This window comes from Bufo bufo, chromosome 6 (genome assembly GCF_905171765.1).
Source record: "Bufo bufo chromosome 6, aBufBuf1.1, whole genome shotgun sequence".
Taxonomy (NCBI): Eukaryota; Metazoa; Chordata; class Amphibia; order Anura; family Bufonidae; genus Bufo; species Bufo bufo.
The window spans coordinates 179,499,139-179,571,227 of NC_053394.1; the positions used below are offsets into that span (position 1 = coordinate 179,499,139).

The 72,089-nt window shown below is 43.9% G+C and overlaps 1 protein-coding gene across 2 annotated transcripts; it reads left to right on the forward strand.

The window, feature by feature from the left end:
- Positions 1-2,781: 2,781 nt before the first annotated feature.
- LOC121004438 (zinc finger protein 2-like) lies at positions 2,782-56,470 on the forward strand. 2 transcript variants are annotated; one of them, XM_040436651.1, is made up of 5 exons: positions 2,782-2,874; positions 3,191-3,321; positions 41,510-41,695; positions 41,836-41,956; positions 52,885-56,470. In XM_040436651.1, the coding sequence occupies exons 2-5, from the start codon at positions 3,244-3,246 to the stop codon at positions 54,699-54,701; spliced, it is 2,202 nt and encodes a 733-aa protein (XP_040292585.1). In that variant the 5' UTR covers positions 2,782-2,874; positions 3,191-3,243; the 3' UTR covers positions 54,702-56,470. The 2 variants fall into 2 exon arrangements, with proteins under 2 accessions (XP_040292585.1, XP_040292586.1); XM_040436652.1 differs by lacking the exons at positions 2,782-2,874; positions 3,191-3,321 and adding an exon at positions 3,434-3,521.
- Positions 56,471-72,089: the final 15,619 nt, after the last annotated feature.

The window sequence follows — 72,089 nt, forward strand, 5'->3', positions numbered from 1 at the left end:
ATCTTGCTGGCAATCCTGGTCTGGAGTGGAGGTATGTAGAGTGGTATATGTCGAGGGAACTTGCTTATTCAAGCGCTTGGTGCCAGAGCTCTAAGTTCAAGCGGCCATTCCGTTCGGCAGGCAAGCCACGCCCCACATTTGTGGAGATTTTAATGCAGTTTCGGTGTACTCTACCTCTCATCGACAACTTGACTCTCAATCCTCTTTGGAGGGAAGAACTTTTTTATGTGTGGAGACTCCTGTATACTTCTGAGAGAGACTACACATACTTCTCCCATATTCATAATAGCTACTCCAGAATAGATATGTTCATTGTAGATAAAAGATATTTTATTCTTGTCAGAAAGGTCTATAATTGAACAAATAACCTGGTCAGATCATGCTGCTATTAGATTTAATTCTCTCTCTACACATATATGGGGCTGCAATCCATTCCTCTTATCTCATCCCTTTCATAAGAGGAAATTGGAAAGGGAATTAGTGGAGTTTTTTGCTCTTAATAAAGGTTCAGTTTCAGACCCCATGATTCTCTGGAATGCCCATTAGGCGTTTACTAGAGGATCTATGATCCAAATGGGACATATGATTATATAGCTTCACCTCAATAACAGAAGAAATTAAGAAACTAGAAGCTATAAACAAGGTTATAGTTACAAATAATAAAATATACCACCCCTATTATGAAGCCCTGTATAACCTTAGCACTTCCTACTCTACGGCTACCCAAGAGGATATTCAGCAGTTTTTGGATAAAATCCAGCTCCCTAAAATAGCTGACAAACAGCTACATAATCTGAATGCCCCTACCAGCCTACATGAGCTAGCAACTGCTATTAAATCATTACCCTTGGGTAAGGCTCCGGGCCCAGATGGCCTCTCCAATGATTATTTTAAAACATTTTCCAACCTACTGTCTCCTTACCTACTTCCTGTAATTCAAGTTATTGAAACTGGAACATTCCATAAGGAAAACCTTTCAGCATTAATAATTACTCTTCCCAAACCTGGTAAATCTAATGATTACCCCCAAAATTTCAGCCCTATATCTCTTTTAACCACAGACCATAAGCTATATGCTAAATTGATTGCGAACAGACTCGCCCCTCTGTTACCCTCCTTATTTAATACAGATCAAGTAGGATTTCTACAAGGCCGTCAAGCATATAAAAATACTAGACGTGTTCTTAACATCTTATATTTCATGGAATCGCTGAAAATTCCAGCTATACTGCTATCTTTGGATGCCAAAAAGGCATTTGACCGTATTAACTGGTCTTATGTCTTTTCGATTCTAAGATGTATGAACTTCTCTGGGAGCATTATGACAGCCATTTTGGCCTTATATTCCAACCCTTCGGCTAGAATCTTCAATAACGGTACCCTTTGGGACGAATTTTTAATAGCTAATGGCACTCGCCAGGGTTGCACCCTCTCACCTCTTATTTTTGATCTTTCTATTGAACCTTTGGCCCAGCTATTTAGATAAGATCCTCATATTTCAGGAATTCGGATATTCGGAATACTATATCCCTGCACTATCTGATCCTGAAAGATCTTTACAGCATGCTCTACAATAACTGCAGTCCTTTGGCGGGTCTCCTTTGATAAATTGAACGCCCAGAAATCTCAAATAATGTCCTTTTTTTTAGATTGGTGTACGACTAGCAATTCATATTTAGGGATTCATCTGACTCCTTCATATGCCCAATTATATAAATGTAATAATGAACCCCATCTTCGCCACATACAGGAAGAAGCCAACTGCTTATCTACTTATAAGATCTCCTGGATTGGTCGGATTGCTTCCAAAAATACTGTTTTTCGTACTTTCCCAAGAGTTTATTTTATTTTATTTCCATTTGTTCTTTAAACCATTGCTGTCAAATAACAAAGCTTTTTTTACCGGTGTAAACTTGCCTGTATTCTTTGTTGGGAAAGGGGGCAACCCTGCTTCATGCCTAAATCAGACTGGGCAGGGAGCAGGGTTGCCAACCAAACCTTTTCTTTTTCCTAGACAACTTATCCCAAAATCACAGACAGCCAAAGTTTTTTTTACGGGCAAATTGGAAAACACAATACAGTAATACATGTTTATAGTTCAATATACTGATAAGAACTCATTACCAGCATTTACTGTGAGCTGTAAAATGAGGGAAATGCTTTTATATTTGTGGATGTGCACTTTATTGGGGTTTTGCTGTAAAATGAGGATAATTACCACCAAAATAATCTAGCCAAGAACCACGCATCTATTTTTTTCACGGACACAGTTAATAAGTCACTATTTTTACAGACTGTCCAAATACATTTCTGGATGGTTGGTAACTCTGGCAGGGAGAGCTTGCATAGGGTTATTCAATGCTCATAGTGTGATGCTACAGGACAGGGGTGAGCAACCTCTGAAACTACAATTCCTACCATGCTCCATTCATGTCTATGCTAGGAGTTGTAGTTTCACAGCTGGAGTGCCAGAGCTTGCCTACTCCTGTTCTATAGTATATACTCACGTTATGATTGGGAGGCGATCCTCCGCCAATCTTGAAAATGGAGCTCTGGTGTGACTTCAACATTTAAACTCTGCACAACATCCCATTCTCTGGAAAAACAGTAGACACCATTGCAGATGTTCCTCTGGACACATACTGATGACATATAAAACCATTACCACTAAAGCTGCAATGAGTAAGGGCGGAATCATAAGAATGGGACCCGGAGGAAGGATTGACCGGCCGCACATGAAGCCTGTGGCACGCACGTAGCGGAACGCATGGATGGGGGCGCGCCCCCCAGACCGGAAGTGCCCGTGTGAATTTCCTCCGGTGAGGAGTTAGAAGAGAGGCGGTTGATGTGCGTCCTCGGTGTTAGCGAGTGCAGGTGAATTGATCAGGCATCCTTGTGAAATTGTGGTTTAGAAGCAGGTCGCCCATTATGTACTAAGTCGTATGGTGCAGAGGCTTAATTTCATACATTTCTATTGTCATAACCGCCCACAGACAGTAGGGGCGCTGTAGTTATTGCTCCACCACAATGGGACACAACACAATGACAGGTTAAAGGCTAAATGATGCACAAAGACTTTTTGAACCCCGGGAACTTAGTCTAATAGGAAATAGAAATAGTATACAATGATAGAGATGCCTCACGGATAATGACTGATTTGTATTGTTTTATTCCTGTATTTCATGTCAAGACGGGAAAAGTGCGAAACCCCAAACCATCGGGACCTCGTATCATCCTGTGAGGATGGACATGGGCGAGAGTAATGTAAGCGAGAGGGTGCTGCACCTCACCCTGGAGATCATCTACCTGCTGACCGGAGAGGTGAGGGCTTCTACCACTTGTCACATCACCTCCGCGTTCTCATTCGGAAACCTCTATCAATGTCCATGAGCCATGTTCTAGTAATGGTCATCGCCAGACCTGGTATTAAAGGGGGAGTCCAAGCATACTTTACTGCCTGATATCGGGCATGTACCTCCATGCTTGGTGGTCAGGTTGCCAAGGCAATCGTTCAATGCTCGGTGAGTGTCTGTGACTGAGCCCGTCCTGGTTTTGTCTTTTAAATCCCACCTAAACTTAGTTTTTTCATTCATAACTCAATAGTGTAAGTGAAAATGGTGAATTCTGTCATTCAGATTTTGCACTTCATTTCCTCGCCCTTCCCTGGTCACTGTCTGAGAACGGACTGATGAAATCCATACACTGGAGAGGCAGTGATTTTCTTTCACCCCCGGTCTTGGATTATATGTCATCTGATAATCCAGCTCTTGGGAGAAATAAAGGAGTCAGTAGTGGCTGCGCCCCGCGTGCCTTAGCAGTTCATAGACTCTTACAGATTTCTGTCGGTGGTTTTCATCAGTCTACTCGGAGACAGTGAAGAGATAAGTGCAGAACCTAGCAGTCAGCAGGAAAATGTCAGCAGTCAGCGATGTGCTAATGTCAGCTGAACATAACTATATTAGTCCTAACTATGTGCCGGCGTTATTGAGAAAAACTAACTTTTACAATATGATAATGAGCCTCTAGGAGTGGGGGGGGGCTCCGTTCTCCCAACTCTGGCCACGCCCTGCTACACTTGATTGACAGGGCCAGGCAGCACTGGTCTCCTTTTGACGGCCCTGTCTGCAGTGTAAATCTTGCGCCTACGCTGTTTGCATACATATTATAAAAGTTTTTTCCCAATAACTGCGGCACGCAGTGACATGGCACTAATATAGTTATGTTCAGCTGACATTAGTACATCACTAATGTCAGCCAGGTTAATAACTATTTTCCTGCTGACAGAAACCCTTTAAACGGGTTTTCACATCTGAATATTTGTGGCATATAGCTATATATTGCCATAAATGTCAGATAGGTGCAGGTCCCACCTCATAGCACCAGAACGAGTCTCCCTGAAATGAAGGTTGAGAAGCTGTGCATGTGCTGCAACCCTCCATTCCCTGATATGGGAGTTCTGAAAATAACTGAGCTCTAGCTTTACTATTTCTGGCAGTCCTCTAGCGATGAATGGAGAGGGTGGCTGCACTTGCATGGACATGCCTTGACCTTAGGGCTGAAACAATTACTCGATTGAATCGAGTAATTCGACACAAAAAAATCCTCAATGCAAATTTTTTGCATCAAGGATTTGTTTGTGTCATGTGACCACGGAGCGGGAGGGAAGTGCTTGCTACTACCAAGGCCATCTTTAATATTGATTGGACCCTGGGCAAGAATTTACTTGGGACCCCTGGATCCCGCCTGCCCTGATCCTTGGCAGTAATGTAAATACTGCCTTTTTCTTCTGAAAAGGCAACTGTTTACATTAAGAAGCTTGCAGAGACATGCTATAGACACCAGAACTACTACGTTTAGCTGTTGTGGTTCTGGTGACTATAGTGTCCCTTAATATAGAGAACAAAACAAAGAATCAGCACAAAAGTATCAAATAAAATGGCTGTATCATTATTCTAAAAATAAAAAAAAAAGCACAACTTCTGACACAAATACATACGGTAGTAAGGGAGATTGTTAGGGTTGCACTCGTTGTCCAGTCTGTGAGGTGTTTCAGTGGAGTGGATATAATCTGGTTAAATAGTAGTAAGAGAGAGACCACCGCACACTCAAGGTTATCGTGCAAATAAAAATTATTTTATTCTGACATGTCCTCCGAAGGGTACAAAAGTAATAACAGAGAGATGCCAATATTGTGACTCCGAGACTTTATGACGTTTCGGTCGCTCCGGACCTTGGTCACATAAGTCACACAGGTAGAGTATAAGCAGAAAGGAGGACCCCTGTGGGACAGCGGGAACGGGCTGTGGGGGGAGATTGTGGACACACACTGGTCCACAACCTCTGTGCATGGCACTGTTAGGGGGAGGGGCATCTGTGCACGGCACTGTTAGGGGAGGGGGACCTGTGCACGGCACTGTTAGGGGGAGGGGGATCTGTGCACGGCACTGTTAGGGGGAGGGGGATCTGTGCACGGCACTGTTAGGGGAGGGGGATCTGTGCACGGCACTGTTAGGGGGAGGGGGATCTGTGCACGGCACTGTTAGGGGGAGGGGGATCTGTGCACGGCACTGTTAGGGGGAGGGGGATCTGTGCACGGCACTGTTAGGGGAGGGGGATCTGTGCACGGCACTGTTAGGGGGAGGGGGATCTGTGCACGGCACTGTTAGGGGGAGGGGGATCTGTGCACGGCACTGTTAGGGGGAGGGGGATCTGTGCACGGCACTGTTAGGGGGAGGGGAATCTGTGCACGGCACTGTTAGGGGGGAGGGGGATCTGTGGATGACACTATATAGCATCTGCACATAGCATATGTGCAGAGATCCCCCTCTCCATAACAGTGCCATCCACAGATTCCCCTCCACATAGCAGTGCACAGATACCCGTCCCCGCCGCTCACAGCAACTTAACTGGCAGTAACTTTTACTTGAACTCTAAATCAGCCCATCTTTTTTACCTTACAATGAAGCTCCGGTAACAGGCAGAGCAGGCGGCGGCATAACGTCACTAACTCACGTGACGCGCCTGCTCTGTCCACTTCATGAATGAAGCAGGTGGAGCAGGCGCGTCACGTGAGAAAGTGACGTTACGCTGCCGCCCGCTCTGCCTGTTACCCGAGCTTCATTGTAAGGTAATAAATATGCGCTGATTTAAAGTTTAAGGACACGCAGGCATAGCGCCTGACCGCCCGCTCCCACCCGCATAGCAACGAATCGGGCGATTATTCGATAACTGGATTCGTCGACAACGAATCCCGTTATGGAATATTATCGAAAACTTTGATTAATCGTTGCGGCCCTAATATATATATACACACTCACCTAAAGAATTATTAGGAACACCTGTTCTATTTCTCATTAATGCAATTATCTAGTCAACCAATCGCATGGCAGTTGCTTCAATGCATTTAGGGGTGTGCTCCTGGTCAAGACAATCTCCTGAACTCCAAACTGAATGTCAGAATGAGAAAGAAAGGTGATTTAAGCTATTTTGAGCGTGGCATGGTTGTTGGTGCCAGACGGGCCGGTCTGAGTATTTCACAATCTGCTCAGTTACTGGGATTTTCACGCACAACCATTTCTAGGGTTTACAAAGAATGGTGTGAAAAGGGAAAAACATCCAGTATGCGGCAGTCCTGTGGGCAAAAATGCCTTGTGGATGCTAGAGGTCAGAGGAGAATGGGCCGACTGATTCAAGCTGATAGAAGAGCAACGTTGACTGAAATAACCACTCGTTACAACCGAGGTATGCAGCAAAGCATTTGTGAAGCCACAACACGCACAACCTTGAGGCGGATGGGCTACAACAGCAGAAGACCCCACCGGGTACCACTCATCTCCACTACAAATAGGAAAAAGAGGCTACAATTTGCACGAGCTCACCAAAATTGGACTGTTGAAGACTGGAAAAATGTTGCCTGGTCTGATGAATCTCGATTTCTGTTGACATTCAAATGGTAGAGTCCGAATTTGGCGTAAACAGAATGAGAACATGTATCCATCCTCTGATGGCTACTTCCAGCAGGATAATGCACCATGTCACAAAGCTCAAATCATTTCAAATTGGTTTCTTGAACATGACAATGAGTTGACTGTACTAAAATGGCCCCCACAGTCACCAGATCTCAACCCAATAGAGCATCTTTGGGATGTGGTGGAACGGGAGCTTCGTGCCCTGGATGTGCATCCCTCAAATCTCCATCAACTGCAAGATGCTATCCTATCAATATGGGCCAACATTTCTAAAGAATACTATCAGCACCTTGTTGAATCAATGCCACGTAGAATTAAGGCAGTTCTGAAGGCAAAAGGGGGTCCAACACCGTATTAGTATGGTGTTCCTAATAATTCTTTGTGTGTGTGTGTGTGTGTGTGTATATATATATATAACAAAGAAGTAGGACTGCACTCCAAGATAGTGATAAAATCAGCAGTTGTTTATTCACCCATGATATGGCAAGACTTGCCATATCATGGGTGAATAAACAACTGCTGATTTTATCACCATCTTGGAGTGCAGTCCTACTTCTTTGTTTTTTATACCATTGGGGATTGCCGCTTCCCTGCGCTGGACCCTGCACCCACATTCTGGTTGGTGCTCCCACTGGACTTTTTCTTTTCTATATATATATATATATATATATATATATATATATATATATATATTACAGTACAGACCAAAAGTTTGGACACACCTTTTCATTTAAAGAGTTTTCTTTATTTTCATTACTATGAAAATTGTAGATTCACACTGAAGGCATCAAAACTATGAATTAACACATGTGAAATTATATACATAACAAACAAGTGTGAAACAACTGAAAATATGTCATATTCTAGGTTCTTCAAAGTAGCCACCTTTTGCTTTGATTACTGCTTTGCACAGTCTTGGCGTTTTCTTGATGAGCTTCAAGAGGTAGTCCCCTGAAATTGTTTTCACTTCACAGGTGTGCCCTGTTAGGTTTAATAAGTGGGATTTCTTGCCTTATAAATGGGGTTGGGACCATCAGTGGCGTTGAGGAGAAGTCAGGTGGATACACAGCTGATAGTCCTACTGAATAGACTGTTAGAATTGGTATTATGGCAAGAAAAAAGCAGCTAAGTAAGGAAAAACGAGTAGCCATCATTACTTTAAGAAATAAAGGTCAGTCAGTCAGCCGAAAAATTGGGAAAACTTTGAAAGTAAGGGCTATTTGACCATGAAGGAGAGTGATGGGGTGCTGCGCCAGATGACCTGGCCTCCACAGTCACCGGACCTGAACCCAATCGAGAAGGTTTGGGGTGAGCTGGACTGCAGAGTGAAGGCAAAAGGGCCAACAAGTGCTAAGCATCTCTGGGAACTCCTTCAAGACTGTTGGAAGACCATTTCAGGGGACTACCTCTTGAAGCTTATCAAGAGAACGCCAAGAGTGTGCAAAGCAGTAATCAAAGCAAAAGGTGGCTACTTTGAAGAACCTAGAATATGACATATTTTCAGTTGTTTCACACTTGTTTGTTATGTATATCATTCCACATGTGTTAATTCATAGTTTTGATGCCTTCATAGTCATGAAAATAAAGAAAATTCTTTGAATAAGAAGGTGTGTCCAAACTTTTGGTCTGTACTATATATATATATATATATATATATATATATATTTATTTAATATCGCTTACAGTGAATTACTGTAAATACTTACAGTTCTGAAGACTCCAGCAGGCTCAGTGCTGGAAGAGGGCACCGCTCTGCAGTTCAGGAAGGAGACTGGGGCTCGGCTCACCCTAGCGTTGCAGTGCCTCCGCGTGACATCACGGCGAGCAAAGGGCAGGGGAGGTGAGGAGGAGCAAGCAAGTACCGTATTTTTTGCCCTTCTGCTGTCCCACGGGGGTCCTCCTTTCTACCTATGTTTTAGAGGGGGACAATAAGAAAAAAATATTTTTCATTATACCTCAGATCAGACCCCCAATGTTAATCAGACCTCAGCTAACAGCCCCATATAAGATCCCCAATCAGACCTCAGCTCAGGCCCCAATATGAATGGCCCCCAATCAGACCTCAGATAAGAGCTCCATGCCTCTCATCAGCCCCCAGTAGCCTCATAGCAGCCCCCAGCAGCCTCTCCATCAGCCCTCAGAAGTGTCCATCAGCCTCATGATTATAAAATAAAAAAATCCACTTACCTCTCCTGCTCCGCTGCTCCTCTCCTCCAGCGTGATCTGCATCCTCCTGCTGTCGGCTGTGCTGTGAAGGCTGCGCACAGTGTGACGTCACAGAGCGCCTCACGCTGTGCGCAGCCCTGCACAGCAGACAGCCGAGGACCAGGAAGCGGTGAGTACAAAGCCTTCACCGCTTCCTGGTCATTGAATTTGTGGCTAGTTGCAGGGCCCCCCAGGAACAACTGGGCCCGGGGCAGCTGCCCTTTTGCCCCGCCCTGGCTACTACTCACTGCTCCACGGTCACCCGTCGGCCTGTGCGCTGCACTGTCCTCCTGACACATCGTCAGGACATAGTGCACGCATACTTGCACTATGACCTGACGCTGCGTGACATCAGGACGACAGTGCAGCGCGCGGAGAAGGAGGAGGAGAGGAGTTGTGGAGCGGCGCCCCTACAGGAGAGGTAAGTATTAAAGGGCTTTTGGAGACTAGGAGCTGAGATGGTGGCACTGGGGGAGCTGAGGGCACGCTGGCATCGGAGGGGATGATGGCACTTGGGGGCTGGTACAAAGGATTGATGGCACTGGGGGAAGCTGATGCACAGATGACTGATGGCATGGTGGGAGCTGATGGCACAGGACTGATGGCACTGGGGGGAGCTGATGGCACTCAGGGGGGAGGGGGCTGATGGCACTGGGGGACTGATGGCACATATAGCTGATAGCACTGGGGGGCTGATGGTACATATGGCTGATGGCATGGGGGGAGCTGATGGTACTTATAGCTGATGGCACTGGGGGGAGCTGATGGCACAGAGGATTTGCAGTCCACTGCCTGCTGTGCTGGTAACAGAGGCTCAGAAGATGGCTCACAGGAAATGGGGGCATGTCAGAGCTAGCTAAGATCCCGAGCCTGATACAATAACTGTTTCTATACAACAACCTTTTGAAGTTTTATAGGAGCCTCCTGTGTGTCTGTAAGTGTGATTCTTTCCTTCCTTATCTGTTCTGTGAGCTGCAAAGCTGAAAACAAACATACTGTGACATAAGGGAAATACGGTCACAGTAATGCAGTGCTGGCAGAAGCGAGACGCTCCCTGCATCTGCGTGAGATGTATCTAGCTGTGCAGCTGAATAATAGTAATATAACTTGGAGACATTAGGGAAGCCCAAAAAAAAACGTTTTCTTCACAGTTATGATTGTACAAAGTACAGCCATTATGCAACTTTTTTTTTTTTTTTTTTTTTACTTGGGTACACTTTAAGGGTGATTACTAGGCTTGAGCGAATCGAGCTTCAGATTATAGAAGCAAAATTTGTCTCACCCGAAGATGCGCAAGACTTTGGTGAATGAATTCTGTATTAATTTCTGCAACATTTAAAATTCGGAATCCAAAGTACCTCAGTACCAAACCAGACTTCAGATTGCTATTTTAACATGTATTTAAAGGGAACCTGTCATCAACCTACTGCTGCCCATACTAATGGCAGTATAAAGTAGAGACAGGCGAGTTGATTTCAGCGATCTGTCATTTAAAAGTTAAAAGTAAGTGGTTAACGAGAGCCAACATCACAATCATTGGAAAAGTGTCCCGGCCACCTGAGAAGAGTCCTGGTTATTCATGAATTGCAGCTCTCCCTGCCCACCTGCTGATGACTGACCGTCTTGTACCTAGTTTTCTCCCTTTCTTTCTAGGAGAGAACTGCCTATCAGCAGCTGATGGGTGAGAGAGCAGGAGATTATGAATAACCATGACTCTTCTCAGGTAGATTTGACTCTTTTCCAGGCCCGAGCTGCAATGATTATGATGCTGGTTCTGAGCAACCACATACTATTAGCTCATGAGTGACACACCGCTGATATCTGCATTTCTGTCACTATTTTATCCTCCCCTCAGTGAGGTCAGCATAAAGTTGATGACAGGTTCTCTTTAAGGATGCAAAAGGGATTATTCATTCAATTTGCGGTCCCCAATGCACAGGCAACGTCCATGCGGCGGCCCAGGACGGATCCAGAGACCCATTCAACTTGAATGGGTCTGTGATCCGTCCGCAGCGCAAAAAAATAGAACACTCCTCAGTGCTTCTGTGGGGTTTACGATCCGTGCTTCCGTCCCACATCTCCGTGATTGGGGACCCATTCAAGTGAATGGGTCCGTATCCGTGATGCGGAGTGCACACGGGCCTGTGCCCGTGTATTGCGGACCACAATACAGCACACAACGGCCGTGTGAGCAAGCCCTAATGCTGTAGGGAGACACGTCTCCGGACAGCATTAAAACAAAGGGGGGAGATTTGTCTAAAGTAAAAAAGTTCTCAGAAAAAAATTATTGGCAAAAATCGATAATCGTTAGTGTTAAGCGAATCGAGCTTCGGATCACAAATCCAAAGTCAATTTGTTCAAACACTTCAGGGTTCATTTATCAAACTGGTGTAAAGTAGAATTGGCTTATTGGCCACAGCAACCATTCAGATTCCACCTTTTATTATCCAAAGGAGCTGTGAAAAATGAAAGGCGAATTCCGATTAGTAGTTATGGGAAACTAAGCCAGTTCTACTTTACACCAGTTTGACAAATGAACCCTGAAGTGTTTGAACAAATTGATTTTGGATTTGTGATCCGAAGCTCGATTCGCTTAAAGGGATTCTGTCACCAGGTTTCACCCCTGTCAGCTAAACATATGCTGATGTTCAGGGCCTCATCACGATTCCTAATGTGGGCTTCTAAATGTGATCCGTAGCCTTATTTTGCTAAAAAACAGGTTTCACAAACCTGTCACTCAAAGAAATAAGGTGCCCAAGGGGATGTCAAGGGATGCAAGGTGCAGGCCGCACCCACCGCCGTTCGTGCCCAGCGCCGCCTTTCCAGACTTCTGCACCGCCTCCTAATCCTCTGTGCCGCCTCTCGCTCTCCCTCCATCCCCCCTCCTCCTGCTGTAAGATCTTGCGCGTGCGCACAGGGCTCTGAGAGGCTGGCGCCAGAGTGCAGGTCATACCTGGGTTGAGCGAAGTGCCGGCACATGCGCACTTCGCTTTAAGAAGCCAAATCGAGAAGTCCGCACGGGCACATCAGGCAGAGCCCTGTGCGCACGCGCGAGATCTTACAGCAGGAGGAGGGGCGATGGAGGGAGAGCGAGAGGCAGCACAGAGGATTAGGAGGCGGTGCAGAAGTCTGGAAAGGCGGCGCTGGGCACGAACGGCAGTGGGTGCGGCCGGCACCTTGCATCCCTTGACATCCCCTTGGGCACCTTATTTCTTTGAGTGACAGGTTAGTAAAACCTGTTTTTTAGCAAAATAAGGCTACGGATCACATTTAGAAGCCCACATTAGGAATCCTGATGAGGCCCTGAACATCAGCATATGTTTAGCTGACAGGGGTGAAACCTGGTGACAGAATCCCTTTAACACTAACGATTACCGATTTTTGCCAATTATTTTTTTCTGTGAACTTTTATACTTTTTGGCAGTTGTAGACACATGAGAGCTTGTTTTTTGCTGGATAAATTGTATTTTTTGTGGTACATATAACTTATTGATTAACTTTTTTAAAAATTATTTATTATTATTATTATTTAGGAGTGGTAATAGAAATAAAGGCAGCCCGCCATTATTTTTTGCACTTTAAATTTACAACATTTACGGTGCCGCATAACTAGCGAGTTACTTTCATTCTCTGGGTCAGTATGGTTACTGCGATGCCAAATATGAATATTTTTTGAGCAATAATATCACTTATGCAAAAACCATGGTTTTTATGTTGCCACAATCTAAGAGCCATACTTTCATTTTCCTGCCAATGTAACCATATACAGGCTTGTTTTTTTTTTGTGGGATATGATGTAGTTTTGATTGATACCATTCTGGGGTACATAGGACTTAAAGGGAACCTGTCACCTCTACTATGCTACCCTCACTGAGCGTTTCTAAATGTTTATTGTGTTACCCTAAACATATAAATTACACTTTTAATTTCATTTGCAGACAAATTCAATAAGTATTATGCATTTTTGTACTTCCCGCCTTTTATGCAAATTAACATTAAAGAGTCATATCTTACTTATGTGACCAGAGAAGAGTCATATTTTCAAGCTCTGACTCCTCTCAGGTTAATTTGCATATGTATCAAATCGTTTTTTTTACACAATAAAAGCACACAAAGCTATGGGGACTGGGTATTGCGGATGTGCTAGCGGCCATCTAGCAACCCATGTCCTCAGCTCTGATAGAAATGGCTGCAGCTCTCACCTCTGACTTTAATCCACGAAGCACGGAAAAAAGGCCAGAACTGGGCCTAATAGAATATCCAATAGAAAGAGAGAATCCATCTTCTTGCGGAGTAAAAAATAGTTCTTTATTGGCTCATCATATAAAATCCACCAAAATCACAGGAAAAAGGTGTGCTAACATGTTTCGGGCTACAAAATCCAGCCCTTCATCAAGACATTATGATGAAGGGCTGAATTTTGTAGCCCGAAACATGTCACTACACCTTTTTCCTGTGATTTTGGTGGATTTTATATGATGAGCCTATAAAGAACTATTTTTTACTCCACAAGAAGCTGGATTCTCTCTATTGGATGTCCTCAGCTCTATACCCAAAATCCAGGTAACAGGCTCCCTTTAATGATTAAAGGGGATGTGCAGGCCATACATATTGATGATCTATCGTCAGGATAGATCATCAATATCAGATTGGCGGGGTCTGACACTTTGCACCCCTGCCGATCATTACACTACGTGTCTTCTCCTTTGGAGCAGTGGCATAGTGTAATTACAAGTGCTTGCTCCATTCAAGTGAATGGAGCGAGAATTTCCCCTCACCCATGACGGCACCCCATGCGACCAGGGACCTCCCATCCGGGACAGGAAACCTGAGAAGATAAAAGGTTCACACCCCCACCAAGCACCAGTTCAGGTTTCCTGTCCTCCGGATAGGAGGTTCCTGGGAGGATTGAAGATGGTTCTTACCTGCAGCTGGGGGGAGGCCCAGGTTCTGATCCAGTGTCAGGGCTTCCCCAGGCGGCTGAAAGCTCTCTGAGAGCTGCTGCCTAAAGTCTGCCTTCCCCTGCATTCCGACGCCGATCCCGAGGGAGCCGCTGTGGCCGTGTTCAAGCGGCTTCCCTCATGCTGTACGGCGTTCTGCCTGGTTCCTGTCGGCGTCGGGGAGGCGTCTGTGCGCTCGGCGGAGCTTAACCCGGAAGCGGGGAAAAAGCGCCGGAATAGCCTAGGCGCGTCCGTTAAAATATAAATGGGCCTGCGGGGGAATCCAGCCAGCTGATGGAGCACACAGTGCTGTGCTGAAGAGGCTCTATTCCTACAGGATGACAGAGCCAGCGGATGGACGCGCTGAACCCCTGGAACCCTCGAGGCCCGCTAGTCCGGTACCGGTCCTGAGGAGTGGGGACAAAGATCAGTGGTGAGGTTGATCTTTTTATTAATGGGGTGTTGTTTGACTTGTTTTAGGTTGCAAAGACCCCCAAAAAAGTGGCTTCAAAAACAAAACATAAAGAGTGTGCGGGATGCAGAGTGGCCCTAGCATCTTCTTATTCTAAGCCGCTATGCACGCCGTGTATTGATAAACTGGTGGCGGAGAAGTCTCAGAGCCTCTCCAGAAATATGAGGTCCCTAATACGATCCGAGGTCAGGGCCTCCTTAAAATCATTTAATAAGGGCCGCCATAGGTCACCAGACAAGTCCCCGGATGTTAGGGATTCTGATATAGACCTCTCGGATGTGGAAGAAAGGGAAGCGGGTCAGTTATTTTCTAACGACGCTACATCATCAGAAGATGAGGAAGCAGGGAGGTGCCTATTTTCACCTGAGGACACCCAAAACCTACTTAAAGCTGTCAGAGCGACAATGCAACTGGAGGATGTGAAACAGCCTAAGTCAACAGCAGACCTAGCTTTTCAGGGATTAGGCCCCAGGAAGCATAGGGTCTTCACCATTCATGAAAATCTCCAAGCGTTAATTAAAAAGGAATGGAAAAATCCTGACAGGAAATCTTTTATCCCAAATTCAGTTAAAAGGAAATATCCCTTTGAAGAAAAAGTAGCAGCTATTTGGGACAAGGCCCCTACAGTAGACGCCCCGGTAGCAAAGATCGCCAAGAAATCTGCATTGTTGTTTGATGATTTAGGTAGCCTGTCAGACCCATTAGACAAAAAAAGCAGATATTTATTTAAAAAAGGCGTGGGAATCGACCTCTGCTTGCCTGAGACCAGCAGTCGCAGCCTCCTGGGTTTCAAGATCACTGCATATCTGGTTAGAACAGTTAGAACAGCATCTCAGTGAAAAAAAGTCAAGAGAGGAACTTTTAGCTTCTCTTCCTACTTTTTTTTAAAGCCGCTGACTTTCTAGCAGATGCCTCCACGGATATGATTAGATTTTCGGCCAGATCGTCCGCCATGTCTAATGCGGCTATGAGAGCTATCTGGCTGAAATCCCGGAAAGCGGATCAGGGCTCGAAGGCCAGACTCTGCTCCATCCCTTGTGAAGGTGACAGACTTTTTGGGTCTTCTCTGGACGACATACTTTAAAGAGCCTCAGATAAAAAGAAGGGCTTTCCGGTTCCCCAACGCCCCCCTTTTTTTCGTAAATACCAGAGTAAAAAGCAGATGGGTAGACAGTACGATAGAAGGGAAAAGGATAGATTTCCTAAGAAATCCGGAGGTTTCCTTTTTAAGCCCCAGGACCAAAGATCTAAGGATAAGCAATGACGCCGAGTCCCAGGTGGGGGGAAGATTATCTCTTTTTCTCCCAGCCTGGAAAACGGTAACCAAAAACGGTTGGATCCTGGGGGGGATTGGAGAAGGTTTCTGGTTGGAATTTCTGACCCTTCCCCGGGATTCATTCGTTCAAACAGATTGCCCCAAAGACCAGATCAAAAGACAGGCCTTAGAGTCAGAGATATTACTTCTGCGCAAGGGGGTGGTAGTCCCGGTTCCACAGGCAGAGCGGGGCAAGGGATTTTACTCTCCTCTTTTTTTTTTTTTTTTTTTTGTGAGGAAACCCAATGGCTCCTTCCGAGTAATCCTAAACTTAAAGAAACTAAAGAAGTTTCGTATGGAGACCATAAGATCAACCATAGAACTCCTATCAAGAGATTGCTGGATGCCGACTCTGGACTTAGAGGACGCATATTACCATGTGCCAATTCACGCGTCCTCCCAAAAAAATTTAAGGACGGCGGTCTGGGTTCAAGGAGAGTGTCTACACCTGCAGTACAAAGCCCTACCATTTGGGGTTTCACAAGCCCCCAGAATCTTTACGAAAGTGATTGCGGAGGTGGCTTCCTTTCTAAGATTGTCATATCTACTGCCATATCTAGACGATTTCCTGTTTATTTCCCAAACAAAAGAAAAATTAAACCAAAACATCAGTGTTTCCTGCTCCCTGTTAAAGAACCTGGGCTGGAAAATAAATTGGGGAAAGTCTTGCCTGTCACCATCTCAGACCTGTGTGTTTTTAGGCATCCTCTTAGATTCCTGGGTAGAAAAAACGTTCCTTCCATCTACCAAGATAATTTCCATCAGGGAACACGTCTGGGATCTCTTCAGATCTTACCTCTGCTCTTTCAGAATGGCGATGGCAGTACTGGGCCACCTGACAGCAACAATTCCGGCGGTCCCATATGCGCAGGCCCATACAAGAAAACTACAGTCCTGCATCCTTCATCAATGGAACGGTTGCCAACAGTTGTTAGATCGGACCTTCCATTTATCCTCGGAAGCAAGGATGTCTCTCCTTTGGTGGACAGTGCCAGAGAATCTTTCGGCAGGGGTACCCTGGTCTTTTCAGGATCCGATACTAATAATTACGGATGCCAGCACTTGGGGGTGGGGGGCTCACTCCAGAACAAAGGCTGTCAGGGGAGGTGGGATTTGAACACCAGGAAAGCCACCTCAAACTTCAAAGAGCTAAAGGCAGTGGAAATGGCGTTAAAATCAGTAGTTCCGGGCATATCCCACAAGAAAATAATTCTATATCCGGACAACTCAACAACAATCGCATATATCAACCATCAAGGGGGAACGAGGGTACCCTCTCTGGCAAAACTTTGTCAGCAGATTTTCCAGCTGGCAGAACAGAAACATCTGTCCCTGTCGGCAGTCCACATAAAAGGGAAGGAGAACATAGTGGCCGATTTTCTGAGCCGCGTCCAGCTAAAACAGGGAGATTGGTGTCTAAACCCAGAGATATTCTCCCAGTAGCTCAAAAATGTGGCCTCCCCACTGTAGACCTCTTTGCCTCCAGGAAGAACAAAAAAGTAGAGAGATTCTTCTCCCTGAACCGTTTGGACAATCCAACAGCCCTAGACGGATTGGCGCAGGATTGGTCAGAGGAGGAAGGTTATGCCTTCCCTCCTTTTTCCCTAATTCCGCAGGTCCTAAAGAAAGTCCAGAAGGAAAAAGCTATAATTACCTTGATTGCCCCAGTATGGCCGAAAAGATCCTGGTACTCCAACCTGCAAAACTTAGTGATAGCCCCCCCCCCTGGATTCTGCCTCCTCGGGAGGATCTATTGTATCAAGGCCCAATTCTGCATCCCAACCCAAAAATCTTGCACCTAGCAGTGTGGAGACTGAAAGGGGGATATGGTTAGGTCGAGGTCTTTCCCAGTCGGTAGTTACCACCATTTTGGGTAGTAGGAAATCTACTACGGCTAGGAAATACAATAAAATCTGGGAAGTCTTCTCTTTCTTGGGTATCAGTCCTGACCCTTTCTCTCCTCCAAATGTTTCAAGAGTCCTAGACTTTTTACAAGCTGGTCTGGACAAGGGGCTTAAGGCTTCCACCCTGAGAGTTCAGGTGGCGGCTTTGAGTTACTTTTTCGATGTACAGCTGGCCCTTCATCCTTGGGTAAAAAGGTTTCTATCAGCGGCCTCCAGGATCCGCCCTTCCATAAGACCTTTGTCCCCTCCTTGGGACTTAAACACGGTCTTGACGTCCCTGTCACAGAAACCTTTTGAACCTCTGTCGGAGATCACCATAGACATGCTCTCCTTTAAAATGTCCTTTTTACTGGACATTACATCGGCTAGAAGAATTTCAGAGATACAAGCCTTCTCTACTTTTCCACCGTATACCCAGATCTTAGATGACAAGGTTATCATCAGGCCACTCCCGTCCTTTCAGCCAAAAGTGGTTACGGACTTCCACAGAAGTCAGGATGTTATCCTTCCATCCTTTTGCACAAATCTTTCCAATGATTTAGAAAGGGAGTATCATTGCCTTGACGTTAAAAGATGTCTGTTAACTTATCTGGAGTCTACTTCGGCCTGGAGGTTAGAAGAAAACCTCCTTATTCAGTTTTGGGGTAAGAATAAGGGACTAAGTGTCCACGGCAGTCATTGCTAGATGGGTCAAAAGGGCCATTTCCAAGGCCTACCTAGCACAGGGTCTCTCTCTCCCTTCAGGGTTTGGAGCTTACTCCACCCGATCGGTGGCTACGTCCTGGGCCGAGAAGGCGGATGCCTCTCTGGCTCAAATTTGTAGAGCAGCAACGTGGAGTTCCCCACATACTTTCTTAAAGCATTACAGGCTCCAACTTCACGCGGATACCGCCTTTGGTAGGAAGGTGCTTCAGGCGGTGGTCCCCCCTAATTTCCTCATTAATAGACTATCTCGCATGGGGTGCCGTCATGGGTGAGGGGAAAACAACATTGCTTACCGGTAATTGGTTTTCTCGATACCCATGACGGCACCCACAAAATTTTTCCCTCCGACAAAAAAAAATAATAATAATAAAAAAAATATATATATATATATCCATGAAAAATCAACGCAGCACTCTTCTTGTAAAAAAAAACGCAGTGTCTTTATTCACACATGTGACACAAAATAGGCAACGTTTCAATCCCCTTCCGGGATCCTTCTCAAGCCAAGTGCATAGACCAAAATCATGCTGGTGTCTATATACATATCCAGCTTTTCATTACACGTGTACATAATTATTTAATCAAGTAATTACAATTAATAACAGCTGATACAAAGTCAAGTGTTGTTAGAAAAATTCAGTCCATTCAAATATTTCAAGTGTCTTCTCATATTGTGTTCTTGGTATATATCCCCATAAATGTCTTTATATAAAGTGCTTTGTGCCAACAAAGTGCACCTTCACATAAAAATCTATATAAACAATCACATATTGCAAAAAGGTTCAAGTGCATTTTAAAACCACGATCGTGATAAAGTATTGAAGCGAAAGAGAGAACTTGGCGATCTGAGCTATAACGGGAACAAAATCTCGATCTACCCAGATTATTCTCTCTCTACTCAGCTTAGGAGGAAGCAATTTGGGGAGATTAAGAAACGCCTTATTAATGCCAATATCAAATATTCAATGCTGTTCCCTGCAAAATTAAGAATAGTATATAAAGATACTGTCCTCTTCTTTTCTAGTACGGAGGAAGCCTCCGCTTGGCTGGAGGCTAAGGGGCTATGAGAATTCTAACCAGTCGGTTTCTTCTCTTTCTCTTTTTCTTTCTTCCCTTCTGTATGTTCAATTAAGAGTCATCTGGTTCAGTGCAGTGTTTGCTATTTATGTTTTGATGATTTTCTGTACTATATATATAACATGCAAGATATTGTTTAGAGCGCGGTGGGGGTGGGGGGCCGGGGGGTGTGGGGGGGAGGAGGCCTAGGCGATGTGTAAGAGGCGCATGGGAATTTATTGTCCTGTGCACCATGGGGAAGGGGGGGGGGGGGGTTGTTTTCTGCTGCGGGGTCCGATCTAGAATTTGGGAGAGGGGCGGGAGGGCCTGGCCACTCGTCGCTATTCTGTAAATGTCACATATACTAAAATGGAATGTCCGCGGATTGGCGGACAAACTTAAACGGAGGGTGGTATATGATATCATCTCTAGACATTTACCTGCCATTGTGGGGTTGATTGAGACACATTTTACTGCTGAAAAATTGAAATATATGCGAAAACCTTGGACGCAGTACGAATACCACTCCCACTACTCGGCCTATTCACGAGGTGTCAGTGTTTACATACATAGGAATGTGGACTATGAGCCATATGATCAATGGATTGATAAAGAGGGAAGATTTGTATTCCTATATGGCCGGTAGAAGGGACTGATATGCGTACTTGCGTTTGTATATATTCCTCCCCCTTTCTCCTCGGAAGTACTTAGGAAACTTGCAGAATATTTATGTAAGTGGGATCCGTGTCCTATATTAGTGTCGGGAGACTTTAACTCTATTATGGATAATAAGGACAGGGTATCCGAGTATAGCGGAAGGGGGAGTATTAATGATCAACCCACGATCCTTAGCGGGATCTGCCAGGAGATGGGTCTTATAGATGTGTGGCAGTTCTTGTACGGGAAGAAAAACGGCCTTCTCCTGCTTTAGTAGATCTTGCAGGGCCATGTCTAGGATAGATCTATTTCTAGCAAGTGCCGAATTTTTGGAACTGATTCAAAAAATGAAGTACGAACCACATGGTATATCTGATCATATTCCAATGTTAATTTCGAGGGCTGACTCTCTACCCCCTGTGGGGAAAAAACCCTTTAGGTTAAACCCACTTTGGATACAGGTGGTCGGTGACCAAGAAAAAATTGGGAAAGACATTTCAGAATTCTGGGCACTAAATTATGGATCCACACACATACACTATGTGTGGGATTCCTTGAAGGCTATGATAAGAGGGGCATATAGTATGAGGATTATGCGGAAAAGGGCAGAATATGCTAATACTGAAAAGGAATTGGTAGAGAGGGTCGGGGCGCTTGAGGCGGCCTTGGCCAAACAAAATGAGAATGGCACTCGATCGTTACTAATGGAGGCAAAGAGGGAATACCAGACTTTCCTTTATGAAAAGGCGCAACATAGACTCTTTTTTGCTGGACAGCAAGATTTCTTTGAGAAAGGCAAGACAGGTAGAATGCTGGCATCGGTGATTGCTAGTCAAAAGGCCCAAATCCCAATAAAGCAAATAAAACTCCCAACGGGTGTACTAACTAATGACAGCTTTAAAATCAAAACCGCAATCGTAGAACACTTCACTAAAGTATATCGGTCGGACCTCGGGGTGGATGACGGAGCCCAGGCTCTTTTCTTTGAAGGTATGGCACTCCCTTGCCTCTCCGGGCATGATAGTGCCAAACTAAATTTGCCACTCTCTCTTGAAGAGGTGGAGAAAGCTGTTGACAGTATAAAGGGCAATACTGCCCCGGGCAGGGATGGCATACCTTTTGCATTTTACAGAGCATATCATAAAACCGTATTGCCTCTTCTTTTGCAAATGTTTAAGGAATCTTTGAGTGGTTCACTCCCCCCCCTCCTTGAGGGAAGCCTCCATTTCCTTAATCCTGAAGAAAGATAAAGACAAGACAGAGGTGGGGGCGTATCGTCCTATTTCGCTACTTAACACCGATTACAAGATACTAGCAAAAGTGCTTGCAAACAGGTTAAGGGGGGTTGTTCACCATCTGATCCATTCGGATCAGACGGGTTTTATCCCAAAACGAGATATACAATCTAATATCCGCAGGGCCTTTCTTAATGTATATGTTGGGGAGGGGGAGGATCGCTCCATCCTGTCTTTGGATGCCGAGAAGGCCCTTGACAGGGTGGAGTGGCCCTTCCTGTGGGCGACTTTGGATAAAATGAACTTGGGCGAACATTTCATTAAATGGATACCGTTACTTTATTCGGATTCTAGGGCCAGGGTTAAGATAAATGGGATCGACTCAGAACAGCTCCCCCTACAGCGAGGTACTCGGCAGGGTTGTCCCCTTTCACCTCTGATATTTGCCCTAGCTCTGGAACCTCTCGCTTGTAAAATCCGGCCGTCTAATCAGATCGTAGGATTTGGAGGGAGAGGAGAGGGAGATAGAATTAGTCTATATGCGGACGACATTCTTGTATTCCTGAGGCAGGGATGGAAGGCCGTTACACCTGTTATGAATATCTTGAAAGAATATGGGGCGATATCTGGGTATAAAGTAAACTGGGCTAAATCTGAACTTCTCCCTCTGGTCCGAGTGCCCCCTGACAGGCCCTTAGGCATTAAGTTTCTTGGATTAAATGATTCCATCTGATATCTGGGTATCAGCATAAGTGCGGACCTGTCTCGATATAATTCCTTAAATATAACTCCTATGGTTAATAAGATCAGGGAGAAGATCCGGTCTTGGCAGAAGCTGCCCTTGTCACAGGAGGAAAGGATTGCATTGATTAAGATGGTGGTCCTCCCTATTGCATTATACCCTCTGACAGCATGCCCGATATGGATTGATGATTCCACTTTTGGGTTAGTGGACAAATTGATGAACGACTTAATCTGGGGGAGGGGAAGGGTTAGGATTAAGCAAAAATATCTCTGTATATCGGAGAGAAGGGGTGGCCTTTCCCTTCCATTCCTCCAGGGATATTATATTGCAGCACAGATAAAGTGGTGTTTGGGAGGGGGAGGGCAGAAAGCCAGGCCGCTTTGTTGTTGGGTATCCTCTCAAGGGATTTCCAGGGGCCATATAGGGACATTTTTTCTGTCTTGGAGACTGGTCATTTGGACATGAGGAAAAAACAATGTTTGATTAGCGATACACTAAACAAGGTTTGGAATAAGATAAAAAAATTACTGGGTGAGACATTCCCTACTCATTTTACTCCACTTTGGCACAATTATAATTTAAAAGAATTTAAGTCAATTGTAGATTATAAATACTGGAATTAACCGCTTAATTCACATAATATCACATGGTAATATTATTCCCTTAGATGAATTAATAAAAGGTATACCGTCCTTTGTAGATAGATATAGGTATGCACAAATTAGTCACGCATATATGAGCACTCAGGATAAAAGTTTATTGGCCATTAGGACAAGCCCTTTCTTGGATTATTGTTTTAGATTTAAGGATACTCAACTTACTCTCTCAAATATATCATAAACTCCGGGACTGTTTGGGGGAAATAACCACATTTAAAAGTGAGGGAGGCTGGGAAGCTGAATTGGGCGAGGGGAACAGCTTGGAATGGGATACCGTATATCAAAACATAAAAAAAAGTATTGATTTCTCAGAAATACAGATTTGATACAGTTCAAGATTGTTCACCGCCTATACTACTCCCCCTCCTTCCTCGCCAAGATATACAAGGAAAGGAAGGACCTTTGCTGGAAATGTTCATCAGAAAATGCGGAGTTAGGTCACCTACTATGGAATTGTCCGGAAGTGTGGGGGTATTGGACTAGTATTTGTGAGGAACTATATAAAAGATATAAGATTGAAGCGAAGTTTTACGCAGGCAATATTGGGTCTTTTCCCCCGCTCTGAGCTGACCCCCTACCAATTATGAGTTAGCATGGAAGGTTTTATGGTCGCAAAGGCCTTGATAATTAAACATTGGGGTACGAAGAATAGTCCTAGTTTTTATGAATGGAGGGCTCGGCTAGACACTATTGAGGCCTATAGAAGAGTGGCAAGGAAATTGGAGTGATGGCTCCCCGAGGGGGCAGGCTCCCTTACTCACTTCAGGCCCCCAAGATCCCTTATACTGGGAATGTTTGGAAACAGAAATCAAGGTAGATATTAAAATGCGGACGGACCCCGCAGTAGGGGGGGAAAAAAAAAAGGGATGGGGTGGGTTAAAAGGAACAAGTGTATTAACTTGTATAAAGTATATTTGTAAATTTTAACTGGTTGATATGAGAACTTGTATATTTGTTCCAGAAAATAATAAAGGATTATTAAATAAATAAAAAAAAAACACAATAAAATCCCTTGGCTATAGTTAGTTAATCAGTTCATCAGGACAGAGAGGCGCGTTCTGCAATTCAATGCAATTCATCCAGCTTGCTGTTTTTTTTTTTTAAAACGCATGGTGTGAACACCATCCATCTCTCGTCCCATGAATCCACATATCTGTAATACATAAAAAATGTCGTTATCTATGCAAAAATTCATATCTGGTCTCTACACTCAATGTAATGATGTATCTGGAGATCATGCAACGGGAGCCCATGCCCTCTATCTCATACCCACTGTAACATGGTAATCAGGGGCGTAACTAGAAGTGACTGGGCCCCCCAGCAAATATTTGTAAGGGCCCCCCCAGCGCGCTTCGCACCTCCCTCCTCCTGTGTAAACCCCACTCCTTTGGCACAGTGTATAGGTATATGGTATATTGTGGGGCACAGTGTAGCGGTATACTGTATATTGTGGTGCACAGTGTAGCGGTATACTGTATATTGTGTGGCACAGTGGATAACAAACATATTTCATATGAAAACTTAGTTACTTGACCCTTGGGGATCTCAGACACCACTTCAACACTTGGCTGGGGGGCTCGGCGGAGCTGATGTGCTTTATCCTAATGAGAAAGATTTCATAATAAGGATTTGGAGAAGGGGCAGAGAGATAGCAGAGCAGGGAGAGGCTGGTGCTGCTACTAGGGGGTCATACCATGGGGGAGTAATAAAGTCCACTATAATGCCCCCCCCAGTAGTAATAATTCTCCTTATAATGTGACAGTGCAAAAATACCCCCTTGTAATGCCCCCAGTTGAGCTAATGTCCCCATAGTGCCCCCATAATGTCCCAGTATAAAATACCCCTATATAGTGCCCCCAGTAAATTCCCCCATAATGCTCCTCTCCCCCCTTCCTGCTAGTGCCCCCCATAATGTACCAGTATAAAATGCCCCATATATAGTGCCCCAGTAGATGCCCCTCAGTGTCCGGCCTCTGATAGGCTGCCAGCCTAGTGTCCCCCATAATGCCCCCCAATAAGGTGCCAGTAAGTGTCCCCATAGATGCCCCCCATCATGTGCCAGTATCAAGTGCCTCTCTCCTCCCCCCCACATGTACCAGTATCATAGTGCCACCCCCCCCAATGTGCCAGTATCAAGTGCCTCTCTCCTTCCCACCCCCATGTGCCAGTATCATAGTGCCAAACCCCCCCATGTGCCAGTATCAAGTGCCTCTCCCTCCTCCCCCCATGTCCCAGTATCATAGTGCCACCCCCCCCCCCACAAAAAAAGTGCCAGTATCAAGTGCCTCTCCCCCCCCCCCCATGTGCCAGTATCAGGTGCCAACCCCTCTCCCCCCCCATGTGCCAGTATCAGGTGCCTCCCCCCCCATGTGCCAGTATCAGGTGCCAACCCCCCTCCCCCCCCCCCAGGTGCCAGTATCAGGTGCCTCTCTCCCCCCCCATGTGCCAGTATCAGGTTCCAACCCCCCCTCCCCCCCCATGTCCCAGTATCATAGTGCCATCCCCCCCCCCCCCACAAAAAAAGTGCCAGTATCAGGTGCCTCTCTCCCTCCCCTCCCCCCATGTGCTAGTATCAGGTGCCTCCCCCCCCCCAGGTGCCAACCCCCCCTCACCCCCAGGTGCCAGTATCAGGTGCCAACCCCTCTCCCCCCCCCCCCCCATGTGCCAGTATCAGGTGCCTCTCTCCTTCCCACCCCCCATGTGTCAGTATCAGGTGCCAACCTCCCCCCCCCCCCCCCAGGTGCCAGTATCAGGTGCCAACCCCCCTCCCCCCATGTGCCAGTATCAAGTGCCTCCCGCTCCCCATGGCAGTAACAGTCGGGTATTAAAAAAAAAAAATAAACACTTCTACTTACCTCCATGTCAGCGATGCGATGCAGCCTCTTCCTGTGTCCTGCCCTGTATCCCGCCCTGTATGTCCATATATGGAGTCAGTGCTTGTATTACAGAAAAGTTTCTGCTGGGATTCAAACCCACGACCTTCTGTATCAGAGGCAAAGCATCTAACCACAAGACCATAAGAGCTGCCTTACTGCTGACTGAAAAAATATGAGACTTCTACTGTTATAGCTGTTACAGCTGCCCATATATAGAGATATAGCAGAGCTGAGTGTGCTGGGACAGCTGTCATATAGAGATATAGCTGTGCTGGGTGTGTTGGGTCTCAATCAGTTTCAATGCAGCCTTTATGGTTGTGTGGATAAATGCTTTGCCTCTGATACACTGATACATTGGAGGTTGTGGGTTCGATTCCCAGACACATCAGGAGACTTTAGGAGACCGTAAGATTAGATCACATTAGCGAGGGGGCCTGGTCAGCTGCTGTGAAGGGGCCCTGAACATTAAGACATCGATATTTAACTAACTTGAAAATAAACTGTCACACACGCTGCCGGGACGCCGGGCCCCCTTGGCAGCCCGGGCCCCGAAGCAGCCGCTTCCCCGGTAGTTACGCCACTGACGGTAATCTACATTTAACCCATGGGGTTTCAATGTACCAAGGCGATGTATCCATTTTAATTAGCATTTCTTCAAAAGAGTAAGTCTATCCCCTCCTCTTTTCAAAACATTAACTCTTTCTAAAATCGTGAATTTCAGATCCTGTTCCTTATGCTGTTTCTCCGAAAAATGTTTAGCCACAGGAAGATCTTTCCTTTTATCTCTGATAGACTGTTGATGGTTGTGGCAAACCGAGCCACTTACAGAATGTCTTTCTTGTCTGTACCTCTTCACCTCCCCCCTTTTCCTGTCCCATTGTTTCCCCAGCAGGGTGTTGTCTCAGCCCTTGCTATTGTTTGACCCCACTTTTCCTTGTACCATAGTAATCTATGTATTGTATGTAAATGAGGCTGTTGGCAGTTTGAAACCAGGTGCGCATGCCTAGTAAAGTCAGTTGATTCCCAAACTGTGTGTCGTCCAGTCACTGGGGAAATTGTCTCTTGGATATTGACCTGCTTCTTCAGCTACACAGGGATTTAAGTGAAGATATTAAGGGTATACCGTGAAGCTCCGCAACAATTGGTGGCAGCGGTGGGATACAAGCCTTGCAGCACAGCAAAGCAGCAGTTTGTTAAAACAGCCATTCGGATATACCGGAGTTCGAGAATATGTGCAGTCATTCGAACGAACGGTGAATGGAGACGAATTATGCAACATTGAAACGAACTACGTTAAAGGAATTATTGGAAGCAAGGGGAAGAATAGCCAGCAACAAAACTAAAGCTACTCTTGTGGCCGAACTCATGGAGGGGGACAGAGCGACCACTGCGGCAACTCCACAGGAGACAGAGCCAACGGAATTTACAAGAGAGCTCAATAGCAGGTTAGCTTTTTACCCAAACACCCCCTCCGTGGAGACACTAGAAAGACTGATAGCAGATGTACACGAGTACATTGTAGCTAAGCAAAACGCTATTCAGCGAGTTGGGGAAGGAGCCCCAGCGCCCACCAGCACTACCCAGGGAAAAACTAAGATTCCCTACCAAGCTTTTAAAAATTACAAAGAAGGAGAAAGTGATATTGACGAATACCTACAGGATTTCGAAAGGTTGTGCCAGCTACACGACATCAGCCCAGCCGACCAAGTACCCCTGCTGGCAGGTAGATTGTCAGGCCGCGCCGCAGAGGCATACCATACCGTCCCAGACAAAGACATCAGGAATTATCCCAAAGTCAAACAAGCCATCCTAGCACGGTATGCCATTACCGCTGAGGCATACCGACTCAAATTCCGGGACATCAAGAAACAAACAAAAGACTCACACACTGAATGGGCACACCGACTACAGCGAGCCGCCAAGGGGTGGATGGAAGCGGCACGGGTCACCACTATGGAAGAGATGTTCCAGTTAATAGTAATGGAGTAGTTTTTTAATGGACTAACCACAGAACTGCAAAATTGGGTACGAGATCGCAAACCCCGTACCCTACCAGAGGCAGCCAAGCTAGCTGACGAGTTCCAAGACACCAGGCGAGATCAACGCACACCACACCGGACCACGTATGGATCTACCACCCCTCTGCCAGCAGTGACTACCTTGGCTCACCCACGACCAGCCGCGAGCCACAACCCGTACCCTCCTAGGTACAATACCCGACCACCGATCCGCTGCCACACCTGCAACCAACAGGGGCACATGCAGAGAGACTGCCCATGTAACCGACCTCGCCAGAACTGGAACCACCAGGGTCCTCCTCCCCCCAATCGGGCTGCAGTACACTGCTGCCAAAGAGAATCTGTGCTCCCAACATCCACAGTCACCTCAATAGAAGAGCCTCTGGGGATCCTACACGAGGTAAACCCCATACAAGCCGCCTCCGACAACCGCCAGGGGTACCGCCAGGTGGTACACATGGAGGGGAAGAATATACAAGGATTACGTGACTCTGGGGCCACGTTAACCCTGGTTCAAAATCATTTGGTGCCTAAGCACACCCTCAACGGAGACTGTGTAGCTGTACGGGTGGCAGGGGGAGCAATTTACAAAGTTCCCACTGCCAAGGTGCATTTGAATTGGGGGGCAGGGCATGGAAACGTGGAGGTGGGAATTATGCAGGATTTGCCCGCTGATGTTATTTTGGGCTACGACTTGGGGGAGCTCACCTCTGCTTTTGTCCCTCAACCAACTATCCAAGAGGCCTATCCGGTTGTTACCCGGCAGCAAGCACGCACCACGGCTCCATCCGATCACTCTGAGGCTCAGGTAAACAATATGCCACACACCCCTCCTATTCTCCCCTGGGATGCCCCCCTGGAATTTGGAAGTGAGGTGGCCCTAGATCCCTCCCTGCAGGTATATAAAGATAGGATAAATAAGGACCAAGGAGGGTTGGAGGGAGAGAGATATGCTTGGGACAAAGGTCTCATATACCGCTATGCAGAGAAGGTAGTAGCAGGGTCCATACCCGTGCCCACTAAGCAGTTAGTGGTACCCCGAAAGTATAGACAAGAGTTGCTGCGCATCGCGCACGCTATACCATTATCAGGGCATTTAGGAATCAGCCGAACGAAACATCGGCTGACGCAGAACTTCTTCTGGCCAGGTATCTCAAAGGATATTAGACAATACTGTCAAACGTGCGATACCTGCCAGAGGGTAGGAAAGAGAGGGGATCGCTATAAAGCCAAACTCAGATCCCTGCCCATAATTGAAGAACCCTTCAGTCGAGTAGCTGTAGACATAATAGGACCCCTAGCGAAACCCAGTCCCTGCGGCAAGAAATACATCTTGACCGCAGTGGACTACGCCACTAGATACCCAGAGGCAGTGGCGTTGACCAACGTACATGCAGAGACTATAGCCGATGCCCTTATGCGAATATTCTCCCGTATGGGATTTCCCCAGGAGATTATTTCGGATAGGGGCACCCAGTTCACTGCAGAGGTCACCCACCAACTCTGGAAAGTGTGTGGGGTGAAACCGATCTTAAACTCCGCCTACCACCCCCAGTCCAACGGGCTCTGTGAACGGTTTAACGGAACACTTAAACAGATGATCCGCACGTTCATAGACACTCAAAAAGACTGGGAACGGTTTTTGCCCCACTTGCTCTTTGCCTATAGGGAAGTACCCCAAGAATCCACGGGATTCTCCCCTTTTGAATTATTGTTCGGGAGGAGAGTGAGGGGTCCCTTAGACCTTATCAGAGAACACTGGGAGGGAGGGGTAACTACGAATGGTACCCATATTGTCCCATACGTGCTGGAGTTTAGGAAACGCTTGGAGGCTCTGACCCAGACGGTACGTACTAACCTCCAAGCGGCCCAACAACGACAGCGCAGATGGTACGATAAGGGGGCCAGGGACCGCAGCTTTCAGGTCGGGCAGAAGGTGTTAATCCTACAGCCAGTCCCTAATGACAAGCTGCAGGCCTCCTGGCAGGGCCCATACAAGGTGGTGGAGCAAATCTGCGATACCACCTATGTGATCGGCCCGTGCGCTGGAGCAGGGGGCAGACGCATGCTCCATGTGAACATGCTGAAGCCCTACTACGAGCGCATAGAAGAGGTGACCGCTATTTGCGCCTCTGTGGCAGAGGACTTTGACAATTTACCTCTCCCAGACCTCCTAGAGAAAGAGGGCCAGAAAGAGGACCTGGAAGAGGTTCAGTTAGGTGAACGGCTGAGTCCCCAGGAAAGGGCGCAGGCTCATAGTCTAATAAGGGAAAAAGGAACCACTTTTTCTAATCTCCCCGGGTACACCCCGTTAGCCACCCACAGAGTAGAAACACCAGGGCAGACGCCCCTCTGCCAACCTCCTTACCGCATACCTGAATCCGTAAAGGATAATATGCGCAAGGAAATAGAAGAAATGCTACAACTAGGAGTCATAGAGCACTCTGAAAGCCCTTGGACCTCCCCAGTAGTTCTGGTGCCGAAGCGGGATGGGACTACCCGCTTCTGCGTAGACTACCGGAGGCTTAATGATAAGACCGTATCCGATGCCTACCCTATGCCCCGGATAGACGAGCTCCTGGACAAAATGGCCAGGGGCCAATACCTCACCACAATAGATCTTTGTAAGGGGTATTGGCAGATTCCCCTAGCCGAAGACGCCATCCCTAAGTCGGCATTTGTCACCCCGTTTGGCCTGTACCAGTTTAAGGTCATGCCATTCGGGATGAAAAACGCTCCGGCTACTTTTCAGAGGATGGTGGATCGGCTATTGGATGGGTTCCAGGAGTACACTTGCGCCTATCTAGATGATATAGCGATCTTCAGCCACTCCTGGACTGAACACCTGACCCACATAGGAGCCGTACTAGACCGTATTAGGGAGGCAGGATTAACTCTGAAACCCAGTAAGTGCCATATAGGGATGGCAGAAGTCCAATACCTAGGACACCGGGTAGGGAGCGGCCAACAAAAACCCGAACCGGCTAAGGTAGAGGCTGTAGCCAAATGGCCAACCCCTCGTACCAAAACTCAAGTACTGGCATTCCTAGGTACCGCAGGATACTACCGTAAATTTGTACCCAACTACAGTACCCTGGCCAAACCCCTCACCGATTTGACCCTCAAGAATCTCCCTAAGATAGTAGTCTGGACCCCAGAGTGTGAGCAGGCATTCCAGCAACTAAAAACGGCTCTTGTGAATTCCCCTGTACTTGCCGCCCCTGATCCAACTAAACGCTTTCTCGTCCACACAGACGCTTCTATGTTTGGATTGGGGGCAGTTCTGAGCCAAGTCGGAGAAGATGGCGGCGAGCATCCAGTGGCTTACTTAAGCAGAAAACTTTTACCCCGGGAAGTAAGATACGCCGCCATAGAAAAAGAATGCCTGGCCGTGGTGTGGGCCCTTAAAAAGCTGCAGCCCTATTTGTATGGACACCCCTTTTCCTTACTCACAGATCACAACCCGTTGGTGTGGCTGAACAGGGTGTCAGGAGACAATGCCCGGCTGCTGCGCTGGAGTTTGGCGCTGCAGCCTTTTGACTTTACTATCCACTACCGCCCTGGGAAGCAAAATGGCAACGCCGACGGGTTATCCAGACAAACTGAACTTGAAAAGTGATCTGTGAGCGCTCCTCCGGACATCCCCAAGCCGATCCGTTGGGATCAGACTGTGTATGCCGGGTTAGTTCTGGGGGAGCATTGTGGCAAACCGAGCCACTTACAGAATGTCTTTCTTGTCTGTACCTCTTCACCTCCCCCCTTTTCCTGTCCCATTGTTTCCCCAGCAGGGTGTTGTCTCAGCCCTTGCTATTGTTTGACCCCACTTTTCCTTGTACCATAGTAATCTATGTATTGTATGTAAATGAGGCTGTTGGCAGTTTGAAACCAGGTGCGCATGCCTAGTAAAGTCAGTTGATTCCCAAACTGTGTGTCGTCCAGTCACTGGGGAAATTGTCTCTTGGATATTGACCTGCTTCTTCAGCTACACAGGGATTTAAATGAAGATATTAAGGGTATACCGTGAAGCTCCGCAACAATGGTTATTTAATCTGCCCTTGATATCACACGTAGTCTCCCCTACATAGAGCAAGTGTCATGGGCACCATAATACATATACTACCCACGACGAATCACAAGTCAAGTATTCTTTAATATCAAATCATTTCCCTGTCTGTGGATGCGTGAATTCCCTACCCTTCTGCAGATACTTGCAATTCACACATCGCAGACATGGGTAACAACCTGTCCTCTTAGTTTTAAATAAAGTCTGTTGCACTTGTTTTTTTATGACCCTCTACCTCTGTTCTAACAATCCTATCTTTGATGTTTCTGGAGCGTTTGTACGTCATCAAAGGCGGTGCAGCGAAGCCCGAAATCGCAGGGAATCCGCTCCTCAATGCACCCCAATGTGAACGCACAATACGCTCCATCCACTGCCGGACTTAGCTCATTAAATGTCGTTACAAATGGTATCCTCTCCATATTTAGTTTCGTTTTAACTTTTAACAAAGTATCACGAGTTATTTGGTCAGCTTTAATCCTATTCTCCTGGATAACCTTTTTAGGGTAACCTCTTTTTTCAAATGAGTTTTCCAATTTTTTTAAAGCACCTTCCGCATGTTCCTCATTGTCTACAATTCTTTTTACTCTCAACATTTGGCCATAAGGTAATGACCTGATCGTTTTTCGTGGGTGTCCACTCGAAAAATGTAAAATCGTAGACAATGAGGAACATGCGGAAGGTGCTTTAAAGAGGACCTTTCACTAGAATAAAACATCTAAACTAACTATACAGACATGTAGAGCGGCGCCCAGGGATCTCCCTGCACTTACTGTTATCCCTGGGCCCCGCTCCGTTCTCCCGGTATAGGCTCCGGTATCTTCATAGTTAGGCTCCACCCAGGGGATCCTGCCAGCGTCTCCTTCTCCCAGGCTGTAGCGCTGGCCAATCGGAGCGCTCAGCTCATAGCCTGAGAGAAAAAAAAGCCTCTCAGGCTATGAGCTGAGCGCTGCGATTGGCCAGCGCTACAGCATGGGAGAATGAGACGCCGGCAAGTTCCCCTGGGTGGAGCCTAACTATGAAGATACCGGAGAATATACCGGGAGAACGGAGCGGCGCCCAGGTATAACAGTAAGTGCAGGGAGATCCCTGGGTGCCGCTCCACATGTCTGTATAGTTTAGATGTTTTATCCTAGTGAAAGGTCCTCTTTAAAAAAATTGGAAAACTCATTTGAAAAAAGAGGTTACCCTAAAAAGGTTATCCAGGAGAATAGGATTAAAGCTGACCAAATAACTCGTGATACTTTGTTAAAAGTTAAAACGAAACTAAATATGGAGAGGATACCATTTGTAACGACATTTAATGAGCTAAGTCCGGCAGTGGATGGAGCGTATTGTGCGTTCACATTGGGGTGCATTGAGGAGCGGATTCCCTGCGATTTCGGGCTTCGCTGCACCGCCTTTGATGTCGTACAAACGCTCCAGAAACATCAAAGATAGGATTGTTAGAACAGAGGTAGAGGGTTATAAAAAAAAAAAGTGCAACAGACTTTATTTAAAACTAAGAGGACAGGTTGTTACCCATGTCTGCGATGTGTGAATTGCAAGTATCTGCAGAAGGGTAGGGAATTCACGCATCCACAGACAGGGAAATGATTTGATATTAAAGAATACTTGACTTGTGATTCGTCGTGGGTAGTATATGTATTATGGTGCCCATGTCACTTGCTCTATGTAGGGGAGACTACGTGTGATATCAAGGCGAGATTAAATAACCATCGACAGTCTATCAGAGATAAAAGGAAAGATCTTCCTGTGGCTAAACATTTTTCGGAGAAACAGCATAAGGAACAGTATCTGAAATTCACAATTTTAGAAAGAATTAATGTTTTGAAAATAGGAGGGGATAGACTTACTCTTTTGAAGAAATGCGAATTAAAATGGATACATCGCCTTGGTACATTGAAACCCCATGGGTTAAATGTAGATTACCGTGTTACGGTGGGTATGAGATAGAGGGCATGGGCTCCCGTTGCATGATCTCCAGATGCATCATTACATTGAGTGTAGAGACCAGATATGAATTTTTGCATAGATAACAACATTTTTTTGTATTACAGATATATGGATTCATGGGACGAGAGAGGCGTCCTGCAAGGTGATCTAATAGTGCCAGTAATTCTTTTTGTGATATTTGACGTAGATGGTGTTTATACACAATGTCGCATGCGGGTATTGGCGGTAATTCACACCGACTTTCAAGCATTCGATAGTTTGTGGTGTAGCGTTACTGACATGGTGTGGATGAGTGACTGCGCATGAACCAGTAGGGCGGTGAGTTGCATTGTAGTATAGAGGTATAATTGCATGAATACAGCGAGTACGAGGATAAAAGATGATCTAAAAAAGGTGAAATTTTTTTATTTTTTTTTATGCTGCAGTGGCTTGATATGCACTCACATCACTGGATTTCTGTGCAGACTGGTCCACACTTGAGATATGACGCCTGATGGATGGTGTTCACACCATGCGTTTTTAAAAAAAACAGCAAGCTGGATGAATTGCATTGAATAGCAGAACGCGCCTCTCTGTCCTGATGAACTGATGAACTAACTATAGCCAAGGGATTTTATTGTGGTTTTAAAATGCACTTGAACCGTTTTGCAATATGTGATTGTTTATATCGATTTTTATGTGAAGGTGCACTTTGTTGGCACAAAGCACTTTATATAAAGACATTTATGGGGATATATACCAAGAACACAATATGAGAAGACACTTGAAATATTTGAATGGACTGAATTTTTCTAACAACACTTGACTTTGTATCAGCTGTTATTAATTGTAATTACTTGATTAAATAATTGTGTACACGTGTAATGAAAAGCTGGATATGTATATAGACACCAGCATGATTTTGGTCTGTGCACTTGGCTTGAGAAGGATCCCGGAAGGGGATTGAAACGTTGCCTATTTCGTGTCACATGTGTGAATAAAGACACTGCGTTTTTTTTTACAAGAAGAGTGCTGCGTTGATTTTTCATGGATATACATGCCTGATGTCAAGGGTGAGACGCGTGCACCTGATAAACTATAAAAGCAAGTTCTGCCGGAATATATATATATATATATAATATATATATATATATATATATATATATATATATTAACCTTAATAGGTTTAATACGGAGTAGCCTTCTACTCTGTAAAGTTCTTAGGGAATTTCCCTGATGAACAGTCTAAATCAGAAGAGATATAATGTACCGTATTGGATCTCTCTCTCTCTCTCTTTTCTTAAGTGTGTTCACCTCCGGAGTACTGTTTTATTACTATCACTGGTGCTTGGTGGGGGTGTGAACCTTTTATCTTCTCAGGTTTCTTGTCCCGGATGGAAGGTCTCTGGTCACATGGGGTGCCGTCATGGGTATCGAGAAAACCAATTACCGGTAAGCAATGTTGTTTTGTCATTACACTGCACCACTGAAACCGAGACGATGGGCAGTGTAATGAACAGGAAGCAGTGCTCACATGGAGCGCCTCCTCCTCTTCAAACAGCTGATTAGTGGGGGTGCCAGGTGTTGGACTGCTGCCGATCAGATATTGATGACCTATATCCTGACAATAGGTCATCAATATGTATGGCCTGCACAAGCCTTGTAACATTTTTTTTTGGGTAGTATAAGAAAAAAAACTGTTCCATTATTTTTGTGTTGTTCACGGACTGCCTTAACCCCTTCACGCATTTGGATGTAACTGTACGTCCAAATCGCAAGTAACTTACTGCATTTGGACGTACAGTGACGTCCAATCTGCTTACCGGCGCTGTGACACTATAAAGTGTTACAGTCCCGGAGTCTCCGCTCTCCCCGAGAGCAGAGACACGGGGAAGCCGGCAAGGGACCAATGAGAGTGGTCCCTTGCCAGCAAGCGTTTTGATTGGTTAGTCTGCAGAGAATAGCCAATCGGAGCGCTTCATTGAGAAAATGCCGATGAAATCAGGCATGTCTGCCACTGTTCCCCTGATGAGTACAGGCCCCCCATATGCTGCCATTGCCCCCCATATACCTCCTGATGCCCCCTTCTGCTCTGTGCATTGGCGGCGGCTCGGGAACGGAGCTGCCACCATCAGCAGAGAGTGTCAGTTGTAACTTACAGCTGGCACGGGCGAAATTGGTGCTGGCACTGATCTCGGCCGTTTAACCCCAGAGATGCCGCGGTCAGTAGCCGCCCGCGGCATCAATGGGGTTGAGAGGAAGCTCCCTCTTTCTTTTATCGGGCCGCTGCTGCGATGACAGCGGCCCAGTAATTTCCATGGCAACCGGACGCCCTGTGATGGCGTCCGGGCTGCCATGTACCAAAGGGCTTGTTCACACGACCGTGTGAAGCCCCTGCCCGTGCTGTGGACTGCAAATTGCGGTCCGCAATGCACGGGCACTGACCGTGGCCCAGCCACATGGGGATCGCGGACCCTTTCACTTGAACGGAACCCCAGGAAGCACTCCGTAGTGTTCCGTTCCATGCTTCTGTTCCGCATCCGTGATGCGAAATGCACACGGAACAGTGCCCGTGTATTGTGGATCCGCAAATGCGTTCCGCAATACGGCAACGGGCAGCACACGTTCGTGTGAATGAGCCCTAAGGCTGATCAGAAGTGTAGCACGACTATACAGTGCATTGCAATAGATGAATATTGCAATGCACTGCATAGCCATCAGGCCCACTGGATCTTCAAGATCCAAATAGGTCTTGATTTAAAAAAAAAGTGTAAAGAAAATAAATAAAAAATTTAAATAAAAATAAAATAAAAATTGTCTTCTCAAATCCGTTCATTTATATTTCATAAAAAAATGAAAAAATAATAAACTACACATATTTGGTATCACCGTGTCCGTAACGACCTGATCTGTAAAAGTATCATGTTACTAATTCCACGCGATGAACGCCATAAAAAATTAATGTAATAAACAATGACGGAATTGCTGTTTTTGTCACCTCAACTCCGCCAAAAAATAAACAAGTGATCAAAAAGTCGTATATACCCCAAAATCATACTAATAAAAACTACAGCCAGTCCCGCAAAAAAACAAGCCCCCCACACAGCTACATTGGTGAAAAATTAAAATGTTATGGACTTTAGTATATGATAATGCAAAATAGCATTTAATTGTAACATAAAAGTGATTTTATGCTGAAAAAGTAGTAAAACATAAAAAAAACTATATAAATTTCGTATCCCCATCAACCTACAGAATAAAATTATTATATCCTATTTACTGCAAGAGGGACCCCATAAAAAACACTGACAGAATTGCCATTTTTGCCCACTTCAGCTTCACAATTTTTTTTAATAAAAAGTGATCAAAAAGACCCTAAAATAATACCAAATGATACCAACAAAAACTACAGCCCGTCCTGCAAAAGAAAACAAGCCCCCACACACAGCTAGATTGGTGAAAAAATAAAAATGTTATGGCCCCTAAAAACAATTTCAAAATACTGCATGTTTGAAAATCCTGATGCCGCTCCTTCCCTTCTAAATGCTGCCGTGCCCCCAAACAGCAGCGGATTACGACCCCATGTATGTTGTTGCCCTATTCAGAGAAAAAATGCATAAAAAATTGTGGGGTGCATTTTCTCCTGTGAAAATAAAAAACTAATTTGGGGCTATAGCAACATTATATTGGAAATAAAAGTTCATTTTTCATCTTCACAGCCATATGTTTCTAAATTCTATAAAACGCTTGTTGGGTCAAAACATTCACTTAACCCCTAGATTTATACCTTGAGGGGTGTAGTTTCCAAAATGGGCTCACTTTTTGGGGTTTTCTTTCTAGGGGTACCTCAGGGTCTCTTCAAATGTGACATTGCACCTGAAAACCTTTCCTTCTGCGCCTTGCTGTGTGGCCGTACAGCAGTTTACGACCACATATGGGACGTTTCTGTAAACCGCAGAATCGGGGTAATATTTCCCCTCAATTTGCTTTAATTCTTGTGGAACAACTAAAGGGTTAACACAGTTTGTAAAATCAGTTTTGAATAACTTGAGGGGTGTAGTTTCTAAAATGGGGTCATTTATGGGTGGTTTCTACTATGTAAGTCCCACAAAGTGGCTTCATAACTGAACTAGTCCTTAAAAAAGTTGGTTTTGGCAATTTTCTTAAAAATTTGCTTCTAAACTTCTAAGCCGTCTAACTTCTTAAAAAAAATTGCCATTCAAGGTACTTTCACTCTAGCGGCAAGCTGTTTCGGCGGGTGAACAGCCTGTCGGATCTGTCCTGCCGCTAGTTCACGTGCGCTTCCGGAATGCCGCTCCGTCCCCATTGCATGCAGTTCTTTTAGTCCGGCCTCCGCTGGCCGTGCGATGCCGTGTTGCCGCTGGAATTTCGCCCTCGCCCCATTATAGTCAATGGGGACGGAGTGGCAGTCCGGGGGCACACGTGAACTAGCGGCAGAACCGATCCGACAGGCTGTTCACTCGCCGAAACAGCCTATCGGAGTCCCCTGCCGCTAGTGTGAAACTAGCCTCACAAAATGATGCCAACATAAAGTAGACATATGGGAAATGTAAAGTAATAACTATTTTATAAAGTATCACTATCTGTCTTAAAAGCGGAGAAATTCTAATTTTGAAAATAGTGAATTTTTCCAAATTTTATGCAACTTTTGGATTTTTTTATGCATAAAGGTAAAACGTATCAACTTAAATTTACCACTAACATGAAGTATGATGTGTCACGAAAACAATTTCAGAATTGCTTGGATAAGTAAAAGCGTTCTAAAGTTATTACCAGATAAACTGACATGTCCGATTTGAAAAATGGAGCTCCAGCATTTGGTCCAAACTGGCTGTTGCGTGAATGGGTTAAATAACTATCTTTTATTGTATGCCTTGTGGAGAATAAATGTTTAGTTACTCTTTAATATTACTTCTACTAAACTTTGCATTCCTATATTAGTGCTTTTTTTTTTTTTTTATTATTAACCCCTTACTGCCATCGCCAGTTTTCGCCAATTTATAACATGGCAATTGAAATGTGTAATGCATTGAAAATAATATATTAACATTTCTGGGATGGGGTGGAAAAGCAGGTTCTCTGTTTGCATAGACACATGGCTGTAGTTAACCGGTTTAATCCCTTCCCTGTTCCTGACACATACCATCCATGTACAGTATAACGTGCTGATCAGGCAGGCACAGAAGCTGTGCTTGCCCAGTCAGTGGCAGGCTCCCGACTGTTACTGCCAGCATCAGTGAAAACTCTGATGCTGGTGGATTAAAGGGGTTTTCACAGTATGAACATGCAGTAATGGTTTTAGATGTTTGGTCATGAAATCTCTTGTAACAGAAAAGTTTTCCTAATTTTCAGTTTTTCCTTACAGTGGCGGAAATAATTATTTGACCCCTCACTGATTTTGTAAGTTTGTCCAATGACAAAGAAATGAAAAGTCTCAGAACAGTATCATTTCAATGGTAGGTTTATTGTAACAGTGGCAGATAGCACATCAAAAGGAAAATCGAAAAAATAACTTTAAATAAAAGATAGCAACTGATTTGCATTTCATTGAGTGAAATAAGTATTTGAACCCTCTAACAAAAAAAGACTTAATACTTGGTGGAAAAACCCTTGTTTGCAAGCACAGAGGTCAAACGTTTCTTGTAATTGATGACCAAGTTTGCGCACATTTTAGGAGGAATGTTGGTCCACTCCTCTTTGCAGATCATCTCTAAATCCCTAAGGTTTCGAGGCTGTCTCTGTGCAACTCTGAGCTTGAGCTCCCTCCATAGGTTTTCGATTGGATTAAGGTCCGGAGACTGACTAGGCCACTCCATGACCTTAATGTGCTTCTTCTTGAGCCACTCCTTTGTTGCCTTTGCTGTATGTTTTGGGTCATTGTCGTGCTGGAACACCCATCCACGACCCATTTTCAGTTTCCTGGCAGAGGGAAGGAGGTTGTCGCTCAGGATTTCACGATACATGGCTCCGTCCATTTTCCCGTTTATGCGAATAAGTTGTCCTGTGCCCTTAGCAGAAAAACACCCCCAAAGCAAAATGTTTCCACCCCCATGCTTGACGGTGGGGACGGTGTTTTGGGGGTCATAGGCAGCATTTTTCTTCCTCCAAACACAGCGAGTTGAGTTAATGCCAAAGAGCTCTATTTTGGTCTCACCAGACCACAGCACCTTCTCCCAGTCACTCTCTGAATCATTCAGGTGTTCATTGGCAAACTTCAGACGGGCCTGCACATGTGCCTTCCTGAGCAGGGGGACCTTGCGAGCCCTGCAGGATTTTAATCCATTGCGGTGTAATGTGTTTCCAATGGTTTTCTTGGTGACTGTGGTCCCTGCTAATTTGAGGTCATTAACTAACTCCTCCCGTGTAGTTCTAGGATGCTTTTTCACCTTTCTCAGAACCATTGACACCCCACGAGGTGAGATCTTGCGTGGAGCCCCAGAGCGAGGTCGATTGATGGTCATTTTGTGCTCCTTCCATTTTCGAACAATCGCACCAACAGTTGTCACCTTCTCTCCCAGCTTCTTGCTAATGGTTTTGTAGCCCATTCCAGCCTTGTGCAGGTCTACAATTTTGTCTCTGACATCCTTGGACAGCTCTTTGGTCTTTCCCATGTTGGAGAGTTTGGAGTCTGCTTGATTGATTGATTCTGTGGACAGGTGTCTTTTATACAGGTGACTAGTTAAGACAGGTGTCCTTAATGAGGGTGACTAATTGAGTAGAAGTGTCTAACCACTCTGTGGGAGCCAGAACTCTTAATGGTTGGTAGGGGTTCAAATACTTATTTCACTCAATGAAATGCAAATCAGTTGCTATCTTTTATTTAAAGTTATTTTTTCGATTTTCCTTTTGATGCGCTATCTGCCACTGTTACAATAAACCTACCATTGAAATGATACTGTTCTGAGACTTTTCATTTCTTTGTCATTGGACAAACTTACAAAATCAGTGAGGGGTCAAATAATTATTTCCGCCACTGTATATATATTTTTTTTTTATGTAACTATTGTATCTGTCATCTAATTACACAAAAGAAAGATCTAAGGATAAGGTCCTCCAAATAGGTCATCATTATCAGATTAGCAGCGGTCCAACTCCCATCAGCCCAGCCGATCAACTGCTTGAAGGGGTTGCAACACTCACTCTTTTAAGTGAAGGGGACAAACATTTGCACCATCGCTACAAAGAAACTTTGAAGAGGAGGCAGCACGAGCGCCGCAGGCCCGTCGCCCAGTCAAACAGCTGATTTTCAGAGGTTCTGGTGTTGATCTGATATTGATAACTTATCTGGATGATATGTTATCAATATTACACCACTACACAACCCCTTTTAAAGTACTGGGAAATACACTTAAATAAATGTCACAGTCCATAATACTCTGCATAAGCCCTTTAATGTTGATGATTTATCATCAGGATAAGCCTTAAGTATCTGATCAGTGAGAGTGTGCCGCCACCACACACACCCACCCCACTTCCCGATCTGCAGCTCTGTCTGTTTCTCTACTGAAGTGTATGGGAGCAGAGCTGCAGTAATCAGTGCACTCTACTACAGAAATGGAACAACGTCTGGCATCATAGCTACTGCAAAAAGGTTGATTGGTGGGAGTGCGGGAAGTTGGACCCGTGCCAGTTAGATATCAATGGCCTGTCGTGGCAATAGACCACCAATATTAAAGTACCATAAAACCTTTTAATGGAATCTGACGTGTATATATATATATACGTACTTGAATTTTAGGACTATGGGCCTGTAGGTAACTCCAGTGACCCAATGAAAGCCAACAGACATCCTTGTTCATCAAAAGGATGGGACAAGAGCCAGATCTCCATCACAGAGCCTCCATCTCGCTCACAGATTAAGAGAAACCAGGAGAAGACAATTCTAGAACTCACCAACAAGATCATTTTGCTGCTGACTGGAGAGGTGAGCGCTCCTGGGAATTTTGAGAGGTTAAAAAAAGTAACGTTAAAGCTATGGATACCTTTGGGGTGGCATGTTTTTATCGCATTCTACTCATTTCAGGCTAAAAATAATTATTTCAGTCTGTTATTATTATATGTCAGGTTTCTGTTCGGTGTCAGGATGTCACTGTCCATTTTTCCATGGAGGAGTGGGAGTATTTAGAAGAGCACAAGGACCTCTACAAGGAGGTTATGAAGACTCATCTAACCCTCAAATCACCGGGTAAGCGAATTCTATTTTTCCAAACTGGTGTCATCCAATGTGACCACAGGATACCTAGATCCACATATTATTATTTTTTCTTTACATTTCACCGTTTTTTTTTTTGTTTTTTTATCTCTGGATTGTGAATGTTACCATGTGTCCCAGGCTTTGCTTCATTGCAAAAGTTTTTATACCGCTTTCATGTTCAGAAATAAGTAAATGCACGTTTTCAAGGAATGAAACACCCTGCCTAAAATTAAACAGGTGTGGAAAAATACTGCAAAGTAAGGAAAACTTAAAAAAAAATAAAAAACATAAAAAAAAAGTGTTAATAAAAGTTCTATAGCTGCACGCCATCCCAGACACACTGGATGAAGTTGAGATCAGGGCTCTATGGGGGCCATACCATTACTTCCAGTCTCCGTTCTTCTTTTTGCTGAAAATAGTTCCTAATGACAGTGGCTGTATGTTTTGGGGTTATTGTCCTGCTGCAGAATACATTTGGAGCAAATCTGAGTGTTGCATGATGAATAGGTATGTGCCTGTATTTCTTAACACTGAGGACATGATTAATCCTGACCACGTTCAGAACAGTAGATGCAGTGATGGCCCAAGGAAACTTAGTACGTAGATGAAAGTCACATCATGGTTAATTCCCTTAAAAGTCAGGAATCAAGATATATATATATATATAGGTATATATATATATATATATATATATATAGGTTTACTTCTCTGTGGATAATGTCTACTTTTATATAGCATAAAGTAATTCCATCCTGTGCCCTTATATCAGTATTTGCCCCATGATATCAGTATATGGAGTGGTCTGTTCTATTACTGTAGTCCTTAAACCTCATCCCACCCTGCCTTGTGCTGTAAATGTCTGGTGTAGGGTTGGGCAATATAAAAAATATTCCCACATAACGATATTAACTATATTGCTCTTATACATTATAATGTCACCTTGATGCACCCATACAGTATACAGTAATATTTCCTTGTTGCCCCACCAAGAATAGTGTTCCCGTTCCCCCCGATCTTTTGAAGCAGAAGATCAGGCATGTGCCCTGCCTCTCCATTCATTCTTTATGGGAATGCTGGAAATGGCAGTGATCAGCTATCTACAATATACAAAATGGGATATGCTAGTGGAAAACCCTGATAAATGAGTTGTTCAGAGTGTGCCCATCATAAGTGCACACTGGAACATAGCAGCTGTTAAACAGCGTTGGGTCTCCTGGCTCCGGGGGTTTACAGCCAGTAGATTCTATTTCCTAGTGAGCTAACGGACCTGAGATGACGTTATGCACATGTGACAAGACTTTCCTGTGGGCAGAGCAATGCTCGGAAGTTTGTTAGATCGTGTGTTGGTTTCCCTGGTTTCTGGACAGCTGCTGGAGACATCTACACTGTGTGTGCATGGCCTACTTTTTGTAATGTGCTCTGGATGTTTTAGAAGTGGTCAGCACTGTCAAGTGTGACCACCCGTATGACACCACTAAAATACTGCGTTAATTAAAGGGGTTCTACAGTTTGTTTTAACTTATGATCTATCCTCTGGATAGATCATCAGCATCTGATCGGCGGGGGTCCGACACCCGGGACCACCGCCGATCAGCTGTTTGAGAAGGCAGCGGCGCTTCAGCAGTGCCGCAGCCTTTTCACTGTTTACCGCAGGGCAAGTGACGTCACGAATTGTATCAACTGGCCTTGGCGGGGCTAAGCTCCATTTAAGTGATACTAGTCGTGACGTCACTGGGCCTGCGGTAAACAGTGAGAAGGCCGCGACTCTGCTGGAGCGCCGCTGCCTTCTCAAACAGCTGATCGGCGGGGGTCCTGGGTGTCGGACCCCCACCGATGAGATGCTGATGATCTATCCAGAGGATTGATCATCAGTTAAAACAAACTGTAGAACCCCTTTAAAGGCCATGTACACCTTTTGGTGGAAGTTCTTTTTCATTATTGCATTGTACTCATTTTGAGCTAACAATAATTTTTTTTAATTGGTCTTTATTAAAAATTATGAGGCATTTTCCATTCACAGCTTTGAGTTTATCTACTAGCAGGATCTTTATTTTCTCTCTGCTTCATCAGGCACGGAGCTGACGGGCTCCTTATCTCTGACCTTATAAACACTCATTAAGGCTCCATTCTTATCTTACTGATAAGGGCTCATGCACACAAATGTATTTTCTTTCCATGACTGTTCTGTTTTTCTCTTTGTCCTATGACAGCACCAGGAGAGAGGATCCTCGCCCAGGACAGGAAACCCACAGATATTTAAGAAGGAGGGGCCTCTCCATTCCTCAGTGGTTTTCCTCTTCTGGGAGAGGATTTCCTGTCTGCGGGGAGTAGTTTCTCTCCAAGTTAACTCTCCTGCTTGTCTGGGGAGCGCTCCCTGAAGACTACGGAAGGGGTGGCATACCTGGAGCCTCCTGTGGATTACCCCTTTTTTTCTTCTTGCCTAACGCAATTACTGGGCACGGTCAGGCAGGGGATAGGAGCGCAGGTGTTTGCGGAGAAAATCGCCTTCCATCCGTAGTATCACAAGACCGCGGTGAGCAGGAAGCGAGATCTCACGATACTTCATCTCCTAGTGCGCCAGAGTGCGAGAGATTTGAATTTCCAGCCGGATTTAAAGACCAGACCAGATCCAAGGCGTACAGTGGACCTCTGACAGCATGGAAGACGCTGGAGAGGCACAGAAGGACCCGTCTAAACCTGCCCTTTTGGTATGGTTGGAGGGTATGTACGGCAGGGAGGTCTGTCCCCGCTTTTTGTTTTCCTTGACATGTGGGTTTATTATGGCATATTGTCTTTTAGGATAAACCCAGGAAGGTGTCAGCTAAGACAAAACATAAGGAATGTGGAATTTGTGGCAGCTATGATAACGAATGAGTGGAAGAATCCGGACAAACGTAGTTTTATTCCCTAGTCCGTTAAACGCAAATACCCCTTTGACGCAGCAGATTTAGTACACTGGGACCACGCACCGAAAATCGATGTGCCAATTGCTAAAGTTTCACGCAGATCATCTTTGCACTTGGATGATCTAGGGCAGCTTAAAGATGCAATGGACAGGAGAGCAGATCGCTTCCTAAGGCGAACATGGGAATCAGCAGGGGCTTCCCTTAAACCTAACATAGTAGTCACTTGTACTGCTAGGGCCCTTATTTTATGGGTTAAACAGCTAGAAGACCAGTTTAGAGATAAGACTCCTATAGACCAGTTATTAGAAGCCAGTTATTGCCAAAGCAGCTGACTTTCTTGCGGATACTTCCTCTGATGCAGTTAGACTGTCTGCTCGTTCATCTTCCCTGGCTAATTTAGCTCGTAGAGCCCTTGGCTTAAGAATTGGTCAGGGGACGTGCCGTCTAAAAATAGAATGTGTAATATTCCAAGTGAAGGAAAATACTTGTTCGGGTCTGCCTTAGACGATATTCTTGAGAAAGCAGGAGATAGGAGGAAAGGGTTTCCCTCTTCCTTTCGTAAGCAAGATCCTTCCTTTAGCCAGAATAGAAGATTCTCAGTTACAGAAAAGAGCCCGAGTAAGAGAGATTCCAAGTGGAAATTTTCTTCTTCCAAATCTAAAGGTTTCCTGTTCAGAAGCCGTAATTCCGTCACTGCCAAAAAAGACAACCCCCAATGACGCCAGGGTGGGAGGAAGACTTTTGGTTTTTCTCCCAGCCTGGTCAAAAATTACCAAGAGTACTTGGATTCTTCAGTCCCTGCAGGAAGGATTCAAACTGGAATTCAAGTGTCTTCCCCCAGAAACATTATTTTTTTTTAACAGAGGTAGGCCCGAGGGCTCGGGGGGCTCTAGAAAGAGAGGTAGAGAAGGTGCAATTATCTCTTGTCCTCCATCAGAAGAAGGTATGTGGTTCTACTCCAGCCTTTTTCTTGTAAAGAAACCAAATGGAGATGTCAGGACCATCATAAATTCAAAGGGATTAAACAAGTTCTTAGTGTACAGAAATTGCTAAATGGAGATAATGAAGTCAGTAGTGGACCTCCTATACAAGGACTGTTATATGGTTGTCCTGGACATCACGGACGCATATTATCATCTCCCAATATGCCCAGCTCCCCAGAAATTTTTAAGAGTGGCACTGAAGATACAGGTATGTCTGAGGCATTTTCAGTTCTAAGTGCTACCCTTGGCATCTCCATGGCGCTGCAGATCTTCACAAAGCTCGTAGCAGAAATGGCAGCCCATATAAGAGAAAAGGACGTCCTGTTTGTGCCATATCTGGACAATTTCCTGATCATAGCCCAGTCCAAACGGGCCTGTCTCACCCAGATGGAACAAGTGATCTACATCCTGTACTCTCTAGGGTGGATAATCAATGCAGAGAAATCCAGAATGGCTCCTCAGAAGGTTCAACAGTTCCTGGGCATATTACTGGACTCTGCATCTCAGAAATCTCTTCTGCCTCCAGAGAAAATCCAGAGAGTAAGGTCAGTAGTAGAGCAGCTTATTCAGAATCCTTCTCTGTCCATCAGGAAAGGCATGTCAGTTCTGGGAACTCTAACCTCCTGTATTCCGGTGGTTCTGTGGTTCTCTCTCCAGGAGCCTTCAATAGGAGATTTTCTAGATTTGGTCAGGAAAGGGAGAAGAGTTGGACAGCAAAATTTCAATTTCCAAACAGACATGCAGTTCCCTAAAATGGTGGTTGGATCCAGACAATCTTGTCCGGGGGGTCCCCTGGAGGATTGTGGACCCAATAGCAGTGACTACAGATGCCAGTCCAGTTGGCTGGGGAGCGCACGTCCAAGGCAGGGTTCTGCAGGGCCCTTGGGACGGATAGATTTATGCAGCTTCTAATGTAAAATAATTGATGGCGGTTATTCTAGCCTTGCAGGAGATCTTGCCCTTGCTCGAGAATCATCATCTAAAAGTTTTGTCAGACAATGGTACCGTTGTAGCTTATCTGAATCATCAGGGAGGGACCAGGTCCATAGAGTTAAAAAATGGCTACCCAGATTTTTTCCTTACTAGAAGGAAGAGTCCTGTCGTTGTTGGCCCTTCATGTCAGAGGAGTGGACAACCAACAGGCAGATTTTTTTTGTCGCCACAAACTATACCAGAGAGATTGGTCTCTGAATCAGGGGGTTTTCTCCCAGCTAGTACAGCTTTGGGGGGAACCATCGGTGGATCTCTTTGCTACAAGATCCAACAGGAAGGTGGAAATGGGTTTTTTACCACTTTCCAAGAGACTCTCCTTCGGCGGTGGATGCGTTTCTACAGCCGTGGGACCGGGGTCTTCTCTATGCATTCCCTCCTCTTCAGTTAATATCCAGGGTCCTCAAGAAGATAAGGGAGGAAAGGTCACTGCTAATGCATAGGGGATTGTCTGAATCCATTATTTCCACCTTGCTTAAAAGTAGGAAACCGGTGACCACCAGGATCTTTGCTAGAACCTGGGTGGCTTTTTTTGCTTTCCTGGGAATTGATCCTGTCCTACACTGTAGTCTCTATATTCCCAGAATTTTGCATTTTCTTCAGAAGGGTCTTTCCCTTAGTACTATAAAGGTCCAGCTTTCGGCTTTGAGTGTTTTGTTTGACGTTAGATTAGCTGCTCATCCTCTTATCATGAGATTTTGTAAAGCAATTGCAAGAGACATTCCGACTAGGATTTTACAAGTTCCTCCCTGGGACTTAAATCTAGTGTTGAAGAGTTTGATGAAGGGACCCTTTGAACCAATTTCTGAGATCTCTATCAGGATGTTGACTCTTAAATGTGCCTTTTTAGTAGCAATTATGTCAGCTAGAAGGATAGGGGAGATCCAGGCCTTGTTCATTAATCCCACATATTCCATTCAAGAGCATAGAATCGTCCGTAGACCAGAGCCAGCTTTTCCTCTCAAAGTAGTGTTCAGCTTCCATGGTCTCAGGAAGTAGTTCTTCCGTCCTTTGATACTGTAACAGACCGTTTCAGCAGACAAGGGGTTAAAATCCGTTTAGGCGATAAGCCCCTTTCTGAGAGACAGGCACAGCTACTGCAGGATACACCAAACTCCCGAACTGGATACAAAGTAGCACTCCAAACTGGAACCTCACGAATAGCTGCTAGCAGACAAACAGGAATCAGCTTACACTCCTGGCAATCAATCTCTAAACAGCATACAGCGGATCCCCCCAATAACGAGACAAGGCTCCGTGTTGAGGGTCAAGCAGTGGTCTGACTGTACTTCACGTACAGCCTCTTTTATTCATAAACCACAAACATAGTACTGCCCACAGGGGTTTGAAATACAACCAATCAGTAATTTACAACACATACAATGTAACTACAGCAACCAATCGTTCACACCCCCAGAGGACCAGAATGAAGACTGTGACATAGGACAGATACAACATATCCCCACAATGCATCATGGTTCCCTCCTCTCTGTCCCGGAGACAACCTGAGGAGCAATCCAATTATCTCTCAAGACAAAGAGAAGTCACCAATACACATGTGCAGACAATAGGACAGACATCACCCTTTAAACACACAATGGGACAATGGCACTATAGAAACACACCCAGCATTTCCTCCCAAGCTGACAAGTTACACTTATTATAAATTGTTAGAACTTTGTGAGTTTACATTGGCCATACATATAACTAACATCAATTTAAACAGTATAACTTGGGGACAAACCTATCCAAAATTCACTTGAATAGGTTCAGGGGTTTAAAAGTTAGTATATGGCCCATAATCCTGGGGCAAGAGGCCAGCAGCCAGGCCTCTCCAAAACCCAGTGGCGAGGTTGGTTTTGTCACACATCTCCCCCTTCCCCAGGGAAGACTAACCAGATACCTGACCTCACGCCGGTCGGTACCTGAGTTAGTCTGGCAGCCCACCCACAACCCAATACTGGACCTGTTGCATTTGGTAGCCTGTCTCTGTCCAGTGAGTCCACCAAGGTTATGTTGGAAGCTGGTACTCCCGGTCTCTGTGTTGCTCCCTGGCTTAGAGTCTGGTTGTTGGAGGGGGAGACCGACTGTCTCTACCCCCTGTGCTGTAGGTGCAGAGACCACGGTCCCATCTGCACTGTTGTGGGGGTTACTGTCTCCCCCTGGTGCATTAAGCTGCCGCTGGGGAGAGGGGGTAACGAGCTCCTCTCCCATACATACTTCCAGCCGCTGGGAAGGGCGACCGACCGTCTCCGCTCCCAATACAGTGTCCTGCTGCTGGGGAAAGGAGACTGGGCTCTCTATTCCCTGCTGGACACTCTGCCGCTGGGGAATGGAGACTGGGCTCCCAATTCCCAAAAAATCACTCTGCTGCTGGGGGGCAGGAACAACTACCTCTGCCCCCTGTAACTCAGCCTGCCGCTGGGGAGGGAGGACGCTGCTCTCCTCTCCCTGCATTTCACACTGCCTTCCCGGCATATCACTCTGCTGCTGGGGGGCAGGAACAACTACCTCTGCCCCCTGTAACTCAGCCTGCCGCTGGGGAGGGAGGACGCTGCTCTCCTCTCCCTGCACTTCACACTGCCGCTGGGGAATGGAGACTGGGCTCCCAATTCCCTGCAGGACCGGTGGAGAGACCTCGGTCCCATCTCTACCGGCCACCTGGGGTCCTTCCCAGTAACACTCTACAATATCTGCCCAGCTGAATGGGTCTGGATCTGGGTCTGTCACCTTACCGTCCTGCTGAGCCTTCTCAATGTAGTGGAAGAGATCTCGGTAGTCCTGCTCCAGTTCCCACTCCAGGGTTGCTAGGTGAGCCAGGTCTTGCTCTACCTCATGGGGGTCATCCCACTCATGCCTAGCCTCCCTCTCATAGAAAATGTCCTGAAGTCTGGACTGTGCAGGGCTCCCGAAGTCAGGCTCTGCAAAGGACTCCCATAACAAGCCAGGACCATCAAACGCCTCTCCCTCTGGCTTGTCATGTTCGGCTGTCCAGGGTATATACTGTGCCATATACCACCAAAGCGCCTGGTAGGCATCCTCCAGCCATACCCGGTGCTCTAGTTCCTTCACCCATTCCTCCAGGGGCTGCTCTCCCAGGAAGGGCATCCGCAGGGCCACTTGCTTCTGCAACCGCTGCTCTTCACTGGGGAGACTCTCACCCCGCTGGTATTGTACACTATCCAGGGCCTGGTACCAGATGCCTTTCCTTAATGCATCCCGGCCATCCAGGTCCTCCTCCTCGTATAACACTGCTGGTTCTATCCTGTTGCTTTTAGGGTCGCTGTACTGGGACATGCGTTGCCTTTAAATTGTAGAATCCAAAGAAATGGTGTCTCCTGTAGCTGTCCTTCTGGCTGTAGGAACGATCCCGCTGCTTGCCACCAATGTAACGGACCGTTTCAGCAGACAAGGGGTTAAAATCCGTTTAGGCGATATGCCCCTTTCTGAGAAACAGGCACAGCTACTGCAGGATACACCAAACTTCCGAACTGGATACAAAATAGCACTCCAAACTGGAACCTCACGAATAGCTGCTAGCAGACGAACAGGGATCAGCTTACACTTCTGGCAATCGGTCTTCTAACAGCATACAGTGAATCCCCCCAATAACGAGACAAGGCTCCGTGTTGAGGGTCAAGCAGTGGTCTGACTGTACTTCACGTACAGCCTCTTTTATTCATAAACCACAAACATAGTACTGCCCACAGGGGTTTGAAATACAACCAATAATTTACAACACATACAATGTAACTACAGCAACCAATCGTTCACACCCCCAGAGGACCAGAATGAAGACTGTGACATAGGACAGATACAACATATCCCCACAATGCATCATGGTTCCCTCCTCTCTGTCCCGGAGACAACCTGAGGAGCAATCCAATTATCTCTCAAGACAAAGAGAAGTCACCAATACACATGTGCAGACAATAGGACAGACATCACCCTTTAAACACACAATGGGACAATGGCACAATAGAAACACACCCAGCATTTCCTCCCAAGCTGACAAGTTACACTTATTATAAATTGTTACAACTTTGTGAGTTTACATTGGCCATACATATAACTAACATCAATTTAAACAGTATAACTTGGGGACAAACCTATCCAAAATTCACTTGAATAGGTTCAGGGGTTTAAAAGTTAGTATATGGCCCATAATCCTGGGGCAAGAGGCCAGCAGCCAGGCCTCTCCAAAACCCAGTGGCGAGGTTGGTTTTGTCACAGATACCAATCCCAAGTGTCAAAAAGAGTTGGAGTTTAGTTGCTTGGATGTCAGGAGATGTGATCTAGTTTACCTGGAGGCTACTAGGGAATGGAGGAAGTCAGGTGCCCTCTTCGTTCAGTATTCAGGTCCTAATAAGGGAAAGGCTATCTGTCTAGCTTATGTTTCCTTACAGAAACCAGTACCTATGGGTTGGACGGCGCACTCCACAAGAGCGGTATCGTCTATCCACGATATTTGCAAAGGCTACCTGGTCTTCTGCTCTAACCTTCTATAGGCTGGACTTCTGTTCTGTCTCTGACCTTTCCTTTGGTTGTAAAGTCTTGCAGGCTGTTATCCCACCCTAGCTCTCTATCTCTCCTGGTGCTGTCATGGGACGAAGGGAAAAATGATCATTACTCTTACCGGTAATTAGATTTTCCAGAGTCCATGACAGCACCCTTATATTCCTTCCCTTAGTTGTTGGTGTTGGTGATGGGTCTTTGTTATGGTGCACAGGGTGCACATATTAAAAAAAAAGAGTTAGATGAATTAAATGCAATGGATTCGGATGAATGAGAAGGATGTATATCGGGGATGCTCTCTTCGTCTGTGAAGACCACTGAGGAATGAAGAGGCCCCTCCTTCTTAAATATCTGTGGGTTTTCTTACCTGGGCAGAGGATCATCTCTCCTGGTGCTGTCATGGACTCTGTAAAATCAAATTACCGGTTAGAGTAATAATTTTTTTGTGGCCCGTATGCGGAACTATTCATTTCAATGGGTCTGCAAAAAAAACGGAAGTGTGCATTCAGTTTCCATATGTCTGTTCCGCAAAAAAATAGAACATGTCCTATTATTGTCCGCATTACGGACAAGGATAGTACTGTTCTATTAGGGGCCAGCTGTTCTGTTCCACAAATACGGAATGCACACGGACGGTATCCATATTTTTTGTGTGTTCGTTTTTTGCGGACCACAAAATACATACGCTCGTGTGTACGTATGCTCGTGAGCCCTAAGAATGTGGCTTAAATAAATGTTTAGGACCTTTTTAGTAATTTAGTGATAAAGGTTATTAGATCACCGACACCAAGTAAAAGTACTGTTCACACAGCTAGAAAAACAGTTAACCAAATTAGTTTTGGTCCAAAACGAGTAAAATGCAATAAAAAAAATATTTGACCCCGAAGGTGTATATGGTCTTTAAGAAACGGCGATGTAATTCCTGCTAACCACTGAACACTTGGGTTAAAGGGGGGAGGTTTGTATCATGAAGAAAACCCGTTAACTTAATTTGATCATATACCAGCTAAGAAACAAGGTAAAAACTGCTTTATACATGTTTATTATACACTTAAAGGCCTTTATCCTTTCAATTGGATGTTTTTTGTAAGTGTTTTAAAGGGCTTATCTCAATATTAGATTTAGGGAAACTAACCACTCTTCCAACCCCCCTCCCCCTAATAATGCCAAGAAAAAGGAATCCTTAAGTCCCCTCCCTGAATGGAGCGGTACCAGCCCACTGCACCATTCGCTCTATGGGACTGATGTAAACAGAGCTGTGAAAGTCATAGCAGCGAATGGAGAGGTGCACCAACATATGCTCTATCACTCCATAAAGAGAGGAGATTCAGGAACTCCTTTGTATTCGAGTTTGTGATCGGACCCCTGCTATCAGTTATTTATCACCTATCTTGTGTATAGATGAGCAATACTTTTTATGGAATCACCCCTTTAAGCCACCATAAAGACTTGCTGCTCACTTTTCTTTTTCTTTATTCACTGTAGAATTCACATCTTGTAAGCACAATGTATTTCTCTCCCACAGATCTTATTGAAGTTACAAAGACATCGCGGGCATCCCATAACCCTGTTTCTTCACTGGATTGTATAAATGACAGTCCCAGTGTTTTCAATATTTACACTACAGATATGGCCAGCTCTCTGGATGACGTTACTGAGATACCTAATTCATGTGAAATAGTAAATCTTAGTGACAATGACATATGTATAAAATCTAATAAAAAACAATTCTTAATTCCTCATATTGAAGAGGAACTTTGTGAGAAAAATGTTCTCATTGAATCCCAGATGTATATACCCACAGGTCACAAACAGCACTATCCAGCTTCCTATATTAAGGTGGAAATTGAGGAAGAAAATCCAGAACATACCACCATTTATACAATAACAGATTCAACGCCGCAGTATCAATCTATTCAAATTAAGGAGGAGCCAGTCTCATGTGATGAAGATAATTTCTCAGACACTAATTTATATGCCTCCATAAATCACAGACAACAGTATCCATCTGCGCATGCTAAGGTGGAAGCAATTTCCTTTGAAGAGGAAGACACAGACATATGTACATCAGATCATATTCAGCAAGATTTATCTTACCATGTTAAGGAGGAACCAATGTTATGTGATGATGAAAATCTTGCAGAGTTTTATTTGGGAGTAAACCATATAGAGCAGAATGGAGAAATATATCCATTAAAACCTAGACCATTCATGTGCTTTCAGTGTGGGAAGTGCTTTACACGCAAGTCACAGCTCCATAGACATCAGATGATACATACCGGTGTGAGACCATATTCCTGCTCAGAATGTGGAAAACGTTTTTTCCGGAATTCACACCTTCTTATACATCAAAGAACACACACAGGAGAGAGGCCATATTCCTGCTCTGAATGTGGAAAACGGTTCACCACAAATTCAAATCTTACCATCCACAAAAGGATCCACACAGGTGAGAACTTATATTACTGCCCTGAATGTCACAAATGTTTTACAAATAACTCCAATCTTGCTATACATCTGAGGATACACACAGGAGAGAAACCGTATCCTTGCTCAGAATGTGGTAAATGTTTTACAACCAAATCAAATCTCGTTCTACACCAGAAGATTCACACAGGTGCTCGACTGTATCACTGTTCTGAATGTGAGAAGAGTTTTACCACCAGTGCAAACCTGGCTCTTCACCAGAGGATTCACACCGGGGAAAAACCATATTCTTGCTTGGACTGTGGGAAATCTTTCACAATAAACTCCCATCTTGTCAGACATCAGAGAGTCCACACAGGAGAAAAGCCCTTCTCTTGCATGGAATGTGATAAAAGTTTCATTAGCAATTATGAACTTAAAAGACATCAACAAACTCACTTTGAAGAAAAGGCTTATGCGGAAACCTTTGGTGAGGAATGCATAAATGATCCAGCAGATCCCTCTAAGGATTGGAGAGTTTCCTCAACAGAGAGATCATATTTTTGTTCTGAATGTGGAAAAGGATTTGCCACCAACTCAAATCTTGTCCAGCACAGGAGGATACACAGGACTGAAAGACCATATTCTTGTTCTCAATGTGGTAAAAGTTTTACATGTAAAGCATATCTTCATAGGCATCAAAAAATTCACACTGGAGAGAGACCATATTCTTGTCCTATATGTAGAAAATGTTTCTCCAGAAACTCCCATCTGAAAAGGCATCAAAAATGTCATACAAGAAAGAAAGCCTTCCCATGCCTGGACTGTGGAAAATATTTCAGTTCTCAGGCGCGCCTTGTTCAACACAGTCAGATTCATGCAGCGGAAAACCCTCAGTCTTCTGCACATGAGGACATTTATATTATAGGAGTTTAGGATTTGGACATGTTTGCTAAATTAGAGATTGATGGTTGAAGATAAACCTTAATTTTGTTAGGACATGGATTATAATTTTCTAGGAATGTCGAAAAATTTCTCACTATGAAGTGAATATTAGAGATGTTTATGGCTGATTATGATCATGTATATTCATTTAGAAATTGTTGAAGGTTGAATATCTCGATGGTTCACTTGTAGAGCTACCCAAAATTAAGAGCATCAAACTTATTTGTGTGGTAAATGAGGGTTTTCTTATAGGCCGTTTATGTTCTGTTGGTGGTGGTCAGACACGGAATCCTGGAGACCAGCAGAATGAATGGACTGCAGCACTCCAGCAAGTCCTGCGGGCAGATTCATTTACACAGGAAAGTGTTCTTAGTTTGCTGCCAATATAAATATGGACATACATTTTTAAATATACCCATTTCCATATTGTCCAATAAAAATCAAACCAATTCCAGCCACTGGAGGTAAAATGTAGAAGGCTTAATTTTTATATTGTCCACCAAATGTCAGCACGTTATTGTTATACTCTATACTATACTGTTAAAACGGGGTATCTCATTTTGCGGCATGCTGTGGAAGTTGTTTTTAATTCATAGCAGACAAAGGGGTAGAGATAGAATGATTTATTTTTTTTGTGCTGCTTGAGCCCAGATATGTGTTTCATATTGCCAGTTTGTATCTTGCACTTTTCCTGTAGTAGCAAAGGATAATTTCCGTTAATAGTCAACACTATCGGATGTAGTTTCTTCTTGCCATAGTGTATGTGCATTGGCTGGTTATAAACACATGGGGGATGTATTAAGACTGATGTTTCCTATGCTGGTTTTAATACAAAATGCATTGGAGTAAGGAGGTGTACAACACTGTTGGGTTTGAGATGCAAAGCCCTTGAGGCTACACTTTACACTTCTCACTATATGACTTGTTGAAATAAATAACTTTACTTTTGTGAAAGTGAAGTATTATTTCGTTTAACAATGCATATTTTGCGTCATTTGAAGTGTGGCGTAAACTATAGTAAATTTATTGGACTATAAGAGGCCACACTCCCTGATGGTAAGCCATGGCCAGTATTTTTTTCAAAAAATGTGGTGGGAATAGTATTAAATAGCAACATTAGCCAACTATTGCACAAAATGCAGCTGGTGCAGAAATCTTTTGTACGCTAGAACACTAGCATATTTCCAACATGGATCATAGAGGCACACTACCATCAAAAAAATTTTTATTACATTTTAACAGCCTATGTGTGAACATTCTATGTAATTATTTTTAAAAAATGTGGATGGTTTTCTGGATATAATGGGTCGATATATAAAGGCTGGCGTAGACTTCAGCTATAAACTCCGCTATTTTCTGGCAAAAGTTATAGTAAATGCGGCGGCTGCACAAAACCACACCCACTTCCAATAAGCCACACCCCTTTTATCGACTCTAGAAAAAGTCACAAATTATGATGCACAGATGCCATGCGCCATAATGTGCAACTTTTTTACGCCACAGGCGTAAAAGCATTGATAAATGCCCCCAAATGTTTTTTAATTACTCAATTTGTTCTACTTCCAGCCCAGGTTCCTAACTTCCCCCTTTTGTTTGGACTTTTAGCACAGCAAATGCCTCACTTGACTTTCTCTCTTAAGACATATTTACATGTCCAGATGAGTGGCAGATTGTCAGGAAGGAAGCTTTCCTTCCCAACAGGCGGCTCCTCACTAAATGGAGATGAAGCACTGCGTTTACATGCAGTGATCACCTCCACTCTAAAAATGAAAACGAGGGATCACAATTGCGGTCCCTTGGCCTCATGCGGCTGCATTGTTTCTGGGCAGCAGATAGCTGTTTAGACAGCACGAAAATAATTTAGGTGACTGCACAAACAGTTTCACCTGATTATCTACACATATAAATTTAGACCATTCACTTCAGCCAGAAAAGAAGGGAATAAAGCATCACACGTTACACTGATAAGTGCAACACTTCTGTGGGCATCTTTATCTAGGCCTATCAAAAGAACAATAGAGCTGTTTTAGTGTTATCCAACTTCTACTAATCTACTATTGTACTAACAGATAACATCTTTCCCTCAAAACAGCAGTAAATAGGGATCGTATTGTTATCTATATAATAGTTTTATCCATCTCTGCTAAAGGACAGTGGGGGTCATTTTTTAAGACCTGCATTTTAGACGCCGGTCTTAAAGAGGACCTTTCACCTTGAAAAACATTGTGAACTAAGTATGCTGCAATGGAGAGCGGCGCCCGGGGATCTCACTGAACTTACTATTATCCCTGGGCGCCGCTCCGTTCTCCCGTTATCCCCTCCGGTATCTTTACTCACTATGTTATAGTAGGCGGTGTCTGCCCTTGTCCTGTGGCCGTCTCCCCCTCCTAGGCTGCAGCGCTGCCCAATCGCAGCGCACAGCTCACAGCCTGGGAGTTTTTTTTCTCCCAGGCTGTGAGCTGTGCGCTGCGATTGGCCAGCGCTACAGCCTAGGAGAAGGAGACGCCCACAGGACAAGGGCAGACACCGCCTACTATAACTTAGTGAGTAAAGATACCGGAGGGGAGAACGGAGCGGCGCCCAGGGATAATAGTAAGTGCAGTGAGATCCCCGGGCGCCGCTCTCCATGGCAGCATACTTGGTTCACAATGTTTTTAAAGGTGAAAGGTCCTCTTTAATAGCCCCTTTAGCTGGCTGTGGATCCGCCTAAGTTATGTAAAGAGCTGTGGGTTTGATGGACCAAGGAAGTCCAAAAGGAACGGACAAAGTGAAGGGCGCAGATCCACAACCAATGGTCAGAAAGAATTCGATTTAATCAGAGACAACGCGTTTCGGGGTGTATGACCCCTTTATCAAGTCTACAGGAAAAAATATCAAATATATACAGAAACGTCGATAAAAATAAATTAAATATTTTTATTTTTATCGACGTTTCTGTATATATTTGATATTTTTTCCTGTAGACTTGATAAAGGGGTCATGCACCCCGAAACGCGTTGTCTCTGATTAAATCGAATTCTTTCTGACCATTGGTTGTGGATCTGCGCCCTTCACTTTGTCCGTTCCTTTTGGACTTCCTTGGTTCATCAAACCCACAGCTCTCACACTCACCCGATCGGCGGTTTGGCTCCGACCGAAGGGTGTTTGGACAAGGCCGGCGGCACCAACCAATCCCAACGTGTATTCATCCTTCATTGTAGTTGCACCCAATTAGGTGCAACTCTGACAGGTGAGCATATTACCTCCCCTAAGCAAGGGAAAACAGTAATTTACATACTTACCCTATGAGCGCCTTCTCTTTTTGTTGTCTAAAAACGCTAAGTTATGTAAAGGCATAGGTCTATCCAGCGCCAGTCTAAATGTAAGACGGCTTCCTAGCTGTCTTACATTTAGACCATTTTCTACACCTAAAACTGGCGGAGAAAATGATGAATGAGACGGGCCTGCCAGCACTTCCCGCCCACGTCAGGCCCATATTCTTAGACCGGATGTGAGCAGGGAAAAGTCTCAGATTGCAGTGCAAATAACCTTTGTGCCACAATCTGCGCCATAAATACGCCTAATATAGGTGTATTTCTGGATAGTAAATGATCCTCAATATTATATTTTTTTTTTCTCGATGGCATGGTACTGCCAAAATGAAAAACTGCCAAAATTTGTTTTTTATGAATATACAGGTGAAACTCGAAAAATTTGAATATCGTGCAAAGTTCATTTATTTCAGTAATGCAACTTAAAAGGTGAAACTAAGATATGAGAGAGACTCATTACATGCAAAGCGAGATATTTCAAGCCTTTATTTGTTATAATTTGGATGATTATGGCTTACAGCTTATGAAACCCCAAAGTCACAATTTGAGGTACCCTTTGCTCAGGGGGTATGGATTAATTAGCTGACTAGAGTGTGACACTTTGAGCCTAGAATATTGAACCTTTTCACAAAATTCTAGTTTTAAGCTGCATTAATGCAATTCATTTTAATTTGCATTACTGAAATAAATGGACTTTTGCACGATATACAAATTTTTCGAGTTTCACTTGTAACTTTTAGAAAAAAAATATCCCTTTCTGAGAGGTGTCTCTTTAAAGTGGCTTCCTTTCTCCCTCTGCAGTAAAATTTTTCTGCATATTTGGTGTAACTAGGTGATGTACTCTGATTTTATGATGAGATGGTAAAAGGACTCATGCTCTCAGCTATTTGTGAGAGAGAAATGAAAGCTGTAGCAGTTAACCTGCCTCAAATGGTCTCTTGGGTAAGACAGTTCTTTGACATTAGACTGAAACTGTTTTGAGGGGATTTACTGTGCAAAATGCACACAAATTCTGCCAAAAAAGTGGAGTATATGGAGTATTGTAGACCCTGTTTGCACTTTTAACAGTTTTTAAAAGCTTCTGTAGGGTATGGGTAACAGGAGCCGTAAATGTGCCAGATTTATTAACATCATGCACTATTTTCTGTGCAAAAGATTGGTTTAGTATGCTAGTCTTGAGTTTGAAAAAGGAAAAGTATATGGGCCAGATGTATCATTACTCTGACAGCTCACTCCACTTTCACATATGGCTAAAGTCAGTTTTAGCCAAGTCAGATTTATGATCGGCCCTTTAAGACTATAATAAATGTGGTTTGATGGTAGCAGTTTATCCGTCAGTAAGCAGCTTTACAAAAGTCGCACATCTTAATGAAAAAGTCGCACGTTTTTATGAAAAAGTCGCATGTTCTATTAAAAAGTCTCATAAGATAAGCATGGTCCTCGCTGGAGTGAAATTGGGACTTTTTAGCGACTTTTTTGCGACTTTTTTAAAAAGTTGCAATAGTAAATTTGACTTGCCAATCATTTGCATAAGCCAAAACGCCCATTTTCTCAAAACTGGAGTGCTTAGCGCTTGCCTTGAAAAAGTCGCAAAAAAGTCGCAAAATTTTGATTTGCGCATTTTTTTGCGACTTTTTGACTCCACAAAAGTGACTTAGCCTAATGATATATCTTGCCCTATGCCTTTCCAGCAAGATGTGCCATATTTATCATTCTGCATGTGCTTTTCTGATAAATTTGTCTCAGTTTCCAGTCTAGTCCAGGTTTATCCTAACTTTAGGGCAGTATTAAAAATCACAATATGTGTAACCGAGATCATCCAGTTCCATTAGTAACAGGAAAGGCTGGAGTCTAAAATACAGGGTGGGCCATTTATATGGATACACCTTAATAAAATGGGAATGGTTGGTGATATTAACTTCCTGTTTGTGGCACATTAGTATATGTGAGGGGGGAAACTTTTCAAGATGGGTGGTGACCATGGCGGCCATTTTGAAGTCGGACATTTTGAATCCAACTTTTGTTTTTTCAATAGGAAGAGGGTCATGTGACACATCAAACTTATTGGGAATTTCACAAGAAAAACAATGGTTTTAACGTAACTTTATTCTTTCATGAGTTATTTACAAGTTTCTGACCACTTATAAAATGTGTTCAATGTGCTGCCCATTGTGTTGGATTGTCAATGCAACCCTCTTCTCCCACTCTTCACACACTGATAGCAACACCGCAGGAGAAATGCTAGCACAGGCTTCCAGTATCCGTAGTTTCAGGTGCTGCACATCTCGTATCTTCACAGCATAGACAATTGCCTTCAGATGACCCCAAAGATATAAGTCTAAGGGGGTCAGATCGGGAGACCTTGGGGGCCATTCAACTGGCCCACGACGACCAATCCACTTTCCAGGAAACTGTCCATCTAGGAATGCTCGGACCTGACACCCATAATGTGGTGGTGCACCATCTTGCTGGAAAAACTCAGGGAACGTGCCAGCTTCAGTGCATAAAGAGGGAAACCCATTATCATGTAGCAATTTCGCATATCCAGTGGCCTTGAGGTTTCCATTGATGAAGAATGGCCCCACTATCTTTGTACCCCATATACCACACCATACCATCAATTTTTTTGTTCCAACAGTCTTGGAGGGATCTATCCAATGTGGGTTAGTGTCAGACCAATAGCGGTGGGTTTTGTTTGTTAACTTCACCATTCACATAAAAGTTTGCCTCATCAAAATCTTCTGCATAAACTGAGGGTCCTGTTCCAATTTTTGTTTTGCCTATTCTGCAAATTCAGTGCCCCGATCTGGGTCATCCTCGTTGAGATGCTGCAGTAGCTGGAATTTGTTAGGGTGCCATTTGTGAGTAGCTAATATCCGCCGAAGGGATGTTCGACTAATGCCACTCTACAGTGACATGCGGCGAGTGCTACGCTGTGGGCTCTTGCTGAATGAAGCTAGGACAGCCACTGATGTTTCTTCATTAGAGACAGATTTCATGCGTCCACATTTTGGCAAATCCAACACTGAACCAGTTTCACGAAACTTAGCAAGCAGTTTGCTAACTGTAGCATGGGAGATGGGTGGTCTCGTAGGGTGTCTTGCATTGAAATCTGCTGCAATGACCCGGTTACTGCGTTCACCAGACATCAACACAATTTCTATCCGCTCCTCACGTGTTAACCTCTGCAATATGTCAATGGCTGTAAACAAAGAGAAACTTGTAAATAACTCATGAAAGAATAAAGTTACGTTAAAACCAAGCACACCATTGTTTTTCGTGTGAAATTCCCAATAAGTTTGATGTGTCACATGACCCTCTTCCTATTGAAAAAACAAAAGTTGGATTCAAAATGGCCGTCATGGTCACCACCCATCTTGAAAGTTTCCCGCCTCACATATACTAATGTGCCACAAACAGGAAGTTAATATCACCAACCATTCCCATTTTATTAAGGTGTATCCATATAAATGGCCCACCCTGTACATTAAATTCATCTTAAAGCTTGAAAATGGCTTCATTGAGCAGCTGAAATGTTGCATCTTTGATTCTACTTCTTCTCTGCTGTTGCTCTTCAGACTACTGGGTCCTTGGAGTCAGGCTTCCTGGAGTTAAACCCACTATTTCTTTGAAGGTTTTTTTCACGGTGCTGATCCAGTCTTTGCTTTCTGTAAAAATCTATCTTTATATTTACCCAGTTAGTCATCTGAAGTTTCAGACTTTGTAGCCCCTAAACTTTAGCTGGTACACGTTTTGTATTTTTGTATCTGAGCTATAGCCTTATCTGTCTGATGGTATAGGAGGGGATTAATCCCAATAAAAAAAATTTTGGGCAGTAGCAGACCTTTCACAGGGACAAAACGCCCCAGGCACAGATACTGAAAGCTTAACTCAGGGGAAAGGAGACTTTGGTGATGAACTTTTCCTGTGGCCTCCATCCTAAGTCCTGTTTTCCAAGGGTGGGAGAAGTGAGGGTGGGAGTACTCATGATCTGGCTCACATCCGGATGTAAGGTTTGGTTTTGTGGGAGTCCTCACCAGTGTACTCCTTTTGGAGGCATCGGGTGCTATCATATTTTTATTAAATAGTGTTTGTCACAATTTATACATATATTAGCTATTAGTGTATAAATTAGATTAGAATTTAGGCATGCCCAAGTAAACCAGGGATAAACTGACAGGAACAGGGGGTTTTTTTTGGTGGCGTTACCATGGAAATTGCCAGTTTAGAGATGTCTCAGGATACAATATAACATGTTAGAATTTTTTTTATTTGAAAACTGCATGTCTTATGTGTAACTTACATTGTTGTCTCTTAGGCTGTATCTGACTGCTTTCATTGAAATGAATAGAAACCTGAAGCCAAGGAGTTTGTATTCCACCCAAATCATGAATGTAGCTGTTCCTGCCTCAATGTTCCATACATCTTCTCCCTTATATACGTACACAGAGGCATGTATATGAGTGTAAAATTCACAATATTGACAGATGAGGAGGGAGGAGACATGCTTGCATTCTGGGAAGCTGATTGCTTGAACACTGACCCCCTTGATGTCCAAAATGGCTTGAAACCCTCTTTAAATAACATCTTACCTCAAATCATAAACTTTACGGGAAATACAAAGCCCTGATTTGTCTTCCTGTATGGCGTACACTAATATTCTGGTCAGCCAGATATGAACTCTTTCCCATTTATATGTTCCCCTTGTATGTTTTCAAACAAAACGGGACTGGATCCTTGCTGAGGGAGGATAGTACATCACCGGGTTAGCAGATGCCATAACCGTGCCTAAAGGGCTTATTCCACTTACAATTCCACTCTGCTCCCTCTCCTCTACTGTTGCTTGTGTATGTCTTTTTGTAGTTCTTGCATCTAGTTGTGAACCCAGACGCTCAAAATGAACAGTTCTATAAGTGGAGTGCTACAGCACATTTAAATGTCCAGAAGATACTTATTTTTTTTATTTTTTTTATCAAATGTGATCATCTGTAAGCAATGCTGCATCTGTAACTGCAAGGTACGTGCCTCCTAGAATAGCTTGTTAATAAAGATTTCCTAAACGACAGTCTTGGCTTCATTGTGGTACTTTACCTGTGACAGGTAGTCGAAACATTGTACCTGGTGAAACATTGTAGCTTATCGAGCTACAGTTTTCTAAAGCATACAAAGGTCATGCGATCGGTGATCGAAATCGCTCAGCCACCATAATTTACAAATGGGATCTTAAGCAACCCCTTTTCTTTTCATTATATCTGACAAATACCCTTATCAAAGAGTATCTGTCAGCTCAGAAACCCCCCTCCCCAAAGTACAGTAAGCACTGTATAGTGTAAAGATTGCTGCATCTTCTGCACCCACAAACTGGCATTAAAATGCCTTGGAGAGGACTCCTTTCGATTTGGTCCTATAAATGAAATTTAGGCCTGGTCCACATTTTTCACTGATGCATGCTGTCCACATTTTCTGCAGACAGCGCACGTAACCATTGATTTGAATGTGTCTGTTCAAACATCAGTATTTTTTCACTGACCCTGGGTCAGTAAAAAAAATAAAACTGAGACATTGCACTACTTTGGTCCATGATGCGGAGGCGTTAAGGCCACTAAGTGGCAGCACTGTATTGTTATATTGAAAATGAAGTCCACTGATTGCAAGTTATAGTCACCCAGCGTGGCTTAAAAAAATAAATAAAATTAACCAATAATAAAAAAATAAATTATAAACTCCATAGGCATCGCCACGTGCTATTAAAATCTAACATGAATTCCATACAGCGAATTAAGTAACGGGGAAAAAAAAAAAATATTTTTAATAAAATGTGATCAAAAAGTCACACACACTTCAAAATTGTATCACTGAACAGTACAGATCGCATTTGAGGAGACCTTGAGCTACCTCTGCAGTGGAAAGCCCCAAGAAGTGACCCCATTTTGTAAACTATACCCCTTAAAAAAAAAAAATTAAGTCATGCAGTGAGAGCACTTTGAGCCCCATAGGTGTTTTCCATAAATGAATGAAAAAATTTAAATTGCCATTTTTCCACCGATTTGACATCTCAGTGACAAATATGTTGTGCCCAATTTGTGCCACTGTGAAGTCAGCTACTCAATTATTTCTGTTTCCTAATTGTACAAACACCCGACATGTGGCCCTAAACTGTTGTGTAGATATACAACAGGTCTCCGAAGCAAAACGACACTATGCACATTTGAGGCCTAATATGGTGAATTATACAACATTGGCTGACAATTGCTATGGCCCTGACGTGAAATAAAAAAAAAAAAAACGACCCTGTTTTAGAAACTACACCCTACAAGGAATTTGAGGGGTGTGGTGAGTATTTGAGCCCATAGGTGTTTTCCAGAAATAAATGTGTATTAGATGGTGATGTACAGTGTATATCAGAATGTAATAAGGTGGTAAAAATACAGTGTCATTAGGGATAAAATTAATACTGTATGGGTGTGTGGTTGACTTTGAAACAACCTTTGCACAGGTCCAGTTTTACAGTGATAAATAGTGTCCTTTTGTATCCCCCTTTTAAAACACAGTATCTTTTCGGGTCCTTCCCTTCCTTGCTATTTGGGAGACTTCACCAGCGAAATGTTGCCCTGGTACAATATGGGCACCACTGCTTCTAAAAGTACTAGGGCCCTCCACTTCCTAGTTTCCAAAAATAAGGGCCTTGATCACCGCCTCTTGAAGATGAAGGAATGTACCAGTCTGCCCTTCAGATCGAAATTGCACATAAGCATTGTACAGTGCCATCTGTATAATGTGCACAGCAAGCTTTTTGTAACACATTGTTGTTTTTCACATGGGACAGTACAGCTTCAGCTCTTGAGTCAAAATATCAACCGCTCCCATGTACGTAGTCCAGGATGCAGTCTGGTTTTGGGGTAGTGGTAGCTCACACAGGGCAGGGGAGGTGCTGCTATCCAGAAGTGTGGTCAGTACAAGGACATCCCTCTTGTATTTAACCAACATGAGGGCATTCTGGGGGTTCAGTCCGGGTGTCGTTCCCTTCGTAAAGCAGAAACTGTGGGTGTACACAGAGGTACTCTCCCGCAACTTATACATTTTAATGCCATACCATGCCATCTTGGACAAGTATTGGTGGAATTTTCCCTTTAAAATGTACAGTACAGACCATAAGTTTGGACACACCTTCTCATTCAAAGAGTTTTCTTTATTTTCATGACTATGAAAATTGTAGATTCACACTGAAGGCATCAAAACTATGAATTAACACGTGGAATTATATACATAACAAACAAGTGTGAAACAACTGAAAATATGTAATATTCTAGGTTCTTCAAAGTAGCCACCTTTTGCTTTGAATACTGCTTTGCACACTCTTGGCATTCTCTTGATGAGCTTCAAGAGGTAGTCCCCTGAAATGGTTTTCACTTCACAGGTGTGCCCTGTCAGGTTTAATAAGTGGGATTTCTTGCCTTATAAATGGGTAAATCACCAATGGTCTCTATTGATGGAGGTACACTCCCACAATAATGTTAATACACAACAAATGGAGTGCTACCACACTATTATCAATAAAAAGATAAATTTTATTTATAACTAATTAAAAGAAAATGACATACTATGTTATACATAAATATCAATTTTAGCAGGGACAAAACACAGTCTTACAACACCCTGTCAGCAAACCCTAAATGATAAAGTGCTAAGTGATGTGCCCCCCTTAATCCGTAATGCAGGGAACAAAATTCCTAATCATTGATCAGGCAGGAGGGACATGCTGTGCAAAAAGCTTATCTCATTAGCAGGTAAGTCCCCCTTACAACTAATAGCCACACTGCCAAGGCTCAAACCGCCATGGTCAAAAAAGCCGAGTGGTGCTCAAAATAAGGATAGGACATACCGATGTAACCAGGGCTGCTGGCAGGGTGAAGGCGCTCCTCAACGCGCGTTTCGCGTATAATGCTTCCTCAGGAGGAGTTGATAGACAGGGGAAAGGGGGAGGTTTAAAAAGCGGCCGCTCACCAATCAGGTACTATACTTTCCATCATGTGATGTATCACACATCCCTACGTCACTACAGCGGCGCATGGCCAGTCAATATCCGCCACGTCATAGAGCTTCCGCCCTTCCCCTGAGGCCGGTGGAGGAGAGGGTGGTCACACAGCTATGATGCTGATCGCCATCGCCACCACCAAACCTACACTAGAGAGGAACGGCCAAAGCAGACGCGCGGACAGAGCGGACATGCGCACACATGACGTAGGTAAATCACATCGGTTATATTCATTAAGAACATTCATATGTGCCTATTTAGTGTACTTGAAGAGCATCAACCATTTCGATTCCATATATTGGAAATAAATACAATAGTGTCCATTATAAATCATATAACAATTAGTGCCATAATATGATACAAAAGTGCAAGTGCAATACTAAAAATGGCAGAGATATTAAAAATAAATCATTCCTGCCTTACGTGCATTGAGTTATTATTCATAATTAAAGCTATCATGATTACCACATAATTTACATTGATTTCATTGATACCAAAATACAGAGTACAATAAGTGTTAAAGTGCTATACATATATAAATAAATCACAAATGCTGATGCATAATTCTACCTTGTGTACCATTAATAAAATCTAAAATATGATACAAAAAACTGTGCATACATGATTGTGTTAATAATATATTCCCAATATAATAGACACATATTTAAAAAGATGATCAGTTCAGATGATATATGAAGTTCCAAGTGATAAAAAATCATGGAGAACATCAACATTCATAGAGAGTCGGCAAACTAGAAAACATAAAACAAATATTAGTATGTATATAACTCAAACAACAAAAAAGTTTTTTAATAGATAAAAAATGGCTATAATTCCCATTTCACCCCTAAAAACAATGCCACTATTCAGAGAAAGGAACCAAAGCCAAAACTTTCATTTAGTCCCCTGGGGGTCAGAGTTTTGAGACGAAATATCCATCTCGTCTCAATTTGGGCCAGGATCTTACTGTAATTGCCCCCTCTGATCCCCAGGTGCACTCTATCAATGCCCCTAAACCGTAGTCCACTTGGATTACTTTGATGGTGGATTTTGAAGTGCTTCGGGAGGGTTTTTAAATCATTGAGATCTATGGTCTCTTTGGCCTTTTCTATGTCCCGCACGTGTTCACGTATCCTTTTGCGAAACTCCCTTGTAGTTAGACCAATATAGATTTTGTCACATTGGCAGATCGCATAGTATATAATGCCAGTGGACAGACAGGAGATGTATTCTCTAATTTCATAGATTTTACTTTTATCAGAGTCTGTAAACTGAGTAGACTTATCCATGTTAGCGCATGCCTTGCATGAGCCACAAGGATAAGACCCCTTGATCTTAGTTCGGGAATCAATTTTTTGCCCAGATGTATAATGGCTACGGACTAATGTATCTTTTAGATTCCTAGAGCGTCTCGCCGTCAGCAATGGTCTCTCTGAAATGCATTTAGTTAACCTAGTGTCAGTTCTAAGAATACTCCAATGCCTGTTCAAAATCTCATGTAGATGTTTCCACTGGTTATTGTAATTGGTAATAAATCTTATATCCTGGTTGACGGTGGGAGTCGTTTTTCCGATCTTATTCTCCTCATTCGGGCATAGCAGTTTTTCCCTTTTCCGTGTTTGCGCTATTTGGACACCCTTCTTTATCTGTCTATTGCTATACCCTCTTTCCTTGAACCGATTTTTTAACTTCTCAGATTCCTCAAGATAGGTAATTTCATTCGAACATATCCTTTTAAGCCGTATAAACTGACCTTTTGGGATCCCATCTATCGTAGATCTTGGATGCGCGGAGTTAGCATGTAGCAGAGAATTAACAGCAGTTGTTTTCCTGTATATCTCAGTGTGTAGTTTTCCCTCGTCATCGGCCTTGATTTTTATGTCCAAAAAGTCAATTTCACGTCCTGCTTTAAAGGAGAGCTTGATGTTAGACATATTGTTGTTCAGATAACTCATGAACCTATTGAGATCTTCCATGGTGCCCTCCCATATGAACAGAACATCATCGATATATCGAATCCAATTATGGACCCTATCGATATATTCAGGGAGGCCACCATGGAAGATCTCTCTCTCCCAAGCACCCAAGAACAGATTTGCGTATGAAGGGGCGCAAGTGGCCCCCATCGCCACGCCTTGCATCTGCAAATAGAACCTGTCCTTGAAGACGAAAAAATTATGATGCAGAATGAAATCCAGTAATTGTAAAAGCAATAGATTGAAAGAGGGTTCAAGATTGTTACTTTTTAAGAAGTCCGAAGTAGCGCGCAGCCCATCCTCATGGCGAATACTTGTATAGAGGGACTCTACATCGGCCGTCACCAGGATCATATCTTCAGTGAGCTGTATTCCTTCAAGTCGATTTAACACAGCTGTAGTGTCCTGTACAAAGGAAGGAAGACTGATCACCAACTGTTGCAGGTAGAAATCAACAAACCTACAGATATTTTCACTGAGGCTGTCATTACCTGCAACAATAGGTCGTCCGGGTGGATCAGTTCTGCTCTTGTGAACTTTAGGAATGATATAGAAAGTTGCAACTTTTGCATGCTGAGTAATGAGGTTGTCTTTTAATCTTTTTCGAAATGATGTTCTTATCAACTGCCACACTGAGGATTGTCTCAAGTTTATTCTGGAAGTAGATAAGGGGATTGTCAGGTAGGGCTCTATAACAATTTTTGTCTTTGAGTAATTTGAATGCTTGATGTTCATACATTTCTATTGGCCATACCACAATATTCCCTCCCTTATCTGCTGCTTTAATTACCACCCCCTCTATTTCTTTTAATTCCTTAAGCGCCTTATATTCCATCTTACTCAAATTTTTACAGCTTTTTCCCTTTTTAATCTTTCCCAAATCTTCACATACCATTTTGACAAAAATGTCTATGGCTGGACAGAGGTGAAATGGTGGGAATGTCTGCGATTTTTTCGCAATCCCCTTGGGTAACAAACTCACCTCTTTGTTCTCATCCACTTCATTTTGTTCTGCTAATTCTTCCAAAATTTTTAACACTTCTCTTTCTTCCTCTGTTACCAGCCAGTCTTCACAGCGTGTTTTACAATGTAATTTTCTTAAGAGCAATTTTCTGGCCAATAAATGAGTGTCTTTTATTGCTGTGAAGACATCTATATCAGTAGTGGGACAGAAGGTTAATCCTCTTTCTAAAACCGCAATTTGATCACTAGTTAGTAATATATTAGAAAGATTAATTACCTGCGGTGTGTCCTCCTTTCCTTTTTTCGGGATCTTATTGTCAGCCTTATCATATTTCCGTTTGCCGTGTTGATTGCGGGTTAGCCAGTTACCTCTTGTGCGTCCTGTGTAAGTATTGGAAGATTCCCCCTTCTGGGAATTGGAATCAGATGCTGAGCCTATCGAGGAGATGGAGGAGCTACGGGGTCGTGTTGCCCTATCTCCTGTATCTTGCAGCCATTTGTAGACTTTGCAATTGTTATAATCTGACACATCTCGCTGAAATTTTTGCATCTTCTGTGTTGTGATTTCTTTTTCCCAGGTCATATAATTAGATGTAAGATCTTCCTCAAACTTCTGAAGATCTTCACCTGTGCTAACACCCTGAATTTGACTTTGCAAAACAGAGATTTCTTGTTCCAGAGATTTCAATCTCCTACTGTTGGCCTCTATGATAGTTTCCATAAATTCAAGGGAACATTTTGTTAACTGCTTCTTCCCATCTCTTTTTCAAACCTTCATCCTCCATACCGAAGTTCGGAAATTTCTGTATCCTAAGGCCTCTCGGGATAATTTTTTTAGTTATATAGCTTTCTATTGTTTTTTTATTCCACCAAGTTTTGATTTTTTTATGACATAGATTTTTAAATTTTCTCTGCAATTCCTTGATCTGAACAGTGGCATCATTAAAAACAGGCTGTGCATCCCCGCTAAATAAATTGTCAGCTTGTGCCAACCAGGTCTGCTCTCTGGCTCCTACGTCCATGCCGAAATTGGACCGAAAAACTCTGTAAAAAAACAGAATATTAGATAATTAAATCACCAATGGTCTCTATTGATGGAGGTACACTCCCACAATAATGATAATACACAACAAATGGAGTGCTACCACACTATTATCAATAAAAAGATACATTTTATTTATAACTCATTAAAAGAAAATGACATACTATGTTATACATAAATATCAATTTTAGCAGGGACAAAACAGTCTTACAACACCCTGTCAGCAAACCCTAAATGATAAAGTGCTAAGTGATGTGCCCCCCTTAATCCGTAATGCAGGGAACAAAATTCCTAATCATTGATCAGGCAGGAGGGACATGCTGTGCAAAAAGCTTATCTCATTAGCAGGTAAGTCCCCCTTACAACTAATAGCCACACTGCCAAGGCTCAAACCGCCATGGTCAAAAAAGCAGAGTGGTGCTCAAAATAAGGATAGGACATACCGATGTAACCAGGGCTGCTGGCAGGGTGAAGGCGCTCCTCAACGCGCGTTTTGCGTATAATGCTTCCTCAGGAGGAGTTGAGGACCATCAGAGAAGAAGTCAGGTGGATACACAGCTGATAGTCCTACTGAATAGACTGTTAGAATTTGTATTATGGCAAGAAAAAAGCAGCTAAGTAAAGAAAAACGAGTGGCCATCATTACTTTAAGGAATGAAGGTCAGTCAGTCAGCCGAAAAATTGGGAAAACTTTGAAAGTAAGGGCTATTTGACCATGAAGGAGAGTGATGGGGTGCTGCGCCAGATGACCTGGCCTCCACAGTCACCAGACCTGAACCCAATCGAGATGGTTTGGGGTGAGCTGGACCGCAGAGTGAAGGCAAAAGGGCCAACAAGTGCTAAGCATCTCTGGGAACTCCTTCAAGACTGTTGGAAGACCATTTCAGGGGACTACCTCTTGAAGCTCATCAAGAGAATGCCAAGAGTGTGCAAAGCAGTAATCAAAGCAAAAGGTGGCTACTTTGAAGAACCTAGAATATGACATATTTTCAGTTGTTTCACACTTGTTTGTTATATATATAATTCCACATGTGTTAATTCATAGTTTTGATGCCTTCATAGTCATGAAAATAAAGAAAACTCTTTGAATGAGAAGGTGTGTCTAAACTTTTGGTCTGTACTGTATAAGCAGACTTGTCTATTTATTTATTTTACTTATCTAGCGCTGACCTATTCCGCAGCGCTTTACAGACATTATCATCACTTGCTGTCAATGGAGCTCACAATCTAAGTTTCCTACACAGATAATTTTTTCGGGGGGGGGGGGGGTATACACCTCAGCAAACTTTGTGCTAAAGTGGTCGAGGGCTCGCCTAATTTTAAATAGATGGTCAAACAAATCTCAGAGTAGGCACAGAGCATTATCATTGTAATTTGAATCATGGCCATATTGTAAATTGGAGAGTGGTACAAAACAAATCCAATACTGTCCAATTTGTGACTTTTTCACAGAGCCCATATGCAGCACAAGCCCTTAAAATGTCATCATCTCTGCTGCATCCACTGAGGTGCACCTCAGGGGTCGAACAAATAATGATATAGGATTTTGCGCAATAAATTGCTCGGCACAAAATTTGTTTGGGCCACCATTTAAATTTACAAAATCCAGAGAGAAAAAGATTTTGAAAAAATATTTCTGTGAAGCCCAAAGTGTCAACCTGTATTCCTGAGCTGCCCACAAACTCAGGAATTTGAGGCTGATGATCCTCAGGGAGTGGGGCAATTAGTTTGAATCCCCAAATATGTGAACCTAAAATGAGAAAAAACAAAGCTTAAACTTACATTGGGCTCACATTTCCTTTGTTTGCGCTGTTTTTCCAAGGAGAATAATGGAAATGCCAGCGCAGACATATTACAGTAATGAACAGCACCTCATGCATAGATTATAATCGGATCTGTCGAGTCTGTTAGAAAACACACCATTTTACCAGATAAAATGTCACAGCGTGTGGCTCAGTTTTGTCAGATACTTTTTGTGGAATCTGTGGCGGAAGCTTATAATGGAGCCTATGACACGGATGTGAACCTGGCCTAACAAAAATATAGCCGGTC

Coding starts and splice junctions, on each gene's coding strand:
- LOC121004438 (XM_040436651.1), top strand. CDS start 3,244: ATGGACATGGGCGAGAGTAATGTAAGCGAGAGGGTGCTGCACCTCACC. Junction 3,322..41,509: donor TCTACCTGCTGACCGGAGAG/GTGAGGGCTTCT, acceptor CTTGAATTTTAG/GACTATGGGCCTGTAGGTAA. Junction 41,957..52,884: donor TCTAACCCTCAAATCACCGG/GTAAGCGAATTC, acceptor TCTCTCCCACAG/ATCTTATTGAAGTTACAAAG.